Raw genomic sequence first — 72,089 nt, forward strand, 5'->3', positions numbered from 1 at the left:
GGATTTAATTCTTTTGTTTTCTTTTTGTTTATCCTTGTATTGTCCCTGTATTGCCTTTCACTCTGAGCTCATGGCTAAGGGTATGTTTTTTTTAATGAAATTGTTCCCATGTTTCTCAAAAGAAAGTTGGTTTATGCATCTTATAGTGTTAAAAATTTAGTCTTTGCAAATGAGTTTTAAGCAATGAACATTTTCAAACTCATGTGCATCTCTTTCTCGTGTCATCTATGTGTATATGAGTAGGGTAACTCCATTTTTTCTTTTCAAACTTTTGACAACTTTCTCATCTATTGTTTGTTCCAAATTAATTAGTACCCTCATCTGATCCATGTTCAGTTGGAAAAAATATTTTGATTGAGAATAAGATGAGGTCAATAACAATAACAGGGAACTCAGTGGTCTATCTAAATTGAAACAATAAAAATAATGGATATGGAAAAATTACCTTCAACAACTTTGAACTATAATGGATATGGAAAAATTACCTTTAATCAAACTTCTAGAAGTAAGTTTGATTCTATGTAGACTTCATTTTAGTGATTTAACCGTGGATAATATGTATGATTAGCTTATAATGAATTCATATTCAGTTGTTTGTAATACAGGATTATAATGAGTGCATAAATAGATGCAGAAGCTCTTGATTTCTTGTTTCTGTTCCTTTATGCTTCTGAATATTGGCTACGAGAAGAATGTCAATCTGATTTTTAAAATGTGTTGATCAGATGGTGAACATAGAATGAGATGAAAAGTCTAATGCAGAATATCATACTTTTCTCACAGTTCAAATTTAGAGTCAGTGCCAACATCAACTGGCAACACAAAGGAAACTTCTAAAGCAATGGATGATCCATTTGTGGTTCTAGAATCTGCATCAACAACTGTCAAAGCACCACCGCCTCTATTTGTGGTTCTAGAATCTACAAAGGAAACTGTCAAAGCAATGGATATATGGGTTACCGTATCAGAGATACCTCTATTCACACAACCTACCAAAGCACCACCACCTTCAAGACCTCCCCCTCCAATACCAATGCATACTTCAAAATCCGAATGAGGGTATTCTGGTAAATACTCTCAAAGCCATAACCCATTCCAAGCATCTCCATTAGATGAGTTTGAGACTTTTGCCATGGGTGGAAGTGGAACACAAGATAATGGTGTGGACCATGTTAATGGCGAAGAGATGGATTCAAACTCAGCTGCTGCTGCAATGAAAGATGTCATGGACAGAGCCGAAGCTAAATTCAGGCACGCAAAGGAAGTAAGGGAAAGAGAACATGCAAAAGCTTCTAGAAACAAAGAATCTGTAACTGTAAAACTACAAAGAGACGACATGAGTAATGAAGATGATTCATCAAATAGGGAAGAACAAGAGAGAGAGAGAGAGAGAGAGAGAGAGAGAGAAAAGTAGACTTGAAAAAAATCTGAATGAGGGAAATTGAAAGGGAAAAGGCTAGACAAGCCGTGGAAAGGGCAACAAGGGAAGCCCGTGAAAGAGCAGCAAATGAAGCACATGACAGAGCAGCTGCTGAAGCTCGTTTGAGGTCTGAAAGGGCTGTTGTTCAAAGAGCACAAGCTGATGCACGTGAGCGGGCCGCTATTGATGCAAAGGGAAGGGCAGAACGGGTAGCTGGGGCATGTCAACGATATGAGGTCATTCCTTTGTCTCCAAACAGTGGGTTAATTGAGTGGGTCCCTAATTGTGACACCCTTCACCAACTCATCTGAGAGTACAGGGATACCCTCCACCCTCCACTTCAACGATATGAGGTCATTCCTCTGTAACATTCTAACTCATTTCCTACATTTTTTAATCTTGATTCCATTTTTTTAATATAGGTTATTAACATGTGTTTTATTTTTTAAATGAACGACTGATATGCGGTGGAAAAAGTTACTATGGTGTCGTTCTATGTTGTGCCTGGAGGTAATAAAATTACAAAAGTCATTCTTACATAATCTTTTATCAAGTGAAAAAAAATCTTGATTTAATTTAATTAATCAGTTCAGATGAGAAATACATTTTGTCTGGTGGAGAAGATGTTCTACATTTCCAGTAGGTAAATCCATAGAATAATGATGTTTAATTAAATTACTCAGGTTTGGCTGCATCTCTCTCTCTCTCTCTCTCTCTCTCTCTTGTGAGCATTTTGATGACCCCCAAGTGCTTGTGGGCTGTAGAACTTCCTCTTAAAGCTGTCAACAGTGAACATTTCAATCTGTGTTGTGTTGACTTGAAGAGTGATCTGTTAAGAAAATAAACTATTTTTAGGAAGTCTTGAAATGCATTCTGGTTTGACAAAATTAGTTGTTGGTAAGTTTACACAATTACACCATTTATAATATTTTTCAATTTTGGTTAACTTCTGAATGAAGACTTTGACACAGGTTAACTATAGGACCTGGTGATCCCAGTTACAAACTTTCAGAAAGAAGACAAAGGATTGATGGTGTTGGCATGTGATGTTTTTGATCTTCCCACTCGGAAGGATATTATCCACCGTGTTGTAAGATGGCAGCTTGCAAAAAGACAACAGGTATTTTTTTTCATGAATTTAGAAACTTACTTATTCTAGAATTTTATATCTTCCTCATTTGTCTTAACCAAAAAGGTTACAATCTCTCGTTTGTGAAAAAGACACGAATGCCCTCATCCTCACTGAATTGTTGTAGAAATACTCTTCAGTTTTATATAATATTGAGTTTCTATTTATGGGCATTTTTGTAATTTGCTTTTTTTTTTCTATTTGATTTCAGCTCCCAAAAGTATTGGGACATAACATAGCAGACAGGGTTTTGTTGGATGCTCCTTGTAGTGGTATTGGGATAAGCATAAAAGCTTTATATGGTTTTTCGTTTAATAAGAAGATTTATTTATTTATTTATTTTTAATGATTTTTACAAGTTATATCTAAAGATGAATCTGTCAAAACCTCTAAAACTGTTGTTGATGTACAAAACTTCTCACGTGTACAAAAGGTACCCAAACGCTTTCTATCAATTAATTTAATCAGATCACTTATGTATGGTTTTCAGTTTTACATCACTTATGCAATTATTCTAGTAAAATTTTATTAACTATTTTAAGTAACTTATGTTAAAATTTTAAATATGTTGATTTTCAGGAATTAATACTTGCAACAATTGACATAGTGGATGCAAATTCAAAAACAGGGGGTTATTTGACGACTGAATTTTTATTTTCAAACATCTTTTATCTGAGTCCTTGTGATATTGCAGAATGAAGATGTTATAGACTATGCACTGAAGAAGAGGGATGTGAAACTTGTGCCATGTGGACTAGATTTTGGACGCCCAAGGTATCTATTTATTTTTATTTTTTTTTTTAAAAAAATTGATGAATATATTTGTGTCTAAAAGAATTTGTATTATTTTTTTTGAAGGTTTGTTCGATTTAGAGAACATAGATTTCATCGATCTTTGGAAAAGACAAGACGTTTCTACCCTCATGTCCATAACATGGATGGTTTTTTTGTTGCAAAGGTATCAGATTACTTTTATTGATTTTTTTATTATTGCATCATTGAAAGTATGATAAACCCTAATTGGATTATTTGATATTGTAGTCGAAGAAAATGAGTAATTCAAAGGGACTTTCTGCAGCTTTTGAAGTAGAACAAGAGGAGGAGGTGGAAGAAGAAGTTTCTGAGATGGAAGATGATGGTAATATGTTAAATTTGTATTTAAATTATTTAAAACTTAAATTTATTTTTTTATTATTTATTTATTTATTTTTAAGGGTTGACGGATGCATCTTTATCAGAGGAAACAATCAAAAACATCAATTAAGGGGCATTGGGCATGGCATTGCAGCTGCACGAATGGATGCAAAGTTAAATAGTGCAGGGTGGATTAGTGAACAAATGGGTGGTGTCAGGTTGGATTACATGTATCATTTTAAATAAAATAAGTGGAAAAAAATGAGTAATATTTATATTCTTTATACTTGCAGTTACTTGGAATATTTGAAATATCTTGAAGAGAAAGTTAGTTAGAAGGCATCATCATAAGAAACAAACATAATTTATTTATGGAATCTAACATTGGTTTTTCTTTGCTCTATGTATTCACTGTCATTAGTAACTTTTTTACGTTTCAATTGATAACAATAATCAGTTTGTCAAAAAATATAATCAGATAGTGATGTTGATGATGATACAGGAATCAGTTTATCAACATAGTTTATTTATGGAATCTAAACATAGTTTACTGTGGGTACTGGAGTTGGTGGTGGGAGCTCTGGAAACAAGATGCCAACTCTAGAGGAATATGGTACCACTTTGACAAAGCTAGCAGAAGAGGTGCTTCTTTCAATGTATTAACAACAATGGTAAGTAAAATCTTACTATTATGAAACTCTTTTGCTTAAACCTACCTTATTGACCTATAGCTGATTAAACATTAATCTAATTATGCAGGTTTTAAAGTTTTTGATGGAAAAGAATAGTGTTAATGCTCTTCATAGAAAATTATGTTGGTATTTTAGGAAATTTGGCTAATAATTTAGTTAATTATATAAAAAATGTTGAAATGTTACATTTGTCTACTATTGGAATGATTATTTGATGTATTACATGTCTACAATTGGAATGATTATTTGTATGACATTAACTTTTGTGCAATGTATTGTATTTTTTGTATATGGTATTTTATTTTCTATTATGAGACATTAAACGCAAATTTAATTTGAAAATCAGTAAATCTACATATAATTTTTTTTTTAAAAAAAATTAAAATTACGATACGCAAAAATGTGTGTCGTCTTCATTTATGACATGGCCTTTCTTGATAGGGGCTTCCTTGATACGCATTGTGTGTCATAAACACGTGCGTCATAAGGTTACGACACACAAATGCGTGTCGTCTTCCTTTATGACAGGGCCTTCCTTGATACGCATAGCGTGTCATAACCGCGCGTCGTAAATGCGCTTCATAAATACGCATTGTAAATGCGCGTCGTCTATAGACGACGCACAAAAGCGCGTCGTCTCTCTTTATGATAGGGCCTTCCTTGACGCGCATTTGCGCGTCGTCTGAGCGTTTTACGACGCGCAATGAGCATCGTAAAAGGCTGTTTTTCTAGTAGTGATTCTAAATACCAATGTCGGTGTCGCCTCTTTTGCCTTTTCAGTCATTATACTTTTTCTTATTTCCATTTTGAGTCCTCCGTTTGTTTGATTTTCAATTTATAGTTTTTGGCAATTTAAGTCCCTCTACTAACTTTGTATTGTTATCATTCTTATACTTTATAAAATGACATTTTACAATCCTCTACTTTTTAAAGTATAATTTTATTCGAGTTTTGTTTTATCCTCCGTAATAAAAACAATCTTATTTTCCTACAGCTACCCTTCATTTGACTTTCTAAACTTTCGTATGCATCGGTATAAATTAGAGGTGGTCAACGTTTCGACGTAAATTTAGAACTTTCGTTTGTTGATTTAAAAATTACTTGCTTTTTTTTTATGTACGTGTCGGTATAAAATTCGACTTCGTCTACGTTTATACTTTGTAAAATGACATTTCAGCCCTCTACTTTTTAAAATGTCATTTTCACCCCATTTTGAACTTTGGAAAATATCAATTTCACCTTTTTATTTTCTAAAGTTTTGTTTTATCTCCTATAATATATACAATTTGATTATCATACAGTTACAACGCCTACGACTTTCTAAATTTTTGTATGCGTGTGACATCCTCAATTTCACGACTAGAAAAGACAGATTTGTTTATGTTTATTTGAAAATCAGAGTTCATTTTGAAAGAATAATATTGCGGAATTTGTTCCCAGAAAAAACATGATAAATATATCATCAAAGCATTTCCGAATAAATATATTTTTGTTTATATCAAAACTTTGGGATGTCATCGTTAATACAGAAACATAAGCATAAACAGACCTTACATTTATTTACACTAGTGATTTACATCTCAATTAATCTCTCGGTGTAATGTAGCTTCGTATCGACACATGTGATTCAAATGAACTGAGTGGGTATGGTTGGGAAACCTGGTGAGTACATAGGGATTCAATCCCACAATGTTATATCATAAATATATATGTTTTAGAACATCATAACATATATAAATTCACCTCCTATAAAAACATACATCTTAAAATATTATCTTAAATTACGCTTGTTATGCACAATCCTTCTATTCCCTTTGGTATGGATGTGTGGTTTAAACTTAATAAAGGTTGTGGCTATTTATACTAAATTTATTCATGTATATGGTACATATTAATATACATCACCATTCTCCAAAATTAACACGTATAATTCTAATTAATAGAAAACGTATAATTCTAATTAATAGAAAACAAAACACGTGTACGATTACATTGAAATTTACAAATTGTAGTTATATGTATGGTCCCTCATTTATTCTTATATTAACACAATATATCATTCAAGTTACACTATAGCCCCTTAACTATTTATTAATAAAATCATTATACCCTTTATAATAAAATCTTATCCAAATTTATAATCAATAACTAACGTCGTAAAAAGTACTCGGTCAATTATTATTGAAAAATTGGTATAACGGAAAAATTATCGTTTCCCTACTTGGATTCACTCTTAAATGTATTTAGACCAAATACATCTTATATAGTTTGAGATTTTAAAATCGTTACAATTTTCGTTAAGATTATTTATCCTAAATAATCTTTCTATTTAAATGTTATTTTATCACTTTTCGATAAGTTTATAACAAGATTTATACAAATATTTCATACCCATAATATTTGTCCATATAACACGTATATAATAAATAAATATTTATATAACATGTAACGCATACCAAGAAAATTTATTCTATTTGAGGATTTTAATTATTCTATAAAATAAATATTTATTATTATTCTTCTTTTAATATCTAACCTACCTTAAAGACGTTACAATGCTTAAGTATGTATGTAATACAATCTATTTATATCATCATCATTATTATTATCTATATCTATATATACTTATAAAAGAAACATTTTTCCTTTCACCACATTCACTTGAAACTCTCATACATCTTTCCTTTCACCATATTCGTTTGAAACTCCCATAACCTTTCAATTTCTTTTAATAATAATTATAAGTTGTATAATATGGTTAAATAAATATCAAACCTAAAATGTAATCATATATAAACTAAATTTCAATATTAAAATAATATCAATATTTCTACTTATAAAGTTATGTTTTTTTTAACTTTTAACATATTACACTTAATTTATTATTTTTAATATATTATTAGATGTAAACCATTATTATCATTTTAAAGATACACTTTTAGAATAATTTTTATAAAATACTTAAATTATTAATTTAAATATAAAATTACAGGGTCAACTTAAATATAAATTTTAGTTTAACTTAAACAAGCTAAAAAATATAATGTAAATAGTTAAAAAGTGATAAATTGTTATGCTTTTTCTAATAATGATTATAAATTGATTAATAAGGGTAAATAAATTGCAAACCTAAAATGTAATTATAAATAAATTAAATTTCAATTTTAATACTTATAAAAGAAGCATTTTTCCTTTCACCGCATTAATTTGAAACTCTCATACATCTTTCCTTTCACCATATTCATTTGAAACTCCCATAACCTTTCAATTTCTTTTAATAATAATTATAAGTTGTATAATATGGTTAAATAAATATCAAACCTAAAATGTAATCATATATAAACTAAATTTCAATATTAAAATAATATCATTACTTCTACTTATAAAGTTATGTTTATTTTTTTTTAACTTTTAACATATTACACTTAATTTATTATTTTTAATATATTATTAAATGTAAACCATTATTATCATTTTAAAGATACACTTTTAGAATAATTTTTATAAAATACTTAAATTATTAATTTAAATATAAAATTACAAGCTCAACTTAAATATAAATTTTAGTTTAACTTAAACAACCTAAAAATATAATGTAAATAGTTAAAAAGTGATAAATTGTTATGTCTTTCTAATAATTATTATAAATTGATTAATAAGGGTAAATAAATTGCAAACCCAAAGTATAATTATAAATAAATTAAATTTCAATTTTAAAAAAATACATTTACATCTACTTATAAAGTTATGTCTTTAACTTTTAACATAGTATACTTAATTTATTAGATTTAAGATGTTGTTATATGCAAACCATTATTAGTTTAAAGATACAACGTTTGAACAGTTTGGACAAATTACTTAAATTGTTAATTTAAATATAAAATTACAGTGTCAACTTAAATATAAATTTCAGTTCCACTTCAAAAACCAAAGAATATTTTATAAATAGTTAAAAGTGATAAATTGTAGTGATAAATGCAAAAAGTAAATTGTAATCTCAATTTAACTAAAATATTTCTTAAATATATTTTTATAATCGTTAAAAAATTTCAAATAAGTAGCTTAAAATAATTTAGAAGAACAATAGTTAAAAATAACTCTATATAAATGACTATATTGTTACGTTTAAAATCAAAAAACAATGTTTGATGCTTTAAATATTTATAATGATATAAATTAAAAAAAATAAGCAAATAAATTTTAAAAAATTAATTAACAATAACAACAACTATAAATAACATTAGGCCATATATTATATTTAATTTTATTAATGTGTAACTTGCAGGTAGAAATCATTCAAACGATTGAGATTATACAGTTATAATAAATGTATATATTATTATATAATTCAAAATAATCAATATGTTATATTAATTTAGTATATGAATTATTACATCAAATTTAACAACAACGCTATTGTTATATTTAAAAAAAAACATATATTTGTAACACTTTAATTATATAGGTGTTTCTGCGCAACGCGCGGATATTCGCCTAGTATACTTATAAAGCTAACATTTTTCCTTTCACCACATTCATTTGAAACTCTCATTCATTTTTTTTCTTTCACCACATTCATTTGAAACTCCCATGACTTTCCAATTTCTTTATAATAATGATTATAAGTTGGTTAATAAGGTTAAATCAATATAAAACCTAAAGTGTAATCATATATAAACTAAATTTCAATATTAAAAGAATATATTTTCTTCTACTTATAAAGTTATATTTTAACTTTTAACATATTATATTTAATTTATTAGGTCTAATATGTTGTTGTATGTAAACCATTATCATTTTAAAGCTACATCTTTTGAACAATTTGTATAAAATACTTAAATTGTTAATTTAAATATAAACTTACATGATCTACTTAAATATAAATTTTAGTTCAACTTAAACAACCTAAATAATATTTTGTAAATAGTTAAAAGTGATAAATTGTAGTGTCTTTCTAATAATGATTATAAGTTAGTTAATAAGGTTAAATAAGTATCAAACCTAAAGTGTAATCATAAATAAACTAAATTTCAATATTAAAATAATATTTTTACTTCTACTTATAAAGTAGTCTTTGACTTTTAACATATTATACTTAATTTATTAGATTTAATGTTGTATGTAAACCATTATCAATTTAAAGCTACAATTTTTGAACAATTCGGACAAAATACTTAAATTGTTAATTTAAATATAACATTACAAGGTCAACTTCAATATAAATTTCAGGTCCACTTAAAAAACCCAAAGAATATTTTGTGAATAATTAAAAATGATAAATCATAGTGCTAATTGCAAAAACAAAATTATAATATCAATTTAACTAAAATATTTCCTAAAGATATTTTTATAATCATTAAAAGTTTTCAAATAATTAGCTTAAAATAACTTACAATAACAATAGTTAAAAATAACTCTATATAAATGATTAGATTGGTACCTTTAAAATAAAAATTTTTGTTTGATATTTTAAATAATTACAATGATAGAAATTAAAACGTTAACAAATAAATTTTAAAAAATTAATTAATAATAACTACAACTATAAATACCATTAAACTATATATTATATTTTATTTTATTCATGAGTAACCCGCGGGTAGAGGTCATTCAAAAGATTGATATTATGCAGTTTTAATAGATGTATATATTATCATATAAATCAAAATAGAGTAAATTACATGAATGGTCCCTATAGTTTAGTGTAATTTGCATGTTTGGTCCATGACTTATTTTTTTAACTCGGAAAGTCCTTACTATTTGTTTTTGTTACGTACTTGGTCCCTGTCTTACCTAAAAAGACTATTTTTTCCCTTGATTTTCTAATTTATTTAAATAAACACATCCCCAACCTCACCCATTCACCTTACCTTACCTACCTTACAATTTTTCCATATTTAAATAATAGTCTTTTTAGGCAAGTCAGAGGCCAAACGCGTAACAAAAACAAACAGTAGGGACAAAGTGCGTAACAAAAACAAATAGTAAGGACCTTTCAAGTTAAAAAAATAAGTTAGGGACCAAGCACGCAAATCACCCTAAACCATAGGGACCATTCGTGTAATTTACTCTTCAAAATAATCAATATATTATATCTCCTTACTATTGTAACAGCCCGGAATTCAGGTATAACCATTTAGCCCTTCATCTTTTCATATATGTCATGTTGGCCCTTTTTGTGTTGGGTGAGTACGTTGGGCGTACAAAGAGTACACTACGCATACTCGCGTGCTTAAATTGAACGTGTTGTCACCCAGGTACTCTACAAGTACCTAAGGTTACGCCGGGCGTAACCGGTCCAGACCCAAAACCCTAATATGGCTTGGTGGCTATAAAAGGAATGAGATGGCCTTGTCCCTCAGCTACCATCCTTCAGAAAGAAACCCTAAGAGAGCTTTTCCTTCGTTTTTAGCTGGAGTGTGAGTATTCTAAGCCTCAAGGTGTCATTTCAAGGTAGCAAAAGAGAAGAGAAGTCCATTGTGAAGGCTAGAAGCTGGTGGACAAGTGTAGATCCGAGGATAACAAAGGTTGGAGCTTATTCCTGAGGTAAAAAGTTTAGATCTTGCCTTGTAGTTCTTATGGTATGCTTCTTGGACCAATTTCTAGGGTTTTGGTCCCAAAGATGGAGACTTTATGAGCAAGTAGTCTCCATTGGCTTAGATCTATCATATTCCAGGTCTATTTGAGTTGTATGTTCATAAAAATGTAATCTTGGATGTAAATATTTAGCCATGCATGAGATCTAGATCTTTGGAGGTGAAAAGAAAGGTATTAGAGGGTGTAGGAGCCTTTACAGCCATGCCAAGGCTTAAAGGTTCCGACTTTATGGGTTAGGAGACTTAAAGAGAGCCAGATCTGGAAGTTGAAGGAGTGTATTAACCATTTAAGACAAAGAAATATGGTATGGCTGAATCTGGGATTTACGTTGGGCGTAACTCCCAGTACGCGCAGCGTAAGGGGTTGCGACCCCCGATTGTGGTTCATCGATGTACGCCCCGCGTATTGTGGTCTGTTGACTTTTATTGACTTTTAGGGTTTTGGTCAACATGTGGACTTTGAGTCAAGGAGGGGCGAAATGGTCTTTTACCCCTCTGTGGGATAATGAAAAGGGTGTAGCCTAGTCTTGGAAGCCTTTATTAATTAGAATGATATTTCGTTATGATTAGGCGGGGTTGGGTCTTCGTTTCGAGATTCGGAGATAGCGAGCACGTGAGATTCTAGACTTCCTGCGAGGTGAGTCTTCTCACTATACTGTAACCGGAAGGGTATCTATGTGTGACCGGAAGGTCGGATATGTTATGAGCTGTATGCATTATATGTAATTAAGTTAACCGTTGTATGTGTTATGTATGCTATGTTTGATATGGGCCGGAAGGCATCGTGTTATGGGTCGGAAGGCATTTATGTCATGGGCCGGAAGGCATTGTGATGTGGACCAGAAGGTCGACGCGGGTAGGACCGGAAGGTTTACCGGGTCAGGACGGAAGTCCCCTGAGACACATGGACCGGAAGGTCATGGCCTGGAAAGGCGTATGTGCGTAAGTAGTATTTTGGGGAAACTCACTAAGCATTTATGCTTACAGTTGTTGTGTTATGTGTTTCAGGTACTAGCGAGGACCGTGGGAAGGCGCCGGCGTGATCTGTACACACTGACGGAGGATTTATGATCTTGGGATTTATATGTTTTGTATTATGATATGATACATTGGATTTTTATGACTTGATTTGGATGAAAACATGTTTTAAGAAATGAAAATTTTGTTTTGAAAATTCACGTTGTTACAACTATATGAATTATTTATATCAAATTTAACAATAACATTATTGTTATATTTAAAAAAACATGTACATATTTCAGTTATATAGATATTTCTGCGCAACGTGCGGGTACTCGCCTAGTATACTTATAAAGAAAACATTTTTCCTTTCACCACATTCATTTGAAACCCTTATGACTTTTCAATTTCTTTTTAATAATAATTATAAGGGTAAATTCCATGAACGGTCCCTGTGGTTTAGGGTAATCTGCGTGTTTGGTCCCTAAGATTTTTTTTAACTCGGAGGGTCCCTCAAACATATTTTTTTTACGCGTTTAGTCCCTACCAAACACAAAATGACTATTTTACCCTTAATATTTTATTTTTTATTTTTGACCATTTATTTATCATTTTTAATTAAAAAAAAAAGAAACAAAATGCCCCCCCCACCAATCCCCTTTTATCCCCATCCATCATCTCATTTAGGTTCTCACATTTCCAAAACTCATCACTTATCCGATGACCGTTGGTACTTTCCGGCGAGCGACCCACCCCACCAATGAACATCTAAGGCTTCTTCCTCTCTTCCTCTATTTTCTCTTATCCGTTCGATTTAGAGAAAGGGGTGGTAACTGTAGATTGTGGTGGCTACAATATGCAAACATGAAAAAGGAATAAAAGAAAATGGTAGATTGATCGACACCTACAGCAGCACATCAATACTGGAGCACAACAACCTTTGCAAAAAATCATGAATTGAAGCAGGACCACCGTCGCTTATTTGAATCGGAGCCACCACACCACCATCGTTGCATTCCCTTAATTATTCAAACACTATTTAGAAATCAATGTGATCCAAAAACCTTTGTCCATTTCAGAAACCCCGTTTTGATTTCTTCGCAGAAGATCAACTTAGGATGACTGGATTTTGATTTCGATTTCTTCACCTGATGTTTCTGAAGTTTAATTTGAGGTTCATCAGAACTAAATCTTCACCTGATTTCTTCACCTGATGTTTCTAGATTTCTAATCACGAATTCATTTAGGCATAAAACATTTGGATTTGATTTTTAGTAGGGGATTCACATGCAGGTTTAGAATTTGGGTTTGTTTGTTTTTAAGTTTCTTAAGGTTTTGAATATGAGGTTTGATTTCAGATGTGTTTTTGATGTTTTATTTCACATGTGGTTTTGATTTCAACTATGAGGTTTGAGGTTTGATTTCAGAATTTTCATATATGCATTTTGGTTTTAGGTTTAAGGTTTAATTTCAGCTTTGAATATTATTTGGAGGCAGTGACTAGTGGTGGTTGACGGCGGTGAACGGTGGTGATTCATGGTGGTTGTTGAACAATTATGATTTTGGTGTGGTGGTTGGATCTTTGAACACATAAGATGTGGGTAGGATGTTGGGTTTAATTAGTGGTGGCGATTGTTTTTTTTTTTTTAATTTAACAACAATAAATAAATAAGAGAAAATCAAATATATATATATATATATATATATTAAGGGCAAAATAGTCTTTTCATGTTTGATAGGGACTATAGACGCAACAAAATAATGTTTGAGGGATATTCCGAGTTAAAAAAAAGTCTTAGGGACCAAACATGCAAGTTACCCTAAACCATAGGGACCATTCGTGTAATTTACCCTAATTATAAGTTGGTTTAAAGGTTAAATAAATATCAAACATAAAGTCTAATCATATATAAACTAAATTTCAATATTAAAATATATTTTCACTTCTACTTATAAAATTATGTTTTTTAACTTTTAACATATTATACTTAATTTATTAGTTTTAATATATTGTTGGATGTAAACCATTATCATTTTAAAGATACAATTATGAAACAATTTGTATAAAATACTTAAATTATTATTAATTTAAATATAATATTATAGCGTCAACTTGAATATAAATTTTAGTTTAACTTAAACAACCCGAAAAATATTTTGTAAACAGCTAAAAGTGATAAATTGTAATGTCTTTCTAATAATGATTATAAGTTCATTAATAAGGTTAAATAAATATCATACCTAAATTGTAATCATAAATAAACTAAATTTCAATTTTAAAATATTATCTTTACTTCTACTTATAAAGTTATCTCTGTAACTTTTAACATATTATACTTAATTTATTAGATTTAAAATGTTGTTGAATGTAAACCATTATCAGTTTAAAGCATGGTTACAAAAATCGGTCTAGGCAGCCGATTAATCGGCGCCTAGACGCTTGACAGCCTCCAACTGCCTACGAATAGGTGTTAGAGGGTTAGGCTAGGCGGCTTTGGTCAATATCAGTCAAAACCGGCCCAAGTCGGACCAAATCGGTCCAACTCGGTCCAACTTACTCTAAAGGACCCACCGGCTCAAAGGAACCAACTTGCCTAAAACATAATTGCATTTGTTTTCGTATGCACGATTCCTTTTTATAGAGTATCTTTTCTTTGATATAATGTTCCCAACTTCAATGTGGGATGCTCAAAATTTTACTCTTCCATTTATGTCGTTTGGCTTACGTTCTTCCCCATTTTTCTTGATGGTTTGACTCATACCTTGCTTGACTCCGACTCCTTTCCTCCTGCTGCCAGTAGCCATTAGCCATTGACTCCTCTCCTGTTGTCGTTAACCATTAATCATCGAAGAAAGATGAGGTCAAATTGAAGGTATCCGCTTTGAAATTGTGAGGACACCCCTGAAGAAAACGTGATGACGTGATGTAACATCCCCAAAATCTCGGCCAGAAAAGACCGATTTCATTTATGCTTTTTAAAATAATTTCAAAGTAAATCCTTTTGATTTAAAAGTATTGCGGAATTTGTTCCCAAAACAAAACATGATAAAATAATATTTATCAAAGCATTTCATCAAGACATGCATCTTCATTATATAATCAAAACTCGGGATGTCATGTTCTGACACAGACCATAAAGCATAAACGATAACATTACAAGTCATTCAACAAATATATACATATACAGACTTGTAAACAAAACAACTCGATGATTCATCCATCTTACGCCCTTGCGCCACTTCCTGTAATACAAATAAAACTGAGTGGGTCAGACTTGGGAGCCTGGTGAGCATATAGGGTTTTCAACCCACAATAAATAAATTATATTTAATTTCACCAACCAATCACTATACCGATTACCCATTCCCGTTATCCTCACTTTACGTCCCTAAAATAACATCTATCTCAAGGGACCTAATCTAGGATTTTCATCGGGACGGACATTACTGCTAAGGGGTTTCCTCAACAATAGATATCCTAAAGGCAACCATGAGGGGGATAGAGTACACCGGTGAACACATCGTTCACAACACCTACAGGTTATGAACCTGCTAGCGTTCCACAGGACTGTCTAGAAAGAGTCCGTGGTCGTTATCCATACTCCGCTGAATAACTAGATCAACAACAACAACAACATCGAGGCCTCTCATCTGTTTATTACACACCAACTATCTACTCATGTTCTACCCAACATATTAGTAGGTAAAAATATATATTTTCATACATAGTTTAAAACCCGTATATCATTTTCATTCAATACATATTCCACATAACAGATGAGGCACACCCACATAACACGTATTTCATAGAAAGTAAATCAAATCTATGAGATAGAAGAGAATGAATATACATTCACACATATAACAACAAAATTATACACATAAACAACAATATACTTAATACACTCAAACCATACTTGTATTATTATCGTGTTTATGAAAGGTAGTATACACTCACTTGATTAGAAGACGATTAGACAACACTACGACTTGCAGAAGTAGTAATCTTCAGCAGATCTGGAAGATCTCTACAAAAATCGAACTTCTCGCGGGCAGAGCTTCGGCTCGGAAATCACGCTCTTCAGGATTCTCGGGGCTTTGGATCTTGCTTCGGGACTCGGGAATATTACCGGGGCTTCGGGGTATTTCTGGCATGCAAATCGATGCAAGACGGGAGAGAGAAGAGAGAAAAATAGCAAAGGAGTCGGCTGCCCTCGCATCCTATTTATAGGAGGCTGGAGCCTCGGAGTACGCGGGGCGTACTGCCTCAGAATCGTCATTGCTTACGTATCCGAAGAACTCGAGTGCGAGGCGTGTCATGCTTCGTTGTACGTGGGGCGTACGCTAGTACGCTGGGCGTACTTCGGATGAGTCTGATGACTCCTCTTCGGATAATGCCGGATTTAATAATTAAATTTAATTATTAATTATTTAATAAACTTCGAAAATTCATATCTTCTTCATACGAACTCCGTTTTCGACGTTCTTTATATCCACGCGTAGGTGAGACTACGCTCTACAACTTTCGTTTAGACTCTGTCGGCTAATTTTGACTTTATTTTTATTATTTATTTTTAATAAGTCGGGACAGAAAAACTTCGTTATAAATTCATAACTTCTTCGTTTGACGTCCGTTCTCGCCTAACTTTTCATCGCTTCGATACCAACAACGAGACCTTCGATCCTCGTTTAGATTGTTTCGGCTAAAAACCGCTCGATCTCAGATCGAGTATTTCAGGCTGCATACCGCTAAGCCGAAACTTCGATAAATCATAACTTCCTCATACGAAGTCAGATTTGGGCGTTCTATATATTTTCGGAAACCTCGTTTCAACTACTACAACATTAACCAAAGATATCAAGTTTATTTTACACTTAAATTTTGACGCTTATTTTTATTCTTAATTAATCAAACCACATAATTAAGCAATTAAGCACAAAACACATAATACTCAAATAATACACTTCTATTATTTCAAAACGGGTTACAAAGGTTAACCTAGACTATTATATCAACATTAATGACAGTCCCTGAAACACAGACGTTACAATTCTCTCCACCTTAGAATGATTCCGTCCCCGGAATCACACATCAACAAACAACTGCGGATAGCGACCCATCATGTCACTCTCCGTCTCCCAGGTGAGATTCGGCCCATTCGTGTGTTTCCATCGGACAAGCACTAACTCGACCATCTTGCGTCGCAACTTCTTAGTCTTTCGATCAACGATTGCCTCTGGTTCTTCAATCAACCTTTTGTTCTCATCGATTCTCAACTCATAAATTGGAATTATGTCGGGAACTTCTCCCATGAACTTCCTCAAATAACACACATGAAAAGTGTTATGAATTCTACTGAATAGTTCGAGCTTGTAAGCTTGGTTCCCAATCCTCTGAAGAACTTTAAACGGTCCAATAAACCTTGGACTCAACTTTCCCCTTTTACCAAATCTTATAAGTCCCTTCCACGACGAGACTTTAAGCAAAACCGAATCCCCAACCTCAAAATTCATCGGTCTTCGCTTCTTGTCAGCATAGCTCTTTTGACGATCTTGAGCTGCTAACATTCTTTCCCTAATTATTTTCAACTTTTCAGCAGTTTGATGAACCATCTCCGGTCCCATAAACTGCTTTTCCCCAGCCTCAAGCCAACAAGACGGCGTACGACACTTCTATCCATACAAAGCTTGGTAAGGTTCCATCTTAATGCTCGAGTGGAAACTATTATTGTAGGAAAATTCTACCAAAGGTAAATGTTCATCCCAATTACCTAGGAATTCCAAGGTACATGCTCTCAGCATATCTTCAAGTGTTTGTATCGTTCTTTCACTCTGATCATCAGTCTGCGTATGGTAAGTTGTACTTAAACACAACTTGGTACCCAATTCCTCTTGTAGACTTTTCCAAAACCTCGAGGTGAAACGGCTATCACGATCCGACACAATCGTTAACGGAACACCGTGAAGCCTCAGAATTTCCTTCACGTAAGAATTTGCAAGCTTCTCCATAGACCATTTCTCCTTGGCTGCTATGAAATGCGCACTTGGTGGTTGTCGAGGCCAACACAAATAATAACCCTAAATATTACACACTAAAATAGTGTATAGTGGTAAAGGGATCGAATCCACGGAGATTGGTTCAATTTATAACTCTATGAAAAATCTCTTTGTAAAAATACTTGTAAAATGACAATAAAAATAAAATGGGGGGTTTTTGGTGTTTTGAAATACTTGAAACAAACTAGAATTAACTATGATTTAAATAGACAAATGCAACAAAAATAAGAGTTTGATGTAAAATCAATAAGGGAGAGATGGTTGACTTAAAGTTTCCTCACTTTGACTTTTGATGAACATATCATTAGAATCCAATGGTGCAATACTTTGATTTAAATCCTTAATTTGGCTATAGTAATCCAAGGAGCTTGAGATTACCTAGACTTTTCTTAATTGTTGAAATGGCTAGAGAAGCTCATAACAATTTCCTTAGTCAAAGTCACTAATTCCAAATAGCATGTAATTAGTGAAAGTCAACTAGCATTAAGAACCAAAAAGTCACCAAATCCAAGAGGGGTCAAATGCTTTCACCACCATGTTGGAGGAAATGTTTTTATGATTGTGTGAAGCAAAAACAACACAAAAATCATTTGTTGCTTGCTAATTTGAGGATCCTTTACTTAATCAAGAAATTAGCCAACTAATCACCACAAACACATTTAAACTCATGAACTAAAACATACAAGTAGTGATAAGATGTTAAAACACAAAACATTCCCATAAAGATTTAAGAACATGTTCATGGATTCTTCAACATTCAACAAAAGTTCAAAGGTTTAACCAAAAGTCAACCAAGATTAGTTTAGCCAAGCATGGCTAAACTCAAAGAAACAAAGTTAGAGAAAATTGTACCAAACATTAAGCAAGAATCAAGAGGTAACAATATGATGTTCTTCAAGTGTTCTTAGCCTTCCAAAGTCTTCAAAACTCCAGAGAGAATCTCTAAAAATCGGATATCCAAGAGTCTCCAAAAGATGGGCACCAACCTTCCTCAAATAGCCTTCCAAATGGATTTCCGAAATTACCCCTGCAGAGCCTTGCGCGACCCGCGTGCTGCTGTGCGGGTGGGTTGCGCAGGTGGTGCCTGACATGGGCTTCTTTGAGATTTTGGGCCTCCAAAGCATATCCCACTAGCCCAGATCGAATCCAATCACCTCCTAGCCCATTTTCTTCAAGTTTTTCTTCATTTTAAGCCCAATTTGACCTCTCTAAATCCTCCAAAGCTCGTGCACTCACCCAATTAACAATCTACGCACGCTTGAATAAACTCCCGCATCTTGCAAATTTAAAGTTTATTTCTCTCCAAGCCTTCAAATAATCATCAAGCACGCTCCATGCATCATCTCCACAATCACCAAGCCTAACATCCTTTTTGTCTACCAAATCTCATCGCTTCCCATACGTCCCGAACACTCCCGCTCCGCTAGACCCAAAAACCTGCAAGTATGCTCACAAGATTCGAAAGTACCCGAAGTAGTCATGAAATAACAAAAGGGAAAATATGCATGGAAATTATCTAAATTAAGAATGAAATATGCTAAAATAAACTATAAAAAGAAGTAAACAAAACTAACTATCAGCACTCTTAGTGAATCGATCAACGACCACCCAAATCATGTCGTGACCATTCTTTGTTCTGGGCAGTTTAGTGACAAAATCCATATCAATGTCTTCCCACTTACCCATAGGCACATGCAATGGTTCTAAACTCCCGTACGGTTTCTGATGTTGTGTCTTTACTCTCGCACAAGTCACACATTCAGCCACATACTTTGCAACATCAAGCTTCATTGTCGGCCACCAGTAGTAGGGTTTCAGGTCCCTATACATTTTAGTGCTACCGGGATGAATCGAGTACATGGTCTTGTGAGCTTCTTCCATCAGAAGATATCTGACTCCTCCTGTCTTAGGTATCCAAATCTGATCTTGGAACACCTTCAGTCCATGACTGTTTACACCGAACACCAACGTTTTGCCCAAACGTTCCTCCTTTCGGTCATTCTTCTCAGAAGCTTCGCTTTGAGCTTTCTTTATACTTTCCAAAATAGTCGAGACAACTTCAATTCTCAACGCTCTTGGCCTTTTCCTTTCAAGATTGACTTTCCGACTGAGAGCATCAGCAACAACATTAGCTTTACCGGGGTGGTAAAGTATCTCACAGTCGTAGTCTTTAAGTAATTCTAGCCAGCGTCGTTGCCTCATATTCAATTCCTTCTGATTAAAGAGATATTGGAGACTCTTATGATCAGTGAAAATTTTGCACTTCGTGCCATAGAGGTAATGCCTCCATATTTTCAGAGCGAAAACTACCGCTGCCAACTCCAAATCATGAGTCGGGTAATTCTTTTCATGCTCCTTCAGCTGTCGAGACGCATATGCTATCACCTTTTCTCTTTGGGTCAAAACACAACCCAATCCAACCCCATACGCATCGCTATAAACATCGAAGTCTTCAACCCCATCAGGTAGAGAAAGTAGCGGTGCCTCGCATAGCTTCTTCTTTAGCTTCTCGAATGCTTCTTTATGCTTATCACTCCAAGCATAAGTAGCTCCTTTGTGGGTCAAAGCTGTTAATGGAGTAGCAATCGAAGAAAAGCCTTGGATAAACCTTCGGTAATATCCGGCTAATCCCAAAAAGCTTCGGATCTCCGTGGGACTTTTCGGTTGTTCCCATTTCATCACAGCTTTGATCTTCGCTGGATCAACCATTATCCCTTCTTGGTTGACCACGTGACCCAAGAATTGGACTTCACGAATCCAAAAATCACATTTGGAGAACTTTGCATACAACTTCTCCTTCTTCAAGACTTCTAACACTTCTCGCAAGTGTCTGCCATGCTCATCTTGGCTTTTCGAATAAATCAGAATGTCATCTATGAACACTATCACAGATTTATCTAGGAACGGATTACAAACTCTGTTCATTAAATCCATGAATGCCGCTGGAGCATTGGTTAGTCCAAACGACATAACCAAAAACTCGTAGTGTCCATATCGGGTTCTGAATGCAGTCTTCTCTATATCCTGTTCTCTTACTTTCAGCTGATGATATCCTGACCTTAGGTCGATCTTTGAAAAATAACTTGAACCTTGTAGTTGATCGAACAGGTCATCAATCCTCGGCAACGGATATCTATTCTTTATTGTTGCCTTATTCAGCTCTCGGTAATCAATGCACATTCTCATACTTCCATCTTTCTTCTTCACAAATAACACCGGAGCTCCCCAGGGTGATGAACTAGGTCTAATGAAACCTTTGTCCAATAACTCCTGAAGTTGCATCACCAGCTCCTTCATCTCCGTCGGTGCTAATCGATAAGGTGCTTTTGCTATTGGCGTTGTCCCTGGCAACAAGTCTATTCTAAACTCCACTTGTCTATCAGGCGGTAATCCAGGAAGATCTTCGGGAAATACTTCCGGATAATCACACACAACAGGAATATTCTGCATCACCTTCTTTTCCTTCTTAGCATCGATCACGAATGCTAAGTATGATGTACACCCTTTGGTCAAACATTTTCTGGATTTCATTAGGGAAATGATTCCAGAATTTACTCTGCGTTTGTCCCCATACACCATAAACGAATCTTTCCCAGGCGGGTTCACTTTAACTATCTTCTTCTTGCATAAAATTTCGGCATCATTGGCGCTAAGCCAATCCATTCCAAGCACGATGTCGAAACCATTAAGTTCGACAGACAATAATTCCTCGTGGAACTTATTCCCATTCAGATCAATTAAGATGTTTTTCATACGATGGCTAACAGGTACAAACTTGCCACTAGCAACTTCGACTAATAAGGCATTATCTAGTCTATCAACAGGCAAAGCTAGTTTTCTACCAAATTCATGCGATATAAAGGAATAGTTGGCTCCAGAATCAAATAAAATTTGGGCAGGCAATTTGTTAACGAGAAAGGTACCTGAAGCGACATCAGCTTCATCTTTAGCAGCTTCCAGTGTCATCTGGAATGCTCTCGCCTTTGGCTTTGGCGGAATGTTGGGTCTAGCTGCCTCCTTCTTCTTCGGGCAGTCCCTCGACATGTGTCCCTCCTCACCACAACCATAGCAAACCTTCTTAGAGAGGGTACATTCATTGGCATAGTGCCCTGGCTTTCCACACTTGTAGCACGTGGCCACCACCTCACATTTTCCATGATGCTTCTTCTTACATTTGTCGCACCATTTCGCTTCGCCTCCACTTCCCCTCGAACCAGACTTCGAGAACTTGTTTTTCTTGTTGGAACCTGAAGTTCCATCGAACTTCCTCTTTTCACCAACATCTATCCTTTCCAGACCCTTTTCCTTCTGCTGGGCCTCCACATTCTTAGCTGCACGAACAGTCGTTTTCAGAGTAGTTGCCATCTTGACTATCGGACCAAAGTCGGCAGGCAGTCCATTAGCAAACCTCTCAATCTTGGAGAGTTCCGTTGGCACTAGGTACGGAAATAACTTCATTTTCTCAGTGAATGTAGTAGCATAGTCATCTATGCTCATCCTCCCCTTCTTTAAGTTTTGGAACTCATCATTCAGATCAATCAGATCTATCTCTGAACAATGTTGCACCCTTAGTTGTTCCAAGAACTCCTCCCATGACATTTTCAAGGCTTCCCCTCGTGGCATAGTATCTGCCAACAACTTCCACCAACTTAAGACTCCAGTCTTCAGTTGTCTGACTGCAAAGACAGTCTTTTGTTTGTTGCTACAGTCACAACTTTCAAACACCATCTCCATTTCGGAGATCCAATCCATTATCTCAACAGGCTTTGGGCTCCCAGAAAGACTTGGCGGTTTGGCGCCCAAGAAGTTCTTGTACATTCGCCCATCCTTGTTGCTTCTCCTTTCCGGATCATTCCTTCATTCTCCTTGAGTCCCAACTTGACTCATAATGCGACTATTGTTCCCTCCCTCCGATTGCTCGGGAATCAATTCGGGTTCCTCAATAGGTATGATAGGTTCGTCCCTATTATCATGCAACATCTGTCGCATCTCATCCCTTTGTTCGGCTAACATAGCCCGAATCATGGCTTGCACCCCAGCCATTGTTATTGGTTCTGGTGCTGCTGCAACAGGTATATGCTCAATCACTGACGGTTGATTCCTGTTTTCATCCGCATTTCCAACGCCACTCCTTGTTCTCACCATTTTTTTTATCTACACACCGAATAAGGTGAAATTTAGATCTTCATTCACGATAGATTTCAAATCATCCTTATTACTCCGAAACGATTACATGCTAGTTCTAATATCGTAAACATACGCTTAGAATCCTAAACACATAAACCTTCAGATCCGTTTGGCAACAAACCGTAGATCCGAACAATTAATATCATATATGGCAACATATAATATTTAGCACATAAAAGCATTTTAGGCAACTTTCCTAAAATAAACTAGTGCTCGTGTCTATAATATATCAGACACACTTCTCACAATCTCCACTTAGCATTCTAAGTTTAAGTCTAGAAATCCTACAAATTCCTAGTTCGCTTAAACTAATGCTCTGATACCAACTGTTACATCCCCAAAATCTCGGCCAGAAAAGACCGATTTCATTTATGCTTTTTAAAATAATTTCAGAGTAAATCCTTTTGATTTAAAAGTGTTGCGGAATTTGTTCCCAAAACAAAACATGATAAAATAATATTTATCAAAGCATTTCATCAAGAGATGCATTTTCATTATATAATCAAAACTCGGGATGTCATGTTCAGACACAGACCATAAAGCATAAACGATAACATTACAAGTCATTCAACAAATATATACATATACAGACTTGTAAACAAAACAACTCGATGATTCATCCATCTTACGCCCTTGCGCCACTTCCTGTAATACAAATAAAACTGAGTGGGTCAGGCTTGGGAGCCTGGTGAGCATATAGGGTTTTCAACCCACAATAAATAAATTATATTTAATTTCACCAACCAATCACTATACCGATTACCCATTCCCGTTATCCTCACTTTACGTCCCTAAAATAACATCTATCTCAAGGGATCTAATCTAGGATTTTCATCGGGACGGACATTACTGCTAAGGGGTTTCCTCAACAATAGATATCCTAAAGGCAACCATGAGGGGGATAGAGTACACCGGAGAACACATCGTTCACAACACCTACAGGTTATGAACCTGCTAGCGTTCCACAAGACTGTCTAGAAAGAGTCCGTGGTCGTTATCCATACTCCGCTGAATAACTAGATCAACAACAACAACAACATCGAGGTCTCTCATCTGTTTATTATTACACACCAACTATCTACCCATGTTCTACCCAACATATTAGTAGATAAAAATATATATTTTCATACATAGTTTAAAACTTGTATATCATTTTCATTCAATACATATTCCACATAACAGATGAGGCACACCCACATAACACGTATTTCATAGAAAGTAAATCAGATCTATGAGATAGAAGAGAATGAATATACATTCACACATATAACAACAAAATTATACACATAAACAACAATATACTTAATACACTCAAACCATACCTGTATTATTATCGTGTTTATGAAAGGTAGTATACACTCACTTGATTAGAAGACGATCAGACAACACTACGACTTGCAGAAGTAGTAATCCTCAGCAGATCTGGAAGATCTCTACAAAAATCGAACTTCTCGTGGGCAGAGCTTCGGCTTGGGAATCATGCTCTTCGGGATTCTCGGGGCTTCGGATCTTGCTTCGGGACTCGGGAATATTACCGGGGCTTCGGGGTATTTCTGGCACGCAAATCGATGCAAAATGGGAGAGAGAAGAGAGAAAAATAGCAAAGGAGTCGGCTGCCCTCGCATCCTATTTATAGGAGGCTGGAGCCTCGGAGTACGCGGGGCGTACTGCCTCAGAATCGTCATTGCTTACGTATCCGAAGAACTCGAGTGCGAGGCGTGTCATGCTTCGCTGTACGCGGGGCGTACGCTAGTACGCTGGGCATACTTCGGATGAGTCCGATGACTCCTCTTCGGATAATGCCGGATTTAATAATTAAATTTAATTATTAATTATTTAATAAACTTCGAAAATTCATATCTTCTTCATACGAACTCCATTTTCGACGTTCTTTATATCCACGCATAGGTGAGACTACGCTCTACAACTTTCGTTTAGACTCCGTCGGCTAATTTTGAATTTATTTTTATTATTTATTTTTAATAAGTCGGGACAGAAAAACTTCGTTATAAATTCATAACTTCTTCATTTGACGTCCGTTCTCGCCTAACTTTTCATTGCTTCGATACCAACAACGAGACCTTCGATCATCGTTTAGATTGTTTCGGCTAAAAACCGCTCGATCTCAGATCGAGTATTTCAGGCTGCATACCGCTAAGCCGAAACTTCGATAAATCATAACTTCCTCATACGAAGTCAGATTGGGGCGTTCTATATATTTTCGGAAACCTCGTTTCAACTACTACAACATTAACCAAAGATATCAAGTTTATTTTACACTTAAATTTTGACGCTTATTTTTATTCTTAATTAATCAAACCACATAATTAAGCAATTAAGCACAAAACACATAATACTCAAATAATACACTTCTATTATTTCAAAACGGGTTACAAAGGTTAACCTAGACTATTATATCAACATTAATGACAGTCCCAGAAACACAGGCGTTACACGTGATCTCAAATGTTTCTTTTTCCATTCGTTTCCCATTATCCTTCCGTTAATGCTCCATCGTCGGTTAGTTCTTTGCTCAACCATCGTTCCTGCATCATCATTTTCCTTCCACTACTGCTTCATCGTTGACTCAACCATCATGCTCCACCATCGTGACCTGCTCCACTGTTCCTTTCCAACGACACCCTCCGAATCGCAAAATGTCACAACTCCCTTGAATCTGTGATGCAGTTTAGTTCTTCAATCCGTGATGCAAATTGTAATTGAACCCGTGTTCATGGATATTTCAGGTATTGTAACGGGGTAGTGTAATTGAATTGATGTTTGTATTGCAATTGAATCCGTCACAACAGGTGCACACCAACTGTTTGATATTTTGTCCCAGTGAAATTTGATTCACATTCCTTGTTTAATTGAATGATTGGTGATTATAGGGAGGGTTAATTAGAAGGAACATGCAACGGCGTCTTTAATTCTCCACTTCTGCTTGTTTAATTTTGCGATTTGAGTTCTACTCCAACAACTTCACCTTGTTTGATTAACTATTAAGTTGTTTTGTAATTTGAGTTATCCACCCTGTTTAACAGGTTAATTGTTAAGCACATATGCATAACTTGTTAACTGTTAAAGATATGTTAAACATTTGTAAGTTAGGTTGATTGATGTTTTTCATTTAAGCATAACATGTTAACAGCTAAGTTGAGTGATTATAAAACTCACTGCTCAAATATGCTCCTGTTAAATGTTAATTTGATTGATAATGTTTGGTTCATTGTTAATGTGTTAAAGTTCCAATTGAAGGTTAGTATCCAATTCCAGGCCTTTGAAATGAATCAACCAAATAAGCCAAGAGGGAGACCAAGGAAGAAAGTTTCTAAAATTGTTCCTGTTCCCTCAACATTCACAATGCAGTAGTTGGTTATTTAGATGTGATGTATTAAGGATCAAAGGGGTTTTTGTAATTATAGTTTCATGTTATAATGTTATATTTATTAACTTTTAATTGATATAATTTTATATTTATTAATGTTATATATAATGTCATATTCTTAGGATTAATGCTAAATTTAATATTTTTTTAATAAAATTTTTAATAATTAATGGTCCCCGATTAATCCCAGCATAGACGATTAATCCATTGACCCCGGTCCACCGCCGAGCTACCGTCGAACGTTTTTTGCAACCTTGGTTTAAAGCTACAACTTTTGAACTGTTTGAACAACATACTTAAATTGTTAATTTAAATATACCATTACAATGTCAACTTAAATATAAATTTCGGTTCCATTTAGAAAACCAAAAAATATTTTTGTAAATAGTTAAAATTGATAAATACAAAAACTAAATTGTAATCTTAATTTAACTAAAATATTTCCTAAAGATATTTTTATAATCATGAAAAGTTTTTAAATAAGTAGCTTAAAATAACTTACAATAACAATAGGTAAAAATAACTCTATATAAATGATTATATTGTTACCTTTAAAATAAAATAAAAAAACAACGTTTGATGTTTTAAATAATTATAATGACAAAAATTAAAACATTAAACAAAAAAATTAAAAAAAATTAATTAACAGTAACAACATTTATAAATAATATTAAACCATATATTATATTTAATTTTATTTATGTGTAACTCACGGGTAGAAGTCAAACGACTGTGATTATGCAGTTATAATAGATGTATATATTATCATATAATTCAAAATAATCAATATATTATATCAATTTAATATACAAAATATTATATCAAATTTAATAACAACGTTATTGTTATAATTAAAAAAACATATATTTATAAAGACTTTCAACTATATAGATATTTCTGTGCAACGCACAGACATTCGCATATTTTTTATTATATTTGCTTGGTACAACTGTCACCACTGACTTTTGTGGTTTGACAATTTAACTCTTACTAAGTTTTATTTAACACGTAACAACTTATTTTCTACTACTCTCAAATACATTACTGTTGCCGCAACGCACAGTGGGTAAAACTTTATTCTTATACTAAGGCTTTGGGTGAGTGGGCTGCGGTCTCTACCGCAGCCTCCTTCCACCTCTGCATGAACACCCCCTTCCACTGTGGTAGCTGCACTCCCTTTTCTCTTTCTCCTCTTTTACTTGCTCTCTCTCTTCTCTCAACCAATCATCTTCTTTATTTTCTCTCTTCTAACCTTTTTCCCACTTCCTTATTGCGGTTTATAGTTGATGAAATAAGAAAATATCTGAGTTGGCGTCTATGTGGCATACGAGAGAGTGCGGTTTCGATGGCGCCACTCCCTCCGACCTAATTTCTCAAAAAAAAAAAAAAAATCGCTACCAAAATTGAAAGAAAGAAAACATTAATTAAACGGACAAAAGCAGAAACAATCGAAGTTCATCTTTGGATTTGTTTAACGACTTCGAAAAAGTTCCATCGATTTCAATTTTCATATACAGTTAAAGGCACTGAAGAAGACGACATTCCATGTCCAAAAAAATTCTTCAAATCCAACTATCAATGAGGAATCTTTCCCGCCAAATCAATTAAACCAGAGCGTCATCATGACGAAGATCCTTACCCCCAAATTCAATTTCTCATTCATCTTCCTCTGCATCTCAATCTCCATATACCGCTTCAACAACCCATCAGAAAACCAAACCCTAATCCCAAAACCATCACTACAACCACCACCACCACCGATCAATCGCAAGAACTACATTGTCAGATTCATCCAATACAAGAAAGCGGAAGACCACAAGGCGTATCTCGAGCATAACGCCAATGAAGTACCGTACAACTCGTGTTCTTGGGAGTGGATCGGCAGAAACAACCCTGCTTCTAAATTCCCCACGGATTTTGGAGTCGTCTCCATCGACGATGACGCTGTTGATTCGGTTATTAGGAAGTTTGAGACACTGGAGATGGTGAAAGATGTTAGGGTTGATTCGAGTTACCATTTAAGGAACTTGCTTGGTGGAATGAAGAGGAAAAGGTATGAGCGAGTTGGGGCGTTTGTAGATGGGAAGAAGCGACCTGGGAAGATCTTCACGTCGATGTCGTTTACTGATGGTGAAGATTTCGTCGCTGCAGCCACGACTGCTAACCAGACGATTGAGTGGAAACGACAGCTTTTATCTCAGGTAAATATCAACAACATTTGAATCCATTAGTTCCTTCTATGGCAATCATTGTGTGATCCGATTACTTTCAATGCAGAAATCTCAAGTTACATCCCTGTTTGGAGCAGATGAACTTTGGTCAAAAGGGTACACTGGAGCAAAAGTAAAGATGGCTATATTTGATACTGGAATTCGTTCTGATCACCCCCATTTCCGCAATATAAAGGTATCATTGCCATTGATGGACTCCATGGCTTTCTCTATTTGTCGTCATCCAAAGGTTTATTTCCTTTTCACAACTTCAGGAACGCACAAACTGGACCAATGAGAATTCACTAAACGATAATCTCGGACATGGAACATTTGTTGCTGGAGTGATTGCTGGTGAAAACACAGAATGTCTAGGGTTTGCACCAGATACAGAGATTTACGCTTTCCGTGTGTTTACAGATGCACAGGTAACACATACACTACAGTTCCTCATCATTTCCATCTTCAAAACTATCTTAAGAGTCATAATTTTCTATTCAGCTTATTACAGGTTTCATACACATCATGGTTTCTTGATGCATTCAACTATGCAATCGCAACCAACATGGATGTCTTGAACCTAAGCATCGGTGGCCCTGATAACATGGATCTTCCATTTGTAGAGAAAGTCTGGGAATTAACAGCAAGCAACATTATAATGGTGTCTGCAATTGGCAACGATGGACCATATTATGGCACTTTAAACAACCCTGCTGATCAAAGTGATGTAATCGGTGTTGGTGGAATAGATTACAGCTCCAACATTGCTTCATTTTCATCACGTGGCATGAGCACTTGGGAGATCCCTCATGGGTATTCTATTTTTTTTCATATGTTTAGTTAAATGATCAAAGATTTAATCAAAATCTATAAAATTTGATCTTTACTACAGATATGGACGTGTAAAACCAGATGTAGTTGCATATGGGAGGAATATCAGAGGATCTGCTATAGGAACAGGATGTAGAACACTATCAGGAACAAGTGTAGCAAGTCCTGTAGTTGCTGGTGTTGTGTGTCTTCTTGTTAGTGTCATCCCTGAAAGTGAAAGAAAGAAAATCTTGAATCCTGCAAGCATGAAGCAAACCCTAGTCGAAGGTGCTGTGAAGCTTTCTGGTCATAATATGTATGAGCAGGGTTCCGGAAGGGTTAATTTGTAAGTTTTTATATATCTTTTTTGTAGCAAAAAGACGTATTTTTTTTTCTTTTTTAATATCTTTTTGATATAACAGGTTAGAATCATATGAAATCTTGAAAAACTACAAGCCTCGAGCCACAATCTTCCCGAATGTTCTTGACTACACAGATTGCCCATATACGTGGCCTTTCTGCCAACAACCGCTATACGCAGGCGGCATGCCTGTGCTTTTCAACGCCACCATCCTCAACGGAATGGGAGTAATCGGCTACTTCTCATCTCCACCATCATGGATTCCGGCGACTGAACAAGGTAATCTCCTCAACATCCGTTTCACTTACTCCGACGTCATCTGGCCATGGACTGGCTACCTCGCTTTACACCTCCAAATCAAAGAAGAAGGATCTGAATTTTCCGGCGAGATCTCCGGGAAGGTGGTCGTTCATATCTACTCCCCTCCGGCGACCGGAGAAACCACCTTCCAAAACAGCACGTGCGTGTTACATCTAAAACTACAAGTGATTCCGACTCCGGTGAGATCAAAACGGGTTTTATTCGATCAATTTCATAACATAAAATACCCACCCGGGTATGTCCCTAGGGATTCATTATCCGTTCATAACGACATTCTCGATTGGCATGGAGACCATTTGCATACGAATTTTCATTCAATGTTTAACGTTTTAAGAGAAGAAGGCTACTTTATTGAAACGCTTGGATCCCCGTTGACTTGCTTTGACGCGAACAATTACGGGAGTTTGTTAATGGTGGATCTGGAAGACGAGTATTTCGAAGAGGAGATACGAAAGCTAAAAGACGATGTTGTGGTTAGTGGGTTGGGTTTGGTGGTGTTTGGTGATTGGTATAACGTCGACACTATCACAAAGATGAGATTTTTCGATGATAATACACGGAGTTGGTGGACCCCAGTGACAGGTGGCGCGAATTTACCCGCTTTGAACGAGCTTTTGGGCCCATTTGGGATTGCGTTTGGTGATCGGATTCTCAATGGAAATATCAAAATCGAACATGATAGGTGTAGGTATGCATCGGGAAGCAACATTGATAAGTTCCCAAAAGGTGGGTTTTTGCATCGGTTTCCTTTGTTTGATAGCGCGGGTAACAATGGGCATACGGATAAGGTACACATGTGAATTTACTATTTTACCCTTTTTGAGATTATGAACTTATGTTAACGAGTTTATTTTAGGGAGATGGAGATGCAGCGATTCTTGGATTAGTGGAAGTTGGAGAGGGTAGAATTGGCGTATATGGTGATTCCAACTGTTTGGATTCCAGTCATATGGTGAAAGATTGTTTCTGGCTTTTAACAAAAATGTTGGATTTCACAAGCAAAAGCATTAAAGATCCGGTTTTGTTTTCCAATTCAGTGAAACTGAAACAATCGTTGAATGAAGGTGATGAACGATTACCTTCTAGAAGAACGGAATTGAATTTCTCAATGTATTCCGGAGTGATCGGAAAGGAATTGGTGTGTCGGAATGACTCGAGGTTTGATGTGTGGGGAACAAAGGGGTATGGGTTGCAAGTCAGAGGAAGAAACCATAGATTGCCAGGTCATCAGGCTATTGATTTGGGTAGTGGTTTAAAAAACTCTTCATCTGATTACTCTATTCAAAAAGGTTTCAAGAACAAAAGGAGTTTTTCATTTTCGGGGAATAAATTCTTCAGCTTTCTGTATGCAGATGATGTAAGAATCTCAAACTTGTACTTTTATTTGTTATATATTTGGTATTATGAATAACAAATTGTAATTTTATATGCAGTCTCTTGTGATATTTCCAAATCAGTGGTTTGTACCTTGTATCATTGCTGTTTTTGGTGAGTGAATTTTATGTATATATATATATATATATATATATATATATATACACACACACACATTGTGAGCTCAATTTATGTTATGACCTAATTATCATTATTTTTGTTTCAGGGGTTTTTCTTGTAACAAGTTTATGTAAAATTCGACAGAAAAGGCGTCGAAGAAGGAAAGTATCTGGATCCAGTAGATAAACATATTTTTTTTAACCATGGAAATGATTTTTTTTTGCAAATGTATAGATGAAAAGATTATGAAATTTTGGAATGATGCCAATGATAAGAATAATAATAATAATAATAATAATAATAATAATAATAATAATAATAATAAAAATAGTCATATTCTTCGGCTTCCACATACTGATAATATCTCGTTATTTGGTCGCGACTTCATGAATAACACACCCCGTCTATTCTTACTTTTGTCCTACAAAAAAATGGGGAAGAATTTGATAGTGATTAGTTTGTTATATTTGTTGATATATATGAGGATAATTAAAGAAAATGTTTTATAAGAAATTAAGGAAACATAAATCACCTGTAATTGAAAAGATTGAGATTTTGGTTGAACAGATAGGCTGTCTCGAACTGGAAAAACTGAAATAAATAAATAAGTAAATAAATCGAGGAGATTTTTAGGTCTATATTTGCTATAATAGAGATGAGGAAGACATTTGTGTTTTGATACATACAAAAATCAATTTTGTCCCATTAAAATGACAAAGGAATATTTGTTTTTTTAAGGTTTTAGATATACCTCGAATGGACGATGATGAACACAACGGTTTGTAGCTGTTACAAGTGTACAAGAAAAGTGGAACTTCTTCATCTACCTTAAATTCGTCGTTTCCTTTTATATCTTTTGCACTAATTCGACTCTCGGATTCCCTGTAAAATACATAGGACGTTATATGCAATAATAAATAAATAAATAAATAAATAAATAAATAAATAAATAAGGAAAAGAAAAATATTATACCTGAAGCTTTGATTTAGTTTCAAAACATTTGAAACAGCTGATTCAAACGTAACTCTATGTCAGACAAACATAAACAATAACATATAACATAAAACAAAAAGAAAAAGATAGAATCTTACGTGGTTTTATATAACGAGAATTGTATCTCAGAAGATTCTCTCTTGAGGAAACTTTAGCTAGAGCAATCTTATGAGAATAGTCTTGACAAGTCAACAGTTTCTATTTCGTAAATTAAATAACTTTAATTAAATTTGAACATAAAAAAAAAGTACAACTTTCAAAATGCGATTAAAACATAAATACATAATACATAACTCACTTGATTCAAGAAATTGATTTTGACTTCTGTTTGATTTATTGAACAAGTTTTAGACAAATGGTGATCAAGATTAGCAGAAACGGATCCAAGATGATCCACAACAGTCACCAAGGCACTTTGTATGTATTCCTTCGTGTTCTTAACAACTCTGAAAAGTCAAAGTCAAAGTCAAACTTACTCATTTTCAAATCCAATTTATACGTTGAATGTTTAGTATTTTTAGCTCAAACTTTCTGCTATCGTATTAAAAGTTGTCTTTCCGAACTAAAAGTAATATTTTTTTAGAATTTAGAACTGAAATCCAACAAGTTTGACTCAGAAAAGTCAAAATCGGAATGTGGTTGCTTACAGTTGCTTTTGGTTGGAATTTAAGAAAGTGGATTGGTAGGAATCTGCTGCATGATGAAGCTGTGAACACAAATCTTTCAACTCCTGCAACAAAAACAAATCAAAATTCAAATTTTCAAAACAAAAATCAATCGAATTATGAAAAGAAGAAGATTTTGGGTTTATAGACGAACTTGAAGAGATTTCTTGAAAGTGGTTTCGTTTTCTGATTCAGATTGTGGGGTTTGTTTATGATCTTCAGAAGATGGGGATGAGTTCTTCATTTTCTTTGAGGTTTTTTTTTCTTCATTTGATTGGTTAATGGTTATATTAATAGTAAAAACATGCAAAAACACACACAAAAACACCTGGGTATGTGTGTGTTTATAAAGAAATAAATAAAGAATATAAGATTCTTTAGTTTGAACAGAAAAGGCATGGGGAACTTAATGGGCAGAAATATATAGAAAGAAAGATAACAAACTTTTTATATATTTTCATTTCATTCCCGTGATCTTTTGTGTTATTCCCAGAGATACCCTTTTTTTTTTTCAGTCACTCTAGTAATTAAGAAATTATAAGTTGGTTTTTCAAAAAATTCAGTTAACTAAAAATATAGAAAAAACACACACACACATATAGTTTACAAATAAGTCTTAAATTCAATAATATATATTTTTTTTTGTACGTGCTTAAATACTTCTTGTTTGTTGTAGATGTATAATCGGATTATTTATTATTATTTTTGGTATTTTGATTTCAAATAGACAAGAAGAATGTGATCTAGATTTCTGGATTCTGTCATATCCAAAAACATTCTAGGTTTAAAGATCTATAATTAGACTAAAAAATTAGTTAAAACCCATTAAATTATAGATTTTGTTTTAGGAAATTTTATATTTAAGTGAGACAAAATTTATATGCAAAGATGCAGGAAATTCACATGAAGTCAGTCGGGTTTCTAGTCTTACATATATATTTATTTATTATATTTAACTATTAAATATTTAAGAGAGAATGTAGTTGTTTTAATGAAAGATTAAACAAATGGAGTTGCCATGCTAAACCACATGTATGTTACCTATGCTTACAAATGCTTACAAATGGTTTTATTTATTTATTTATTTATTAAAAGTACAAAAAGACAATCAATCTTAATCTATGAAGATGTTTTTAACCTAAATACTTAGTTTAAGGTGATGATGTGGGTAGTTGTTTATTTATACAATAGCAGTTTTGTTTTTTTTTCACAAACAATAGAAAAAACTTGTTAACTTCTTGCATTTTGTTATCAAATAAGCTAATCTAACATTTTTTTCCCCTAAATTTGGATTTGGTAAGTTACACATCTAGTAAACACTTAAAAAAACATAAGTTGTTTTAAATAAGCAAATCCCAACATTATCTAAATAAGCGAATAAGATGTTAAATTAAATCTACATAAATATACTTCTTTTCTTAAAATTATACTCTCACTCAAAGTTGTTAAGATATGAATCTATCTTACATTCGATATTTTAAGGTTTGGAAAAATGAATTATTCTCCAAATTTGCTTACAAGGTGGTGTTAATGCAATAGTCATTATAATTTGATATTGATTAAGACATGAAATTAACTTTAACTTCTTAAGTATTAACCATAATCTTTATAGAAGCAAACCACAACAATTATTTTAACAAATGAAAGCAAGTATTTGTATAAAATAATTAACAATCAACATTTTTCTTCTTTCAACAAAAGAACAATGTCTATATGATGAACTCTCATGTTAATCCCAATTGATCTTTAGTCAACACTTGAAAAAAGAAATTAGTAAAAATTGATATTTATTAAAAAAAAAAAACAAAAAAAACTCCATGGATCCATCACAGTATACATAAAGATCACACCCACATTTTACATTACATTTTCACTATCACAAAACCTACCTCAACTATAATATTCATCAATAAAAAAAAAACTATGTTAAATTTAAAAAAATAAAAATTAAGAGTATTCATGTTAGTAAATCTAACAATGGGGGAGGGGGGCAAACTGTAATTTCCATCTCTGCATCAAAGAATAGCTTAACACTAATTATATGATGCAGCTTTACTCTTTTTTCTACTCAAATCTTTTATCTCTCTTTTTCTTGTTTTAATTTTAATTCTCCATTTTCAGCACGAAAAGGGATTTTCATATGTGTTCCATTGTTTTCAAAGCCATTGTTGAATTGTTCATGTTGACTTTCCATTTGACTTTGACCTCCTGAATCACTTCTAGCCAATGAAGAGCATTGTGTTTCTGTACAAGGGTGAATATAAAGTTAGAATCTCAAGGGTATTTCAGACATTTGACAAACAACGAAACACTATCCAAAAACAAAGTATCAATCAAAAGCATGGACTCCTAAGAAAGTTGCAATCTTTAGAAATTTCTCATTATACCCTTTAACTAGTTTTGGGAATTTGTATTTGGTTCACAAGATTCCTAATTTTGCTCAAGGGTATTTTAGACATTTGATAAACAATGAATCAAAACAAATGCTATCCAAAATCTCCGGAAATAGAAAGTTGCAATCTTTAAGAACTTGACATTATAAATCTTTACAAAATTCGACTTTTAGGGTAAACAAGATTCCTAATTTCATCCAAGGGTATTTCGGACATTTGACAAACAATCAAACTTACCTTTCAATTCTCCAAAAGTGATGAGGCGATTAAGACAATCACGAAAAGCTGTCAAGACAATCTTCTCCTGAGCAGCATAAGTTTCAGTCACCACCTGTCCATTTGGCAGCTGACATGGCACGTGGGCCCCACCGGGTATAGAATTTGAAGCAGTGAAAACCGTATCTTGTTCATCACACATCAATGCTAAAGTTCCAGGGGACATGGGCCTCCCTTTTGACCCATCTGGCCCATCTGAACCAGACCCATTTGGGCCCATTTCATCATCATCATTGTGGGCCCCACTTGAAGGTTCATCTGCCACCACTTTTTCAGTTTCAGGTTCTTCTTTTAATGTTGAGCTTTCTCTCTGCTCATCTGTATTTTTACAAAAAAAAAATCTCATTTTAAAAAAAAAAAAAATGTAAAGATATTATATTTTATAATAAACAAAAATAAATGAAAGTACATTGCTATTTTGTTAGAATTACCTGCAAGCATTCTTGCAGCTTCATTTGCATAAACCACTAAAACAGAACAAAGCTCCTTTATATCATCTGGCCTAATAAGATCTGCTAAAAGAGACCTTCAATTTCAACAATTGATCAAATAGTTAGTTTTATAAAAAAAACATTGCAACTTAAAAGATTTTATAAACATGTATTAAATGCAAGAAACAACAATGTACTTTCATTAATTTGTTGATTATAATAGGGTTAATCTCATAAAGACCTTATATTTTGTGTTTTTTCCAGATTAAACCTCAAAAAAAAAAAATTGTCTGAAAAAAACCTTGTAATTTTTCATTTTTTCCGAAAAAGCCCTCAACTTTGTATTTTTTCTGAAAAAAACCTTCAACCTTCTAAATGCTTCCAAATAAACCCTCAACTTTTTTAGTTTTTCTCGAAAGAATCCTAACATTTTACAATTTTTTTGAGGGAAATTGTCAAAAAAGTCCCAATATTTTTGGAAAAGATTCATTTCAATCCCAATTTTTTTTAACAGAAAAGTCCCGATTATTTAATTTTGGCTCAAATTAACAAATTTTTTTTTTCTTTTAATAGGAAATGACAAATTATCGTGTAAAATGAAATAATCAGAACTTTTCTGTTCAAAAAAAAAATTTGGGATTAAAGTGAAACTTTTCCGAAAATATTAGGACTTTTCTCAATTATGACAATTTCCCTTTTTTTGGCAAAAAATGACTAAAAGGACCAAATCATGAAAAATGAAAAAATACACAGTTTTTTTCAAGCAAATTTTTTTTTGAGGTTTAATCCAGAAAAAACACAAAATACAAGGTCTTTTTTGAGATTAACCCTATTATAAATATCCACCAATTTAAAGCAATAAAAAATGAAAGTACATTGCTATTTCATGAATTCACATACCTGTATGTAAATTTAGAAGGGCCCACTGGAGCAACATTAGAAACACGAGGTGGAAGAAGAACAGGAGACATTGAAGAAGAAGAAGAAGAAGGAACAGAAGCTTTAACATGATTCATTTGTTGAAATTGTGGAATCCTATGAATAGATGATGAATCTTTCTCCATGGGCCCACCAAAGTAGAGTTCTTGCCCCTTCCTTTTCCGGGAAACTGGCGGTGATCCATAACCAGAGGAGCCAATTGCTCCGGTGATGGCGGCATTTGCCGCCTGTTGAAGATAAGCAATGTTATTGCCTGAATCACCATGAAAAAGTGCTTGTCTTTCTTCACTTCCTTCAAAATTCTTGCAATCCATACATCTGCAATTATCAGAACAAAGAATGTTTGCTTGAAAACATTCACAGTATTTCTTTAAGCATCCTGATTTTTTACAATGGCATCCTTTGTTGTGTTTTCCTAATACCACAACTACTTCCCCTGTTTCTTCCTGAAATATATTACAATAATGTAGTGTTACTGATGTTACTCAGGAAGGGTAGTTCCGTAAATTTTATAAAATACTTACTCTATGATCTCGGGTTCCATGTGGACTACTTGCAATTTTAGGTCTAAATGCATTTGGATTTCGTTCTAATGTTGCTTCAACAGCATCTCTTCTTGCACTCTCATTGTCAACATTGTTATGACAGTTTACACAGTTGCATCCATCACAATATATTCCAGATGCAAAGCATTCACAATATCTGAAAGATATAACATAGTATTATAAATGTATCATAGAATAATGTTTTGTTTTTTTTAATGTACTTACAACTTCAAGCATCGTGAGTGTTTGCAGTTGCATTGTTTTTGTTTCTTTGGAGTTCCATCTTTTATTTCAACATTTTGTCTTGGACGTGCTTTTGGAGATTCGATTTTCCTGAAAAGGGAAAGTATTAGTTTTTATTTAAACGAATAAGACAATGTTGAGGCTTTGTTTTAGCAAAGAAAAGAGCCTCATTAAATGCACAAAGAAAAAGGGAATAATCGATATGTTATTTCTGTTGTCTTGTTATAGATATGAAGGTAGTGAGCTATCCCAAAGTATATAAAGTTTGTATGAGTTCATTTGAGATTAAGCCCCAAATGCAGAATGAAAATGCATATTGGTTATTAGATATAGTTTTTCAATCCAACAATATTCAGTGCCTCGGTGTGAGTAGAGTTTATGTTTAATCCTAAATGGAGCATGAGGGACACTCATCAAAATAAATTTTTTTAACCAATATTAGAGGCAAGGTAACTAAAGAGAATCAATCTCCAAATGATGATTATTGTTTAATGTCTAATTGAAGAGAAAGTTACAATTTTTTTTTTTAAATGGAAGATTTGAGGTTTTGCAAATACGCTTGATTTGAATCGATACAAATGCCCTTTAATGTTAAATTATATATTGAATCAGAAACTCCTTAATTGGAGTTTTGATTAGGCATAATGCAGAATACTTACACAGGCCTTATAGTTATAGGTGGTTGTTGATGAGTGGTTGCAGCGTGAGATTGCTGCATCGATGGATTCAACGGTATTGGATGAGGGTGTGGCTGTGGGTGTGGATGTAGCTGTGGTTGTGGTTGTGGTTGCGGCGGCGGCAGCTTTGGCTGTGACGGAGACGGTGGTGGCTGTTGCATCTGTCCTGCCATCAGCCGTTGAGGATGCTCCGGGAAAACAACTGTGGTTGCCGTAACTGATGCACTGCCACTGCCACCAACACTATTAAAATCCAGCTGGCGCGCGAGCTTCTTTGCCGCCGGGAAATCCGTCGATGTCGTCGGAGCCGCTGCCGCTGCAGCCTCGGTTTGAGTCTTTTTCGGAGGGAAATTCAAATCCCCTCCGCCTTCACCTTTCTCCATTCTTACTTATCCAAATTTCAAATTGTCTGCTGAATAAAAACTTGTGTATGAAAAAGAAAGGGAGAAACAATCAAATTCGTTCACTAAATTTCCCAATTTGATACCAAATTCAACAACTATTGGAATAAGAAATCAACCCCAGACAGAAAAACCCAGAAAAAAAAACCATCAAAAGCTTCTATCACTCAACTCCAACAGCTCAGATTCACAGCTTGAATTCGTCAAAGATTTGCCTCAAATCAGCAGAAAGCCGATCCACGCAACGTCGTGAAAGCATAGGAAGCCAGTAATTGTGATGAAAGGCGTAATTAATTTGGATGTGATAAATAGATGAAAAAAAATCGAAAAGGGGGAAAAACTAAAGAGAAGCAAAATAGAGGCTTTCTCCTTTCGTAGCTTTGTTCCTCCCTCTCTCGAGCTTTTGAAATTCAATTTTGTAAATATTCGACGGTATGATCATGTCTTGGTATTCCCATCGGATGGCTATGGTTGAATCATTTGATCCAACGGCTATGCTTGATTCCGGAGTCAATTGGTGATTCCAGTACGTTGATTCATACGACTCCCATGTAAGAATTAAGAAAAGATTATGTCATAAATTAGATGATTATTGTTCATAGTGAACATACATTTTCATAATTTTTTTTTTTAAATAAATAGATTCGGAATAAAACTTTGGTGAACAAATGTTGATTGAATAATTATAATAAATATTAGATAAACTTATAATAGATTTATATGTAACTTGTTTTCATATATTAGGACTTATCAGATTTTATTTATAACAAGAGGCATTTTCAAAGTTAATATATTAATTTAAAGTATATTTTTCAAGATCATAATACATATCTATCATTATTTTTTAAGACTTCAAATAAAGGTTTGAAAATAAAAATTGGTGAACAAATATATTATAGCAAGAGACATTTTTTTACTTACCGATTTTTTTAAATCAAATTCATGTATGTACATTGCTTTTGATAGCAATTAAATTTTTACAAGGCAACCAAACATCATTCCATGTGGTTATATTAGTGTTGTGTATAAGAATATGTGTTTTTCATTTCCATTTAAGATGATTAACAATTTTGAACATGCCGATACAATAGTCGATTGTAAATATATCACACAAGAAATATGAAACGGATATCTTTGATACATGTTTTAAAATATTAAGATAGTTATTGTGCCTTATTAATTACGTAAAATGAACAATTAAGTAAAACTTCATTGCACACTGCGTTTCAAGCTCTTAAGTAAGATCTAAGGTTAAGGTTTGAAGATTAAGAAGAAAGTTGAAGCTAGAGTTCTTCGCTAAGACCATTCATGTATGATCTTCACATTTCTAGCTCAACTCTCAATATTGGGTTTGATCTTTTTTCCAAATCCAATTTTATTAGTAAATTAATGTTGTTTAGCTTATTCAAGTACTTGATACACGATATAAATCATTTTTTTTAAACAACAAATATTAAATCCGAAATCCATCTATGCCACCTATGTGGTTCAAACTCCTGACATTTCACAAATGAGAGGTCACTCCTACCGCTTGAGCCAATGTCATTTGGTACACGATATAGATCATATAAGGGTTGATATTCAACTAACGAATGATCAAATCCCGCCTTACATGGTGGAATTGGGTAAATTATAATCCTTACCGTTTAAGGAAGTTGTACAATAGATATGTTAACTTGTAGTCTTGCTTATATATTCATTATTGGATCTAAATATAATCCATCTAAATTAATTGTTATGGAAATTAGTTCATATGATGATTTTTAGTTGTGATTCCATTATTTCAATGAAGTTTATGATGAGAATTTCGCCATTGGAATTGAATAATGCGATTTTGAATTGAATTCAACCGTAACAAACATTGATAAAAAGTGCAAATGAGTTACTTAAACCAAACTTATGAATGTTTTAATGAATTTACAAAGGTTTAAAATAACTTACAACATTTGTAAAGGATTTGAATATCACAACTTCATAATTGTTGTTTGGAATCACATTTAGGGATGGAAACATGATTTAGGGTTTGGAATTAGGATTTATATAATGTTGAATCATGATTTGGGCGATCATTTTTAATTAATACGTAGTAAGACGAAGTTTAAAAAGTCATAAAAGTCATTTATGTCTTAAGACTTAAGGTAAATGATTAATGTCTTCATCTCACGAGTTCATGTGATATTAAGACCTTTAAGTACTAAGGCGTGAATGAATTAAAGCTTAATGCATAACTTAAGCGTTCAAGTGCACTAATCCTTAAAGTGCACAACAGAGGAGCCTTCAGGTGCACCAACCATTAATTTGCATAATTGAGGAGCCTTTTTTTGGGTTAGGTGTCTAAACTCATAGCTATAATTGGTATGAACTTGATTTGATAGTAGCATGATCCTTTTAGGTTGTCTTCACCATAGCAACTTGACATGATGACTTTTGGAGAAAGAGGTTAATAAATGATTTATTAATATATTATAAGAATAATATATTAATTAGAAATCATATTATTTAATTAGTATTTAATCAGAAATTAATTTGGAATTCATTTTGGGATTAAATGAACTGATTAAAAGAACGGGGGCTGGTTTTGCAAATCGTTGATAGTTGCAAAGTTGGGCTGATAGACTCCTTATGGATGGGGCGGACGAAATTTATAGAAGCCCATATAGAATTTCGTCCAAGGCTTCCAGAGTAGAAGGTCCATAGACTGCTTAAGGTCTAAGCAAGGAAATTAGGGTTTCCACCTGAAAACCCTAGCAGCCTCAACTATATAAGGAACCCTTAGCATATGATTTTCGGCCCCCATGCTTTCTTGGAGAACCCTGGCTGAATTTCTAAAGAGTTACCTCCTCTCTCTCTTTTCATCCTTTGCTAGTGGTGTTTGTGACTCCATTAGAGGTGCAACACTTGAGGCACTAAGCTTTCAAGAGTCAAGATTTACAAAGGAATTCTTGTTATTACTACATAGCAAGCAAGGTAATCTTATAGCCCTAGTTTTCATATGGATTTCGAAATTGTATGCTAGTATTAGGGTTATTGCTTTGGAATTTTTATTTGTATGTATAACTAGTGAAAAAAAATTTAGATCCAAAGCAATTAAGGTTGCATGATCACGTAGGAATGTAGATATGCTCAAAACCCATCACCTTCATGTGCACTAATCTAAATGTGATTACTCCCAACATTTATAAATCACCCGTATTTGTGGTATACATGTGTAACGCCTGCAAGATAGGGCTAGATTATTAAAGAATAATAGGATAATTATATGTCACGGTGATAAATACATGTTTTTGATTGAAGATTATTTAGGATAAATTATCTAAAAAAATCATAGTAATCGTTAAACCGAGAGCGTACATATAGAGAATGTCCAAATCTGATTTCATATGAGGAAGTTATGATTTTTTTGACGTTTCAGCGCAACAGTGTGCGACACAAACCGAAATAGAAATTGGTTGATTTTTAGCCGAAACAGTTTAAACGAGAGTTGAAGATCTCATAGATATAATTTCGTCGATATAAAGAGAGTCAAGAACGAATGTTGTATGTAAGAGTTATGATTTTTATACGGAATTTAACAGTCTAAGCAAGTTAAAAATATAACTATAAAAATAAAGTGAGAATTAGTGGACAAAGTCAAAAAAAAAGTTGTAGATATCGTCGATGGCTATGTGTGGATATAAAGAATGTCGAAAACGGAGTTCGTATGAAGAAGATACTATTTTTCAAAGTTTTTAAAATTTGAGGGTGCCTGAGCACGCATTGTGTGCAACACACACTGACAATGGGGCGTGGATGTAACAACCCGAAGTTCGAACCATCGCCGAAACCCGTTTCCGCCTATAAATTCGTCTTTTTTCAAATCATTTCCGTCTACGTTTTTAAAATTAAGTGATTTATTACGAGGCTTCTATTATGACTTAATTAGTATCCAAACCCATTAGAAACTCAAGAAAACACCCCTATATGATAATTAGATAGATTTTAGAATTTGTTCCGCCGGGTTACAACGACTTAATCGGGTGCGACCAAAAGCCCCGTTTTAACGTCAGTATCGGGTAGAATTCCACCGTGTCTTGAATTTAGGACCTATTTAAAGCTCAAAAGACTTCATTTGAAGCCTTTCCTCTCTCTCACTACGCTCTCTCTAATCTCTCTCCTCAAATCAACTCTAAGGGTCCTAAATCATCAAATTAAGGCTTCTAATCATCAAGGTATCTTCCCTAACTTCTAGTATATCATCCTTAGCATTCAAATTCGAGTTCAAATCATGAATTAGGACCTTGTTCATGTGTTTACGGCCCTGGAACATGCTTGGGCCGTAAACACATATAAAGGGGGTATTTATGCCTTAAAACCCCTCCAAAACACCATTGAGACTTAGATATGGCTTGTAGAATTATGGGATTGGACTTAGAACACCTTGAATATCAATTTAGAGGAGTAAACATGAGTTTACTACCCAAGAACATGCTTGGGCCGTAAACTCATTTATATGGAGAGTAAACTCATTTTAAAGTGTTAAAATGCCATTTAAACACACCAATAGCCTTGGGATAAATTCTAGAAGTAACCACATACGAATTAGGAGCCTAAAACATAAGGAAAACACCCCCCTAAGGAGTTCACGGCCATAAGGTGGATTCATGGGCCGTAAACTCCTAAAACCATGTCAAATGATGCCCAAATTTCACCACTAGACTTGTAAAATAGCTTGAAATCACATATGATTAATTGAGGACCAACAAGAAACATTTTGGTTATGTATTCAAGAGTTTACGGCTGTAAACATAGAGTTTACTGCCGTAAACTCCTCATATGGTCCCTAATTTACTCAAAACACTTTTCCATGCCATGAAACCAACCCTAGAAATTCCCTCGTAATTGATTCAAGCCATTTAGCAACCAAAAGCACCCCACCATGAGTTTACGGCCATAAACTCATGGGAAATGGGACATTAGGGCCGAAAACTCTAGTATGAGTTTACTCTTGAAGAGTAAACTCCATATCCAAGCTTTATGTGTCCTTAAATGCCACCCGGGTCCTTCCAAACACTTGTAATGAAGTGTTTTCGCATCTAGAAACATATGTCATCATCTAATAAATAATTTAAGTTCTAATTAGATACAAATGTGTATCTTCTCTTAATACATAGGAATCTTGTGCGTTTGCAAACCCAGAACTGACGTTTAGGATCCAAACTGATGCGTTTCTCAACTGGTGAGTTCATACCCCTACCCTTTTTCAAATGTTTTTCAAATGTTTTCAGGGGGGGAATACAAGCAAAAGTACAAGGAAATCTTGTACTCAAACTTATTATTTTTTGTTCAAATGTCTATATTCTATATGTTTTTAATATCAAAAACTATACTAATCAAACAGTTCGAATTACGAAGTTTAGCTTTCAGATTAGTCATAGATTTCATGATAAAGTGTTACAATCTAAATTATATTTCATAATCTACGAATAATTCATACTAATCATCAATTAGAACTAATACGAATACGAATATGAAAGTACAACTAGGAACAGAGCGAATACGAAAGTACAACTAGGAACAGAGTGAATACAAAAGTACAACTAGGAACAGAGCGAATACGAAAGTACAACTAGGAACAGAACGAATAAGAAACAGAACAAATAAGAAAGTACAACTAGGAGCAGAACGAATACGAATGCGAATATGAATACGAACACGAATAGGATTAGGAATAGAAATAGGAATACGAATACGAATGCGAATGCGAATACGAATACGAACACGAATAGGATTAGGAATAAAAATAGGAATAGGAATAGGAATACGAATGCGAATACGAATGCGAATACGAATGCGAATACGAATACGAACACGAATAGGATTAGGATTAGGAGTAGGAATACGAATACGAATACAAATAGAACTTCAAATATAAATACGAATACAAATATAAAATACGAATATGAATATGATTAAGAATAAGAATACGAATATGAAGGCACACATCTAGGTACATTCAAGTGTAACACAATTAGGATATCAGAATACCTAGCCAATATGACAAGTATAATAGATAATCATATATTACATTGGAGTTCAATAACTAAACTATTAGGAAAATATGGTATTTTCCTGGGATAAAATAACAACTCGTACACGAATTAAGAAACAAATGGATAACTAAACTATTAGGAAAATATGGGATTTTCCTGGGGTAACATACAACACGTAATCGAATTGGTAACAAATGATAACTAAACTGTTTTACATAAGAAAATATAAGATTTTCTTGGATAACAACTTTTTCAGAAAACAAAAAGGGAACTCATTCTTTTTAAAACAAAACTACTTATGAACTCACCGACTTTATGCTGATTTTCAAACAGCTTGTATTCTCAGGTCCATATTAGACAGTACCCACGGTCTTTTGGAGAAGACAGAGCGTACAGAAGACTCGTCTCTACTTTTGTCTCTATATATATATATATATACACACACACACACACACACATATGATATCATCACTTGTAACACTTTACTTTTGAACATATGTAAATTCTAATATGTAATGTAATGGTTGTTTACTTGCTTACTATGTACAATGGATTTGATACTCAACGTGGAGTCCGCCCCGAAAATGTTTCCGCCTTCGGTTTTTGGGGTGTGACAGTGGACCAGCAGAAAGATGACACATGTCGCAAATCGGGAGGATCAACGTGGTTGGAGGGCGTGGCGCACACCTCTAAAGGCACGACGTGCATGGTCGAGACTCAACCTATAAATAGAGTAATCAACCGTCATTCATCCTCACACTTTCAAACAACTCTCTCTGCAAATCTTTGAGATTTTAGCCTGAAATATCTTTAGATTTTAGGGTATCTAGCTAGGCTTTAGAGTACCGGAGAGTCCGATAAGTAGGAGCTCTTGAGTCAGAGTTCTAACAATGCAGTTGTCTGACTTTTTTCAGGAAAATCTTTGTAAGTTAAGCTATACTTATATTGCTTTCAGTTATATTTATATTCATAGTCGTTATTATGAATTTATAAATATGAATTGTCAATGATTCCAAGTCATATTACTAATTGATCTACTTGCGGGGGTGATGTCTACGCTAGATTTAGTGAGGTGTTTAAAGTGAGATTTCCAAACAGTATACTGTATATACCAAACGGACCCTACCTCTGATATGATCATACATGGTTGCTCCTTATCACCTATAGATAAGTCGATAATGGGATTGTTGAGGAATCTGGACTAACATTAGTCATAAGAATATATGACTAAGACTTAGTGATATTCGTACCTAGATCATATCAAAGGAAAAGATAAAGTGCTAGGCGAAAAGCTGCCCAAATTTCGAGTAATCCACTTTTAACAAGTGAGTGCATAGTTACTTTCAACTTACATATAGATATGAAGTATCTATTAAATGTTATATATGCTTGTTATCTGTGTTCTTGATATCTATGCTATATAATATGATATGATTTTACTTGTATAAAGTACTTTATCTTATTTAAATTTGCATTGGGTAGTTAAGGGTTTTAGGAAAATAAAATAATGGTGAGAGGCCATGCATTGTGCTATCTGTACTACCGGTACCAATCATCTAACAGAGTCTAGATGACGACCACTGACTATTCTAAGTAGTCTGGTGGAACACTAGCATGTTCACCACCTATAGGTGTTAATGATCACACTTTTCATGGGAAAAGGAAAGTTGTTCATTCGGGTACTCTATCCCCCTCATGGCTGCCTTATTGACACATATAGCTACTAATTCCACGAAGTAGTATTGTCTACTCACAGAGATCCTTAGGATAGGTCTCTTGAGATTAGCATTTTAAGATCAAAGAGTGTAATAACAAGAATGGGTAATTGAGTTAATTTTTTGTTGAGAAAAATAAATAATATTATTGTAGGTTGAAACCCCTATGTGCTCACCAGGATCCCAACCTAACCCACTCAGTTTCTTTGTACCATAGGTAATGATATGAAGGTTCAGGGATATTGTGACATCCCCAAATTCACGGTCATTTTAAAATTTTTTATTTATGCTTATTTAAAAATTAGAATACCCATTTAAAGAATAGTATTGCGAAACTTGTTCCCAGAAAACATGATGATATATATATTATCAAAGCATTTCCAAAGCAATGTATTTTGTTTGTATTAAAATACTAGGATGTCATCGTCAATACAGAAACATACGCATAAACATACCTTACATTCATTTACACTAATGATTTACATCTCCTTTAATCTCTTAGTGAAATGTATCTTCCTATCGACACCTGTGATACAGATAAACTGAGTGGGTCAGGTTGGAAAACCTGGTGAGTACATAGGGTTTTCAACCCACAATAATATAATTATTATGTTTAATTATCAAATAGTTAACCCAACTTCCCATCCCTATTATCTCATTCTAACAGTGCTGCAAGTGACTCGGTCATGGATATCCAACTAAGCAAAGGGAAGAAGAGAAAGGACCCTACCCCATCCAAATAGAAAGGGAAGGTCCATCATGGTGAGTCCAGTGGAATAAAAGCAAAGCCCAACTTAGACATCCATCCTGTTGTTGATCCAAAGTAAGCCGTGTGCTTTCATTGTGGCTAAAAGGGCCATTGGAGAAGAAGTTTCCCAAGTACTTGCACGAAATGAGAGATGCCAAGACTAAAGCATGTGTATCTTCTTCTGGTATGTATTATATTCAAATCAATAATACTTGTATGTCAAATTATTGGGTTCTTGATACAGGATGTGGTTTCCATATTTGTTATGGTATGCAGGGACTAAAGGAAGGTTAAGAGGTTGAGCATGGGAAGCCGAGTCTAATCATGGGGAACAAAAGAAGATCGGCTGTTTCCAGGATTAGGACTTATGAACTTATGTTTTATAATGTTAGGGTTAATTTGGATAATTGTTGCTACTCGCCAGAAATGGCTCGAAACATAATTTCTTTTCATTCTTTGTTTAGACAAGGATATCGTTATGGTTTTGATAATAATGATGGTACTATTTTAGCTTATTTTAATGGTGCATTTATTATCAAAGCTTTTCCTTATGACGGTGTGTATGAAAATATTGTTTGTCTGAATGAATTAGGCAACAATGTGTATAATATTAGTTCTTCTAATAGTTTAGACAAGTCATGCCTATGGCATTGCCGTCTTGGGCACATCAACAAGAAGCACATCACCTAACTGCAAAAGGATGGAGTGTTGGAATCGTTGACCTTAAATCAGAAAATAAATGTGAATCTTGTTTGTTGGGCTAGATGATTAAGTCACCTTTCACTAGTTCATGTGAAAGAGGTGAATATTTGTTGTCCCTAATCCATACGGATGTGTGTGGACCATTCAGATCTACCATAAAGGATGCAAATCGCTAATACATCATGTTTATTGACGATCATAGTAGATATGGATATATCTAGTTAATCAAACATATTAGAAACTTTTGAAAGGTTCAAAGAGTTTAAGAATGAAGTCGAAAACCAATTTGGAAAAAGGATAAAGATGATACGATTTGATAGAGGCGGTGAGTGTCTTAGTATCGAGTTTAATGACTATTTGAGGGAATGTGGAATTGTTTCACAACTGATACCTCCTAGAACACCACAATTGAATGGTGTAGCTGAGAGGTGTAATCGAACCTTACTTGATATGGTTCATTCCATGATGAGTCGAGCGTAGCTTCCAATATCATTCTATGGGTATTCCTTAGAAACAACTGCCCATATCCTTAATCTTGTTCCAACAAATAAAGTTGCTAATACACCTCATGAAATGTAGACAATGAACATATCAAGGTTTGGGGTTGTGAGGTTCTTGTTAGGAAAAACAATTTAGACAAAATTGAACCCAGAGCCCTAGTGTTTATTAATCGGTTATCCACAGAAATCCTTAGGATACTTGTTTTACATACCCAATGACAACATGGTGTTTGTAGCTCGAATATGAGTCTTTCACGAGAGAGAACTCATTTCCAAAGAGGGTAGTGGGAGCATGATTGATCTTAAAGAGATTAAAGAGTCATCAGATGAAGGAACTTTTGAAGATACTAGCTCTCAACCTGAGAATGAAACTGTTGAGCCCATTGACAATTTGTTGCCCCTTCATCGGTTCAGTAGGATTAGCATGCCACCTTCATTCTATGCTTTCCATATAACTGTAGAAAGTGATACATTTATTAATGATGAAACATTAATAAATTTGGATGAGCCGACTAACTACAAGGAAGCAATGGCAGGCCCTGAGGCTGCTAAATGGAAAGAGGCAATGGATATCGAGGTCCAATCCAAGTATAATAATCATGTATGGACTATGGTTGATCAAACACCTGATCAAAAGACAATGGGGGTGTAAATGGATCTTCAAGAAGAATACCGACATGGATGGTAATGTACAGACTTACCAAGCAAGGCTGGTTGCAAAAGGCTTTACTCAAAACCAAGGGATTGGCTATGACGAGAATTTTTCACCCATTGCAAAAATTAAGTCAATTAGGGTAATGCTTGCCATAACTGCTCACTATGACTATGAAGTATGGAAAATGGATGTCAAAATTGCTTTCCTTAATGAAAAAGTAGTTGAGGATGTTTACATGGCTCATACAAAAGGTTTTGTACATGCAAAATTCCATAATAAGGTGTGCAAGCTTGAGAAGTCCATCTATGGACTGAAATAAGCGTCTCGTAGCTGGAATCTTTGCTTCCATGACAAAGTCAAAGAGTTTGGATTTTATAGAATTTTAGATGAATCTTGTGTATATGTCAAAGCTAGTGGGATCATTGTAACTTTTCTAGTTATGTATGTGGATGGCATACTCCTAATAGGAAACAATATTCAAACCTTGCAAGAAGTCAAGTATTGGATTGGAAAATGTTTCGCTATGAAGGATCTAGGAGAAGCTACATATATTATTGGTAGAAGAATATATAGGAACAGGCAGGAACGTTTTCTAGGATTAGGTCAGAGTACATACTTGGATAAAATATTGAAAAGATTCAGTATCGAAAATTCCAAGAAGGGAGACTTACCCATGAATCATACTGTTAAATTGAGCAAGTCTCAATGACCCAGTAGTGATAAGGAGAGATACTATGAGTTGAATTCCATATGCTTCAGCTATAGGATCAATCATGTATGCTATGACATGTACTCGACCTGATGTGGCTTATGCTTTGAGCATGGTTAGCAAATATCAAGGAAATCATGGTTTAGCTCATTGGACGACAGTGAAGGATATTCTTAAGTATTTGTGAAAAACAAAAGATATGATATTAGTTTCTGGTGGCAAATATGAACTTACGGTAAGTGGATATAGTGATGCCAGTATCTTGATATTGAGGTATTTCCATTTTAAACCCTAAGTATGAAGATTATTTGCATTTAGCTCTTGTGTATGAAAAGTGTTGCAAAATGGCCCATAGTGGCATTTTTGTAAATTTTGGGCAGAGCTCACATACGTTGGGCATACGTGCCAGAACCTCAAACCCTAATTTTTAGGGTTTAGACGCTTTATAAGCATCAGTAAATCCCGAAGGCTCATTCCTTCATCAACCTCCAACCCACTTTTGTCCCCGAGAAAACCCTAATCCATTTTTGAGCATTCTTGAGCATTTTGTGGGTGTTTTGGTAACCTTGAAGGAGAGAGGTAGAAGAAAATATCATCTTGGAGGAGTGGGAATCTTTGGATCCAGAATCGCAACATCATTTGGAGGTAAGAAACTCTGAACTTGATGAAGCTATGCTTAGATCTAGTTTGACCATGAAAGTTGTGTTCTTTTGGTCCCATTAGTTTGATATTTTGAGTATGAGCTACTCCAATCCATTTAGTTCTCCTTTAAAATGTTTTGAAGTGTTTAGAAGCATAAAAATGTGGTCTTGGTCATTATTACCCTACTATGCATGAGTTTGGTTGTCTTAATAGGTTAAGAGGTTAGGGTTTATGGTATTTAGCACTTAATGGCCATGCAAGACCATAAAGTTGGAGACTTTATGGTCAAGGACAACATTTGGGGTTTGGATTTGTAATTTGGACGTAAGGGCTTATGTATTATGCACTTGATGAGTTGAGAAAGGATCCGGGCGCATACGTTAGGCGTAATAAGTAGTACGATGTGCGTACGCAGTCAAACCCTCGCATCTGGTCAACGTCTGAGTATGCCCCGCGTACAGGCTGAGTACACCTAGGATTTGACCATGTTTGACCTAAGGGTATTTTGAGTTGTATTTGAGAATGGTCAATATTTGATGACTAGGTGACGGGTAGAGATGAGATTCAGAGCCGAGGCCTATTCAACTATTTGTTCAGACTGAGAGGTGGGTTTTCCATACTATTCTTGGGGGTCGAAGGCACTAATGTCGGCCCAATAGATTATGTATCTTGGTTTAGGATGTTGCTATGAAGTAGTAAATTGTAGATTTGTCTATTAGTCTGTTGACTGGTTATATGATTATCTGTTTGGCTATTATATGTTATCTGTTGTATATATGTCGATGTAGTATGGTTGGGTTGAGGCAGTTCCGCTCTATGCGAAGGCCAACAAATTTGGGAGCAAGCCAGGCATAAGTTGTGGGCCAGTAAGGCAAGATAAACTTATGTTGTGGGCTCGGGAGCAAGCCATACATACGCTGTGGGTTAGTAAGGCAAGCCAAACTTATGTTGTGGGCTCGGGAGCAAGCCAGTATGAGTTGTGGGATTGATAGGCAAGCCAGACTCATACTGTGGGCTTAGAGGTAATCCAGTCTGTTAATTGTGGACCCAATATATGTTGGTGTATGTTGTGTGTGTTGGTACTTTGGATGAACTCACTAAGCTTTGGCTACAGTTTCAGTTTATTGTTTCAGGTACTTCAGATGATCGTGGGAAAGTGAAGGTGTGATCGTACACATCTTCCTATTTCATGATATTGGATGCCGGGAAAAACTCTCATTTTGATTATACTCTTTAAACAATGGTTCTGTAAACACTTTATGGTTGAAATGGGTTGTTTTTGAAAATTCTAAATTTTTATGATTTTGGGGATGTTACAAGTTGGTATCATAGCCTTGGTCTGAGAGAATTGGATGAACATTTGTGTATCCTAACTCAAACTAAGGAACTACAAAGGTTTTAAAAAATCTTTCAAAATTGTTTTCAAAAGTAACTAAGGAAGGATGCGATGTGTACAATCATTAGGAGCAAGAAAGTATACCCCAAGTTACCACATTGTTATTTGATATAATGTATATGAATGAAAACCATGCTAGTGATAGGCTAGGGATCTTTAGAAATTGCATGATTAAATTGCCTGATATGTGATGCCTGATAGCTTAGTAATAATTCTTGTATGAAATTGACATCATTACTATAGTTTCTTAGTGTGTGCATCATAGTTATACATAACTAAGATCTTATAGCCCGAGCATGTTTGATTTGGCCTTATTTCCTGTTCCTTTCCTGGTTGTGGGCTTAAGGTAGGATCAAGTATTCGACTGTCTATAAGATCTAGTGTTATGTATGATTAGCATGCACAAGTGGTTGCAAGTTTGGTGGAAGTTTCATGGGTGAGCAGTCGGTCACGTGAGGTGTGATTAACCTCTCTCTCTCTCTAGAGAGAGCGAGAGAGAAAGAGAAAGAAAGAAAGAGAGAGAGGATAAAATATATGTGTATCCTAATTGTATGTGTATCCTAATTGTTGTATTTGTGTTGGGAGGTTTTGATGATTCTTGAGACAAATATGGGTAGGTGTGGAAGGTAGTATTGGCTCGTACTACTAAAAGCACAAGACCTGTATATGTAGCAAGAAAGTCACAAGCACCAAAGGTTAGTCTTGTATTGTGATCATAGAAAATGTGTATTGTGGCTTTTCTGATATGTTTGGTTTAATTTCAGAATGGTGGAGACGAGAGGATCAGGATCTGGAGCGGGAGGCTAGGATTGACTGATGATCATAATCGTGAGATGATTGCCGCTGAGGTGGCTACTGCTATCCGGGGATTGATTCCGGAGTTGTTTGGGTCTATCAAGACTGCCACTATTGAGCTTTTCGATGATCAGTATGCTGCACTTTCTGTGGCTGTTGTTGTAGCTACCATGGTTGTTGTTGCTGCAGGGGTTCGAGGGGAGAGATCTTTCCAATATCGAGACTTCAACAATATGGAGCCCACAATGTTTGATGGAGTTTAGGAGCCGATTGTGGTGATGAGGTGGTTTTCCGACGTGGAGGGGTTTTTCTTCACATGCTCTTGACTTGCTGACCAGAAGGTCAAGTGCGCCCTAAACCTTCTTTGGTTAGTGGCGAAGGATTGGTGGAGATTGGTGACTGGCTCATACACTCCTGAGCAGAGAGCTGTTGTTACTTGGGAGCAGTTCCTTTGAGATGTTCCGTTCGAGGTATGTTCCATTGGTGGAGAGGGAGAGGTTAGCTCAGGTGATCCGGATCTGAGATAAGGGACTGAGACGGTGATGGATATCACCAATATGTTTACTGAGAGGGCTCTTTTCTTCCCTGAGTTTGTTGCTTCTGAGTAAACACAGATGACCTGGTACTTGAGCATGCTCAAGACGGATATCCGCCAGTTTGTGTCCACCCAACATTATGGTACCCTCATTTAGCTACAAGAAGCCACGAGGAGGCGGGAGATTAAGATAGAGCTCCAGGCTAAGGAGATGAGTAAGGCTCCTATGTAGTCACAGCCTGCGGCAAAGCGGTTTAAGCCTGATGATTCGACATCTGGAGGGCAGAGGGGCCACACTTATGGCAAGTGAGGCAGCGTTCATGATGGTGCTTGTCGATCTTCGTCTGGATGCCACAAATATGGAAAGGATGGGCATTATTCCAAGGATTTTCTCCAGCAAGTTCCTGTACCGAGCACCCGGATATGTTATAACTGTGAGCAGGTTGGCCATGTGAAGGCTAACTGTCCCTTGCTTGCTGCGAGGCTGGCGCAGGTTCCAACACCGACTACTCTGATGATCACAAATGGATGCCAAGGTAGGTCGGAGCCCCTGAGGGCTCGAGGTTGTGCCTTTTAACTCACTGTAGAGGACTCTAGGGTTGCATCGAACGTCATTACTGGTATGTTTCCATTTATTATTCTTTCAGTTATTTTATGGTATGCTTATGTTTTTTATTTTGCTAGGTACCTTCTTATTGAATTCCTTACATGCTCTTGTGCTTTTTGACTCGGGTGCAAGTCAGTCCTTTGTATCTCAATATTTTATTAGGGGTTTTGATATGACTCTTGGAGAGTTAGAGTGTCCGTTGTGGGTTTCTATTGCCAACAAACACGAGGTTTCTGCATCAAGCGTTTATCAGGGTTGTGTCTTGGAGATTTTTGGGGTGTCTTATCCGATTGAACCAATTCATATCCCCATAGGGGATGTGTGCATGATAGTGGGGATGGATTGGTTGAGCAGGTTTGGAGCTATGATTGACTGAGAGGGTCAGCGGGTAGTAATTCGAACTCCAACTGAGGGAGAACTAGTCATATATGGAGAGGGTACCATAACTAAGTCAGCCTTTTGTTCTGCTGCCAGGGCTCGACAATATATTTAGCATGGTTGAATGGGTTATCTCACGTACGTGGTTGATAGTCGAGATGGGAAGTAGACTTTAGTTTGTGATGTGCCTGTCATTAGAGAGTTTGCTGATGTGTTCCCGGAGGAGTTACCTGGTGTGCCTCCTGAGAGGCAGGTTGAGTTCAGGATTGACTTGGTTCTAGGTATGACTTCGATTGTCAAGGCACCGTACCGATTGGAACCGTTTGAGATGCAGGAGTTGTCATCTCAGGTTCTGGAGCTGTTGGGAAAGCAGTTTATTAGACCGAACAGTTCGCCATAGGGAGCATTGATCTTGTTCGTCAAGAAGAATGATGGTTCACACCGGATGTGCATTGATTTTCAGGAGTTGAACAAGTTGATGGTGAAGAATCGTTATCCCATTCCATGGATTGATGACCTCTTCCATTATTTTTAGGGTGCATCTTGGTTCTCCAAGATCGATTTGAGGTTGGCGTATCACCAAATGAGGGTTAGAGAGGAGGACGTGGAGAAGACCGTGTTTCGGACTCGTTATGGTCATTACTGTTGGGTTTTGAGCACTATAACACTCATATGGTGCACATGCAACCCTAAATGCTTTGGATCTTTGTTTTCTCTAATTATACATGCATATTTTCAATTTTCCAAAGCATTGTCCTAACTAGCATACATTTGAACAATTGAATGATACAACTAGTTAGATGACTTACCTTTTAGAAGGACTTGTAGTTCTTGACCCTTGAAAGCTTGAGCACCCCAAGTGTGATGCCTCTAATATTTCACAAACACCAATATGCAAGAGGAGGATTGAGAGAATAAGTTACTTAACACAAAATCAACTTCACTCTCTTAGAATGAATAGGGTAACGGTTTTGGCACTAGGGGGGCTTATTTATAGTGTAGCAAATGCTAGGGTTACACTTTGTAAACCCTAATGCTCCATGACCTTCTACATTCTTACGCTCCATGTGTTTAACCTCCATGGACTATCTCATTGGTTTAGCCCATCTAAATAATCATAGATCATTGGCCCACACTATAATAATCATTGATTTACATAATCAATCCCCATATATTTAATCAGTCTCTTTTGACCACAAAATTAATTCCAAATTAATTCTTGATCAATACTAATTAAATAATATGATTTCATATTAATATATTATACTTGTACTATATTAATAAATCATAAATAACCTTATTCTCAAAAGTCCATCCAATCAAATTGCACTGGTGAAGGAAACCCAAAAGGACCATGCTATAATCGAGTTAAGTACATCCCAGTTATAGTTATGAGCTTAGACACCAAATCCAACAATCTCCCACTTGGATAAGTATAATAACTATAACTGTCAATGCAACTTCAGGATCCGACTTAGCAATCGTAAGCTTTCAAAAGCCGCTGTCGAACTCTGAACCTAGTCAGTGATGCATCCTTCAGATAAGGGATTATATATTCCTCTGTTCTCAAGATATCTATGCGGACAAACACATGGAGCATAGTCATACTTATTGTCCTGCAATTTGTTTCCCGATTCCGATTCGTCTGACATAGAACATAACTGAACACATCAATTTAGTTCTGACCGGGCCTGACACATAGTCAAAACAGAATCATCGAGGGGCCCAAGATATCACTTTTAATACTCTCAGGATAAAAGGAACAAATAAAATTTGACATTATATGCTTGTACTAACTACTCATTAAGTCATGCACAACGATATGTTTTATAACATCAAGTTACTGATGCGTTTTCGTATCATCAATGCACAACCAACTCGTAGTCAACAAATCATATATCTTAGTTTGAAGATTATATGATATTATTGTCTTACAATTACTTGTGATAAATACCATGAAGTAATTCAGGTGAGCGCGGGTTGAATCCAATACTCAAATCTTATTTCAGGAGCACTGATGAATGGTGTAGAAAACTTTTGCTATGTCTAACACCTTAGACAATCTACATGCCAACTCATGACAATCTTCTTTCATACTTACTTCCAACGTATGATCGACTGTGGATGGTTTGAATAATCTTATTATTCGGTAAGTCAAAACATGCAAAGCGAAACACATGAATAATACTAATCTTATATGGCCCCAAAACTTGTGAGTGTAAATAAAACACTTTTTATTTAATCACCAAATTGATAACACATTACACATTATTCAGTGTATATTGTTTCGATTGATCAACTAATACTTGAATTAAAACAATAGCTATCGCATACTCCAAGCATGCACACCATGTTTACCTACGGTCCTTACTTTGTGAAATAGATCAATTGTAAACATTTCCAGCGATACTCATTTCACAATTCCAAATTGTAACACCGTAAATTTTCAAAATAATTTTTCACAAATACAAAAAAACATTTCTCATTTAATTTCCATAAAACATTAAGTTTAAAACCCCAATTCACATCATACAAAATCCCAAGATCATATATATATAAAAAATCCCATGCGTGTGTACAGATCAAGCCGGCGCCTTCCCACGGTCATCGCTAGTACCTGAAACAACAACACTAACACTGTAAGCACAAAGCTTAGTGAGTTCCCCAAAATACCACACACATAACACATATTAGCCACTCGAGGCTATAACTCTATGGGTCCGTGCACCCAAACTCTGTGAACCCTCAGGTTCTAACTCTAGGAACCTTCCGGTTCCAACTCTATAAACATGCACATCATAAATCACATAGAAATAATGCAGTACAACACATCACATACACATAGCATACAAATACTCTGATCACATAACTCTGGTTACCTACTCAAGGTAAAGTATAGTGAGAAGACTCACCTCGCGTATCTCGGTATCTCACGAAACCTGGAAATCCCTCGTGCTCTATCCTTCGAGCTCTAATCCTCCTATAACATCATATGTCTCTAATTAACACTTTTATCACTAAGGTTGACTATCCCTAAGAAGTCAACACAGGTCAACTCTGGTCAACGGTCAACGGTCAACTTTGACCGGACTCGGCGAGTGCACTAGGGCGACTCGACGAGTCTAGACGTTTTCACCAACTCTCTAGGATTCCCTTTTTGACACGTCGAGTACTCCCCTGACTCGACGAGTTCCACCTGGTAAGAATCGCGGGGCCACCCCGACTCAACTCGCCGAGTCTCAAGAACAATTCGACGAGTTCCAGTTCGACTCAATACACCTGTCCACCCTCTCTAACTCTCCCTGACTCACTGAGTCAACCCATAACTCGGCTGGACCACTCACTGAGCGATTTAAGGGCAATCTTCAAGCTACTCGCCGAGTCTGTTCGTCGGACTCGGCGAGTCCATGCCATGCAACAACTCAAACTTGCTTCTAAGGTCAGATCCGCTCCTACAATTCATAGATCTGGCCTTCCTAAGCTGATTCATCACGTAAAGTCCTTATCTTGGTGTTCATAACACACCCCATGGCTCATAAATGGTGTTTTGACCTTAGGCATAAGGATTCCAATCCAAAACCCCCATGGATTCACAAAAAGCTTGGGCAAAGGGACACTCTGGACCTCCAAGGGTCCAGATCTATAATCTAAATCGCTTAAGGGACCAAGGAAGCACTAGATCTAGCCACAAAAGGGCTCAATAAGCCCTAAATCAATATAAACATCAACATAGCAGAGAATAGCTCGAAGATAGTACCTCAAATGTGATGTTCTGGACCCCAAATCCTCAGGAAGTGGCTCCTCTTGTTTTCCCTTAGCTGATTCTTCCTTTCCCTTGCAAGATGACACCTCCAAGGTCAATAATGGCTTCCTACTTTCCTCCAAACGCTCACACTCGCTAGGGTTTCACTCAAGGGACTGGTGAGCACAAATGACGGTTTAAAGGCCCTTTAAATAGGTCCCAAACCCAAGAAATTAGGGTTTCATTAAACAGCGCGGACTCGCCGAGTCCATACCTTGGACTCGCCGAGTCCAGGCGCGAACCCGCGTCCAGAATCGCGATCCTACTCGGCGAGTCTAAGCTCCAACTCGCCGAGTCCCCTCACAAAACATCAAAGTTATAAGCATAAAAGATACCTGGAAATCCGAGCTGTTACAACTCTCCCCCAATAGAACTAGACTTCGCCCTCGAAGTCTCGCTCTGAAAATAGCTCCGGATGCTGCTCACGCATCTCACGCTCCGGCTCCCAGGTCATCTCTGATCCTTTCCGATGTTGCCACTAAACCAACACCAGGGGTACCTCCTTGTTCCTCAGAACCTTGATCTTCCGATCTCTGATGGCCACCGGCCTCTCGGCATAATTCAGGCTCGCATCCACCTGAATATCCTCTAATGGAACCACTGCCAACTCATCGGCTATACACTTCCTCAGCTGCGACACATGAAAAGTGTCGTGAATCTACCCCAAATCTGCTGGCAAATCCAAACGATAGGCTACCCGGCCTACCCTCGCGATCACACAGAATGGACCAATATATCGGGGCCCCAACTTGCCCCTCTTCCTGAATCGAATCACTCCTTTCCAAGGAGAGACCTTCAGGAGAACGAGATCGCCGACCTGAAACTCAAGCTCGGACCGGCGCCTGTCTGCATAACTCTTCTGTCGGCTCTGGGCGGTCAACAACCTCTGTCCGACCTGCTGAATCTGCTCTGTCGTCTAAAGCACGATCTCTGTGCTGCCCATCACTCTCTGCCCAACCTCTCCCCAACAAATGGGGGTCCGACACCTCCTCCCATACAACAGCTCAAAGGGTGGCATACTAATGCTCGAATGATGGCTGTTGTTGTAGGAAAACTCTGCCAAGGGTAAATACGCATCCCAACTATCCCCGAAATCCAACACACATGCTCGGAGCATGTCCTCAAGTGTCTGAATCGTCCGCTCACTCTGACCGTTTGTCTGGGGATGATATGCGGTACTAAAATGCAGTCTAGTACCCAACTCCTCATGAAATTTCTTCCAGAATCTGGAAGTGAAATGCACATCACGGTCTGAAACAATCGAGATCGGCACCCCATGCCGAGATACCACTTCCCTCACATACACCTCCACCAATTTCTCCGCTGAAGAACTCTCACTAATGGCAAGGAAGTGAGCGCTCTTCGTCAACCTGTCCACAATCACCCAAATTGCATCAACTCCTCTGGCAGTCCTCGACAATTTGGTGATGAAATCCATAGTGATCTGTTCCCACTTCCACTCGGGAACCTCCAATGGCTGCAACTTGCCATGCGGCCTCTGGTGCTCGGCCTTAACCCTACGGCAGGTCAAGCACCTCTTAACAAACCATGCGACGTCCCTCTTCATACAGGGCCACCAATACTCCTTTCTCAAATCCAGATACATCTTAGTGGCCCCCGGATGGATCGAAAATTTCGACCGATGAGCCTCTTCCATCAAAGTGGTACGCGTTCCTCCCACAAACGGCACCCAGACACGCCCCTGAAATGTCATAAGCCCCCGACCATCGGTAACGAACTATGAAACCAAACCAACAACCCGTTCCCTCTTCTGCATCTCAGGTTGCACAGCCTCGGCCTGTGCCCCGCGAATGGCGTCCAACACCGGGGCTATCACGGTCAATCTCAAACATACATTCCGCAGTGGAGTGCTCTCCGCCCTGCGGCTCAACGCGTCGGCTACCACATTAGCCTTGCCTGGGTGGTACATGATCTCACAATCATAATCCTTGACCATATCCAACCACCTCCTCTGCCGCATATTTAGGTTGGGCTGATCCATCAAGTACCTCAAACTCTTATGGTCCGTGTATATCGTACACCGAACCCCATACAAGTAGTGACGCTAAATCTTGAGGGCGAACACTACTGCCCCCAACTCTAGATCGTGGGTGGGATATCTCATCTCATGAGGCTTCAGCTGCCTCGATGCATATGCTATCACATGCCCCCTCTGCATCAGCACCGCTCCCAGCCCCAAAATCGATGCATCACAATATACTACAAAATCCTCCATCCCTTCCAGGAGAGCTAATACCGGGGCTTCGCACAACCTTTGGCGAAGTGTCTCAAAGGAGGCCTGCTGCTCGGGACCCCATGGAAAAGCAACACCCTTCCGGGTCAATCTGGTGAGTGGCACTGCAATCTTGGAGAAATCCCTGATAAATCTCCGATAGTACCCCGCCAACCTTAGGAAACTCCTGATCTCAGAAGGTGACTTCGGCACCTCCCAACTCATCACCGCCTCAACCTTGGCCGGATCGACCAATATCCCTTCCTGGTTAACAAGATGTCCTAAGAACTGGACCTCCCGCAACCAGAAATCACACTTGGAGAACTTTACATAAAGCTTCTCCGATATCAGAACCCCAAGGACCTTCCTCAAATGCTCCTCATGATGCTCTCTAGATCTCGAGTATACTAGAATATCATCGATAAATACAATCACCGACCGATCCAACATCGGCCTACATACTCTGTTCATGAGATCCATGAACACAGCTGGGGCATTGGTGAGCCCAAAAGGCATCACCACAAACTCATAATGCCCATAACGCGTCCTGAACGCTGTCTTCTGGACGTCCTCATCCCGCACTCTCACCTGATGATATCCAGACCTCAAATTGATCTTGGAGAACCAAGATGCTCCCTGCAACTGATCGAACAAATCATCGATCCTCGGTAACGGATAACGGTTCTTGACCGTCAGCTTCTTTAACTCCCAGTAATCAATGTACATCCGGTGTGAACCATCCTTCTTCTTGACGAACAAAATAGGTGCTCCCCACGGCGAGCTGCTCGGCCGAATAAATCCCTTCCCCAGCAGCTCCTGAAGCTGCGAGGATAACTCTTGCATCTCTGGAGGTGCAAGGCGATAAGGCACCTTAGCGATAGGCGCGGCCCCCGGAACCAAATCAATACTGAACTCCACTTGCCTCACAGGAGGCACACCCGGCAACTCCTCGGGAAAAACATCTGGAAACTCACGCACCACCGGAACCTCCTCAACTGAACTCGGTCTCTCGGAAGCCACTCGCGTATCCATCACATACGCCACAAAACCCTTACAGCCCTACTGTAGACACTGCCTCGCCCTAGCGGCCGAACAAAAAGCTGATCCCAAACGTGTACCCTCGCCGTACACCGAAAGAACTCCCCCACTAGGGTCTCGTATGGTCACCAACTGACGCTCGCAGTCGATAACTACGCCGAATCTGCTCAACCAGTCCATGCCCACAATGACACAGACATCACCCATCGCAATAGGAACCAGATCAATCGGGAACTCAACACCGAAAATCTCTAACACGCATCCCTGGAGAACCTCCGTGGCATAAATCACTCTCTCGTCAGCTATGGAAACTCTCAGAGGCCGACTCAACGCCTCACGACTAACACTGATATGCTGACTAAAGGCCAAAGATAGAAAAGACCGACTCGCACCCGAGTCAAATAACACTAAAGCAGGTACAGAGTTCACAAGGAAAGTACCTACGCATAACATAATATAAGCATAATACCTCAACATCAAAAATAAATACATGAAAGAAAACATACCAGCCACAACATTGGGCGCAGCGCGGACCTCCTCCGCGGTCAGCTGAAAGGCTCTCCCTCGAGATATCGGCGCCTCGTCCTTCACATGCCGACTCTCTGTAGCTCTGATGGTGGCATGAGCAGATCCCTGAGATGCTCCTCGCAACTGCGGACACTCCGCCTTCCGGTGTTCGGTCTGGTTGCAGTGAAAACACACTGCAAACCCCTTGGGGCAGTCCTTAGCCATATGCCCCTCCTTGCCACATTTGTAGCAAGATCCCACTCGGCAGACTCCATCATGACCCTTGCCACACTTCCCGCAAGTGCGGCCCTTCTGGCTTCCTGGTTTGGGATCAGCGGGCTTGGCCCGCTTGGCTGCCGGCTGAGACTGTGCCGATCGCCAATCCCTCCCCTGAGACTCCGCCTCCTCTCTGGCCTGAGTCTCAAGCTCAATCTCCCTCTTCCGGGCATTTGCCTGAAGCTCGGCAAATGTCTGGTACGAGGAGTTCGCCACGAACTCCCGAATGTCCCGCCTCAAGATACTCAGATAGCGACTCATACGTGCCTGCTCCGTAGACACGTGCTCAGGGCAGAACATCTCCCTCTCGTGGAACATCCTGGTGATCACCATAACCGACTCTGTACCCTGCTTGAGGGTCAGAAACTCCTGGGCCAAACGCTCCCTCTCTACCTGGGGAACGTACTCATCTCGGAACATGGTAGTGAACCTCTCCCAGGTTACTGCCACAATTTCAGCAGGTGTGAAATGCGCAGTCACAAACTTCCACCAGTCCTTCGCTCCTAAGCGAAGCTGGTTCAGCGCGAACCTGACCTTCAAATGCTCAGGAGACGAGCAAGTGAAGAAACACCCCTCAATATCAGATATCCACCTCATAGCTGCCACCGGATCCTGAGTCCCATCAAACTCTGGTGGTTTTGTGTTGCTGAACTCACGGAACAGCAACACATCACCACCTTGCGGCCTCGCGGCAGCAATGGCTGCGGTGGCCGCTGCAACAGCAGCCTCAGAAAGAGCGGCATAACGCTCGTCAAAAGTCTCTATCAGCGTGGTCTTAATAGACCCAAACATCTCTGGTATCTCTGCCCTGATGGCCGCAGCCACCTCCTCATGGATGATCCGGCGGATCTCCTCATCACTGGTACCACTGCTCTCAGGCATCAAGCGTGTCCTCACCATGATCTACCTCTGAAATACAACATACGATAAATTAGAACCCATACGAGCATACTCACACTCGTCAACTCTTCCTCCTCGATCCTTGGTATTCCAAAGATTCCTACTTAGGCTGCACACCGCTCCGGTGCTTTCAGTAGTACGGGCCCAATACTACTGTCCGCACCGTATCAGAATACACCCCAAGTCCTCCTCTTCGGATCCCAAATCCCAAGTACTCTATCATGCATAGACCACCCTCTAATAGATCTCTCATAAGCCCCTCGCTGCTACCTACTCACTCTCAAGCATCTTATAGCAACTCACCTCTTCCTAGGCTAAGGCATCACAAATCAGGCCACTCTAGTCCTAATAGGAACACCTAGCCTACTCTAGCATGCGGATACATCAGATCAATATCAATGTCACATAATATCAAGGTATTTTGGGAAATCACTGTTCGGGCGCGGACTGATCGTACACACATCTCTGCTCTGCGTTTTTTCAAAAATCTTTTACTCTTTTTGAAAATAAATCTCAAATCCTCAGTTTGAGTTCAAATACGCCCGAAGGTGTACTCGAATCCCTCAAACCAAGGCTCTGATACCAACTTGTAACACCGTAAATTTTCAAAATAATTTTTCACAAATATAAAAAAACATTTCTCATTTAATTTCCATAAAACATTAAATTTAAAACCCCAATTCACATCATACAAAATCCCAAGATCATATATATATCAAAAATCCCATGCGTGTGTACAGATCAAGCCGGCGCCTTCCCACGGTCATCGCTAGTACCTGAAACAACAACACTAACACTGTAAGCACAAAGCTTAGTGAGTTCCCCAAAATACCACACACATAACACATATTAGCCACTCGAGGCTATAACTCTATGGGTCCGTGCACCCAAACTCTGTGAACCCTCAGGTTCTAACTCTGGGAACCTTCCGGTTCCAACTCTATAAACATGCACAACATAAATCACATAGAAATAATGCAGTACAACACATCACATACACATAGCATACAAATACTCTGATCACATAACTCTGGTTACCTACTCAAGGTAAAGTATAGTGAGAAGACTCACCTCGCGTATCTCGGTATCTCACGAATCCTGGAAATCCCTCGTGCTCGATCCTCCGAGCTCTAATCCTCCTATAACATCATATGTCTCTAATTAACACTTTTATCACTAAGGTTAACTATCCCTAAGAAGTCAACAACGGTCAACGGTCAACGGTCAACTTTGACCGGACTCGGCGAGTGCACTAGGGCGACTCGGCGAGTCTAGACGTTTTCACCAACTCTCTAGGATTCCCTTTTTGACACGTTGAGTACTCCCCCTGACTCGACGAGTTCCACCTGGTAAGAATCGCGAGGCCACCCCGACTCAACTCGCCGAGTCTCAAGAACAACTCGGTGAGTTCCAGTTCGACTCAATACACCTGTCCACCCTCTCTAACTCTCTCTGACTCACTGAGTCAACCCATAACTCGGCTGGACCACTCACTGAGCGATTTAAGGGCAATCTTCAAGCTACTCGCCGAGTCTGTTCGTCGGACTCGGCGAGTCCATGCCATGCAACAACTCAAACTTGCTTCTAAGGTCAGATCCGCTCCTACAATTCATAGATCTGGCCTTCCTAAGCTGATTCATCACGTAAAGTCCTTATCTTGGTGTTCATAACACACCCCATGGCTCATAAATGGTGTTTTGACCTTAGGCATAAGGATTCCAATCCAAAACCCCCATGGATTCACAAAAAGCTTGGGCAAAGGGACACTCTGGACCTCCAAGGGTCCAGATCTATAATCTAAATCGCTTAAGGGACCAAGGAAGCACTAGATCTAGCCACAAAAGGGCTCAATAAGCCCTAAATCAATATAAACATCAACATAGCAGAGAATGGCTCGAAGATAGTACCTCAAATGTGATGTTCTGGACCCCAAATCCTCAGGAAGTGGCTCCTATTGTTTTCCCTTAGCTGATTCTTCCTTTCCCTTGCAAGATGACACCTCCAAGGTCAATAATGGCTTCCTACTTTGCTCCAAACGCTCACACTCGCTAGGGTTTCACTCAAGGGACTGGTGAGCACAAATGACGGCATAAAGGCCCTTTAAATAGGTACCAAACCCGAGAAATTAGGGTTTCATTAAACAGCGCGGACTCGCCGAGTCCATACCTTGGACTCGCCGAGTCCAGGCGCGAACCCGCGTCCAGAATCGCGATCCTACTCGGCGAGTCTGAGCTCCAACTCGCCGAGTCCCCTCACAAAACATCAAAATTATAAGCATAAAAGATACCTGGAAATCCGGGCTGTTACACAAATCCTTATCGTAAGTGTAAGAATTCCAAGTTCTTGCCACTTACTGTAATTTGTTAGATTCTAAACTTATATGCAGTGATCCTTTTTAATGACTATGTACACAAGTCACAAAGACTTTGTCAATTACAAAACTTTCCATTGGAGATTGTTACAAGACAATTCCATAGATCAGAAGTCTCATATTCAAAGCACATTCCTTTGAACATCATTCTTGCATAAGAGTTTCTAACTTTCTCATAGATTCTTGATATCCAACTCCCATTATGGAAACATTTTCATATTTTCCATATGACAAATCATTGTTAATAGAATCATGTCTATTCGTAATAATGTCAATATGGTCCATCCATTACTATACTTCCAACTATCCATAAGCAACCAATCTTTGGCGAACCTTTGATTGTTCTTAGCAATTGTTTAATAACTTTAGTCATATCCTGTTCTAGACCTTTTTCCCTCTTAATGCCCTAGACATTTGTAAAATTAGAACACATGAATATTATAGCATATTCAATAAATCCTATACATGAAGCATATGGGATACGACTCATAATGTCTTACATAAAGACATGATACTTGACCAATCTTTTGCTATAATATTTCCATATATAGAATTTCCAATGTTGAAGCATTTCAACATGGTATTCATATAAATCCTTGACTAAATTTGATTAAAATCTCAATCTAAACTTTTAGAATTAAAATGAAGTATAAGTTCGTCTCCCTTAATTATAACAAAACAACTTTTCAAACCTACAAATTTGCAAATTGAAACCTTTGTGTTCTATAATTAACAATGCTAACTCGCAACACTTACCATAATAATTATGCTCCCACTAGCATAATAATTATTATCTTACTAGCATAACACTTATGCTCCTACTAGCTTTGACATGTAGCCAGAAATAAGCTGGACTTCTAGAAATCAATACTTGTTGACTTTCTTACCAAAGTTCAGATTTTCGATACAAGACGTTTCGATAAAACTTTATCTAGGCTTCTCAAACTCATACACCATTCCTTAGATAGTTCACATGTGTGTCCAAGTAATTTTAGAACTTACAGCAATAAGTCTCAAATGTTTAGACCTTTTGGCATTTCTCATAATTCGAACTATGAAGAGGGATGCCGTAATCATAATCGAATTTGAGAATGCAAATATCACAATTGCTAACTCTTTAAAATCCACTTGGTGAAAGCGTTTCCTCACAATCATATTCATGAATCGGAGAGAAACTGTTGGGTCGAAAATATGGTTTATACTTTACTTTTCTGGGCAATTATATTTTTCTGTAATATTTTTGGAGTTTACGGTCATGTTTACGGTCGAGTTTACGGCCGTAAACACCTTACGGCCGTAAACCCATTTACGGCCCATGTTATCCGGCCCATGTTCTCCAAGTATAAATATAGGTGTTAGGGTGAGGAGTAGAGATTGATGAACACGAAGAGAGTTTACGGTCTAGAGAGAAAGGAGCGTTTGTGTGTGTGAATCTTGTGTAAGGAATTTAATTCATATTATCAATACATTCAAGATTCATATTATTCTTCTTCTCCTTATCTTCTATTTGATCTGATATCATCCGTTTGATTGGGTTTCCGCACCATCAAACGGATCTGATCGATACACGGGCAGATTAGGGACTTACAATTGGTATCAGAGCTTGGTTGTATCAGTCAATTTTGTCAGATTTGGAGCATTATTTGATCTTATTTTCGAAATATTCTTGCGTTTTTGGATAGATCTCTGAAAAATAAGGGGGGTTTGTTCTTCGTGTTTTTCATAAAAAAAGGTTTTTGATCGAGTTTTGGAGCAAAAAAGGGCAAAAATCACTATTTTTGGTCGTAACCTGCGAGGGGGTGGCGGCCTGCGAGGGGGTTTCCGAGGTTCACGGTCCGGAGTTTGCTGCCCGAAGTTCAAGGCCCGAGCTTGCGGCCTTAGAGTTTACGGCCAGTCTGAGGTTGCGGTCAGCAGCGTGTCCGATGTTCGCGGCCAGAAGGCGTCCTCGCAACAGCAGCCTCGCATATGAAAAATTGGAAGCAGAAGCGGAGGTGACAAGGTTCGAACCCACGACCTCTGGTTCACTAGGCAAAGCTTCTTCCAACTCCTCTAGGCGAAGAGTTGATTCTTTCCTTCCCCATTTTATTCATAAAGCATCTTTTTCGCAGCAAGTTTCACTATTTTTACACTTTTAACCCCAAAATTCAATTCCTTTTAATTTTAAATTCCTTTTTCATCCAAAATAAAAAAAAATTAAAATAAAATAATAAATTAATTAATAATAATAATAATAAAATATTTAAAAAAAATTATTATTTTTAACTTTTATTTTTGTTTTTTATTTAAAATTTTGATTTTGACTTTCAGGTTTGACCTTTGATTTTAAACTTTGACTTTTTCGTTTAACTTTTAAACATTCAAATTTAGTTTTTCGGTTTGACTTTTAAGTTTGACTTTTGAGTTTAACTTTTTAAATTTGACTTTTGAGTTTAACTATTTAAATTTGACTTTTAAGTTTGACTTTTGAGTTTAATTTTTTTTTAAATTTGACTTTTAAGTTTAACTTTTTAAATTTGACTTTTAAGCTTGACTTTTCAATTTTGACTTTTGAGTTTAACTTTTTAAATTTGACTTTTAAGGTTGACTTTTGAGGTTTATAATCAAAGGGTTTGACTTTTAAGTTTTATTTTAGCTTCTAGTTGTGCTTTTAATTGATTTTAAGGTCTACGAGGGAGTTGAAAACATGAAAGAGAGCCGTCAGGATATGTTAAGACAAAATTTCAACATGTTCGATTATATCCCTGGAGAAACCCTGGAAGCTCAGTTGTAGCGATTTACCACACTCACTACTGAGATGAATATTGATGGGATCTTTTTGACCAAATCTGAGATAAACAAAAAGCTACTGAATTCACTTCCAAAATCGTGGGATATGAACGTGGCTATCATCAAGAAGACGAAAGATCTCAATCATCTTAGTCTTGCTGATGTAATTCAAGAACTTGATGCTTTGAAGTGTAGAGAAACAATGAGTTCTGAAAACGTTCTGGTCACTGAAGTTACATGTACTCCAGCTTGTGAAGCCACAATTAAATTTCTTCAGGAACAAATTGATTTATTTAAAAGAGAAGTTGAGGACCTGAGATATGAAGGATATCAACTCAGGAAAGGACAGAAACCCCTGAAGACTGAATTAGAAGCAAAAACCAAGGACTTTAAGAAACTTCAGGAAGAGTATAGCAACAAGTGTGAAAATTATGATTATATTAAGAGACAACTTGCTGCTGTAACTGAAGAACTTGACGCTTTAAAAATTAAGTGTGAAAAAACAGATGTCAGTTTCAAAAATTACACTGCGTCAAGTCAGGCAGTCGAGTCCTTATATGAAACCCAATTAAAATTCAAAGAAAATCAAAACAAGGGTCTAGGGTATGATAGTGTACCTCCTCCTTATAATCATAACTACACATCCATCCCTATGACACAGGACGAAACTGACAGGGAGCCACATCTTCGATGTGGCAAACGAGCTGGACTTGTGTCAGGGGGAGTTATTAATGTTGAAAATACTGATGTTTTTGTTACATGTGCAGGTAAAGTAGCAGAGGATGAAAGCAAGGAGAGTTCTTCTGAACAAACAAACGACCCCTTGAACTCTAAATCTGTTGCTTCTAATCAACCTGCCGTTGGTAAATACAGGCCACCATTTCAAGCTAAATAGAGTGCCTGTTGCAACTGTGCGTGTGGGAAAAATCAGAGACAAGGCAAGGATACGCCACCAGGGGCAGGAATAAATAACTTCACAGTGAAGAAAAAGACTTGTTTTCACTGTGGAACACCTGGACACATTGCCAGAAACTGTCCAAATCGCGCATACGTTCCCTACTGCGCACAAGGATGGAAAAACGCACCAAGTGGGAGATACTTCAAAAGAAACCCTTCTAGGTCACGTTCAGACAATGGTGACTGGAACGCGCAGAAGGCCAAGAATCAAACCCACAAGGCAAAGAATCCGAATCGCAATGACAAGAAGGAAATGCCTGCCAAGAAGCCAAATCCAAGAGATGCTCCAGTGAAACAAAGACCGGCTAAGTCAAAGTCATCTCGAATATCGGCTTCAAGTTCCAAAGCAAGTGCCGAGGCACCCATAAGATCGAACAAGAAATGGGTTAAACCCGCATATAGATGGGTACCAAAGGTGGAAACTCCAAAATCTCCTAATGCTTCTAACGTTTCTACATCTTCTGTTTGTGATAAGCAGGATATGTCATGGGAGAGAGTATCGTGCGTTGATGACAAAGGTCGACCCAATTTCAAAATGGACTGGGTTCCAAAGACCAACTGATCCCGCTCTGTGTCGAAGCAGCTATGGAGGCATATCATCAGACTTCGGTTTGTTGGTAGTGGCTGTTCCAGGCACATGACAGGGGACATCTCTCAAATGTACAACATTTTGACCTTTGCTTGAGAGTATGTGTCCTTTGCGGGAAAGGAAGAAAGGAAGAGATCACAAATGGGGTTAGTACTTAACGATGTGAAGAATTTTTGGATCTGTTCTGAGATTATGCTTGCTGTTCTCAGACCTTCTGAATGCAGATTCAATCAGTGAATTACAGTTTGCGTTTTCTTCTCTATACTCCTGTGTTTTTCTTAAGCTGATTCGCTTTAAAGACTAATTTTTGTTTTAGGATAGTTTAAATTTGCACATTTACTTTCGTTTCTCTCCTATGCACAAATTTAGGGGGAGAAATAAAAACAAAACAAAAATTAGAATATTCAAAAAAATCCAAAAACAACAAAAAATTAAAAAAACCAAAAATAATAAAAAATCCAGAAAATATAAAAAAATTATTGTTGACAGTTTCGTTTGTAGGTATTGTGATGGGAAATGAAATCAGCAAGTGACAACGGGAAATCTGAATCGGCGTAATGTACCTAAGTTGAATCGTCTACGCTCTGTACTCGATGTGCTGGTAGGCACGAAAGATTTTAAATGGACTTGACTAGGAAGAGTTGAACCTAATGAATTTAAGGACTTGACAAACTTTGACCTAGTTAGATCTGTTTAACCTGATGTCACGATGCTCGGATAGGTTGATAAGGGAGATATACATGGGAATCTATCGGTCACATTAAATAACCCATATCTAGAACTGTGGATTCACTTTTCCTCGATGTGCGGATTCTGTCCTTAATTCCGGTTGGATGGGGCGACTGGTAAATTCCGATAAATTAGGTCTGTAGAATATCATTTTCTTTCTTTCCGTCTGTTAGTCATATGTTGTCTCCTTTGCGTGACTTCCAATCCGACCTAGTACACATCATATGCAACTCTATTTCTCTGCAGGCTATATATATGAAATTCCTCTCATCTGTTAGCCATATGCTGTCTCCTTTGCGTGACTTCTAATCCGACCTGGTACACAGCATATGCAACCTTCTACTTCTCAACTACTCTGAAACAATAAGTAGTAGAATTCTGAATCTATCCTCTCTCTGAATGGTTGTCTGTTCACCCGGTGTAAGGAATACTCTGGAAGTTCTTGATGACTGGGGCATATCAGGAAGCGGGAAACACGTTCTAGTACACTTAAAATTGAACACATACAGATTGTTTGTAGATCTCGCTGCTCGATTTAGGTGGACAACAATATCCCTGGTTGTAGTCAGTTAAATGGTCACAAGAAAAATTTATTTAAGAATTAGGGCCAATCATGATAATAAAGTTATAATTAGATATATGCATGTATCATGTCATTCGTAAATTGTCCAAAATATTGTCACACATTTTTCGTGTTTAAGTGGACCACAATACTGGCGATCGATCAGACGAAGATGTGAAGATAAGGGTACCGACAAGTAGAATAAGGCTGTCCAACAACTTTGATCCCAAATCACTCTTAAAGTTAGCTATTATTTTTGTTTTTGTTAAATTTGTTCACAGTTTCTTCTAATTTAAATATTAGGGGAGAATTAAAAAAAAACCAAACAAAAATCAAAAAAATTAAAAATCCAAAAATAGTGTTATTTCTGTTTTATTTCTTTTTTAGAAAATATGAAAATTCCAAAAATATTGTGTGCTAAAATTTTCTTTTAGTTTTGTTTTGTCTTGAAAAGTGATTTCAGGTATAGATAAGACTCATGGAGTTTGTGTTGAAGATTTCTGAGCCAAAGCCTCGTCCGTGAGCATCGAAGAATTCGCATTCGAAGGAGCAAGAAATGAAGATTATTCTTTCGACATTCAATCTTTCAACCCCAGAAGCAAGGTGAAGCTGAAATTGAAGATTA

The 72,089-nt window shown here is 36.6% G+C and overlaps 3 protein-coding genes across 3 annotated transcripts; 1 reads left to right on the forward strand and 2 right to left on the reverse strand.

Moving 5' to 3' along the window:
* The first annotated feature begins 28,020 nt into the window (after positions 1-28,020).
* On the forward strand, positions 28,021-32,087 carry LOC145066168 (subtilisin-like protease SBT6.1). Its single transcript, XM_079013372.1, has 9 exons — positions 28,021-28,764; positions 28,841-28,969; positions 29,049-29,201; positions 29,285-29,586; positions 29,666-29,929; positions 30,006-31,053; positions 31,122-31,622; positions 31,699-31,753; positions 31,866-32,087. Exons 1-9 carry the CDS (start codon positions 28,186-28,188, stop codon positions 31,943-31,945), a joined length of 3,111 nt encoding a protein of 1,036 aa, XP_078869498.1. The 5' UTR covers positions 28,021-28,185; the 3' UTR covers positions 31,946-32,087.
* LOC145066169 (putative protein ABIL1) lies at positions 32,030-33,781 on the reverse strand. The gene is made up of 8 exons (XM_079013373.1): positions 33,573-33,781; positions 33,401-33,483; positions 33,052-33,199; positions 32,852-32,951; positions 32,733-32,769; positions 32,511-32,641; positions 32,292-32,350; positions 32,030-32,180 (listed from the first exon to the last, which is right to left on the reverse strand). The coding sequence occupies exons 1-8, from the start codon at positions 33,660-33,662 to the stop codon at positions 32,091-32,093; spliced, it is 738 nt and encodes a 245-aa protein (XP_078869499.1). The 5' UTR covers positions 33,663-33,781; the 3' UTR covers positions 32,030-32,090.
* Positions 33,782-35,223: 1,442 nt separating this feature from the next.
* LOC145069528 (protein tesmin/TSO1-like CXC 5) lies at positions 35,224-39,706 on the reverse strand. Its single transcript, XM_079016463.1, has 7 exons — positions 38,905-39,706; positions 38,228-38,335; positions 37,982-38,159; positions 37,419-37,903; positions 36,519-36,613; positions 36,049-36,405; positions 35,224-35,662 (listed from the first exon to the last, which is right to left on the reverse strand). The coding sequence occupies exons 1-7, from the start codon at positions 39,303-39,305 to the stop codon at positions 35,496-35,498; spliced, it is 1,791 nt and encodes a 596-aa protein (XP_078872589.1). The 5' UTR covers positions 39,306-39,706; the 3' UTR covers positions 35,224-35,495.
* Between the last annotated feature and the right edge of the window lie 32,383 nt (positions 39,707-72,089).

Source organism: Lactuca serriola, chromosome 8 (genome assembly GCF_051521515.1).
Source record: "Lactuca serriola cultivar US96UC23 chromosome 8, Lser_US96UC23_V15, whole genome shotgun sequence".
Classification (NCBI taxonomy): domain Eukaryota; kingdom Viridiplantae; phylum Streptophyta; class Magnoliopsida; order Asterales; family Asteraceae; genus Lactuca; species Lactuca serriola.

Coding starts and splice junctions, on each gene's coding strand:
- LOC145069528 (XM_079016463.1), bottom strand. CDS start 39,305: ATGGAGAAAGGTGAAGGCGGAGGGGATTTGAATTTCCCTCCGAAAAAG. Junction 37,904..37,981: donor ATGGAACCCGAGATCATAGA/GTAAGTATTTTA, acceptor AATATATTTCAG/GAAGAAACAGGGGAAGTAGT. Junction 35,663..36,048: donor CACTTTTGGAGAATTGAAAG/GTAAGTTTGATT, acceptor ACCCTTGTACAG/AAACACAATGCTCTTCATTG.
- LOC145066168 (XM_079013372.1), top strand. CDS start 28,186: ATGACGAAGATCCTTACCCCCAAATTCAATTTCTCATTCATCTTCCTC. Junction 29,202..29,284: donor GTGTGTTTACAGATGCACAG/GTAACACATACA, acceptor AGCTTATTACAG/GTTTCATACACATCATGGTT. Junction 29,930..30,005: donor GGTTCCGGAAGGGTTAATTT/GTAAGTTTTTAT, acceptor TTGATATAACAG/GTTAGAATCATATGAAATCT.
- LOC145066169 (XM_079013373.1), bottom strand. CDS start 33,662: ATGAAGAACTCATCCCCATCTTCTGAAGATCATAAACAAACCCCACAA. Junction 32,642..32,732: donor AAACTAAATCAAAGCTTCAG/GTATAATATTTT, acceptor TGTATTTTACAG/GGAATCCGAGAGTCGAATTA. Junction 32,181..32,291: donor CTCAATCTTTTCAATTACAG/GTGATTTATGTT, acceptor ATTTTTTTGTAG/GACAAAAGTAAGAATAGACG.